This window comes from Anomaloglossus baeobatrachus, chromosome 2 (assembly GCF_048569485.1).
Source record: "Anomaloglossus baeobatrachus isolate aAnoBae1 chromosome 2, aAnoBae1.hap1, whole genome shotgun sequence".
NCBI lineage: Eukaryota > Metazoa > Chordata > Amphibia > Anura > Aromobatidae > Anomaloglossus > Anomaloglossus baeobatrachus.
Genome location: NC_134354.1, coordinates 203,900,665 through 203,972,753, shown reverse-complemented (window position 1 = coordinate 203,972,753; position 72,089 = coordinate 203,900,665). Strand labels below are relative to the sequence as shown.

Sequence of the window (72,089 nt, the reverse complement as noted above, 5' to 3'; positions counted from 1 at the left end):
CTCCTCCCGGCAGGTTGATGGTGACTGCCTGTCCCTGCACTTGTGTAACGTGTACGGTTCCAATGGGTTTCCACCGGTAACCCGCTCCCCAGCTTGGATGGGTGCTGAAGGAGCCCCTTTTGCCCGCAGGCTCTGGCCCTGGGACCTTTAGCCTTGGCGGTGACTGTGTTTCCCTCTCTCGGTTGGACTGTTGCCTTCTGACGGGACTTGGCTGCTGGGAAACCCAGGAGGTTCCCTTCGCTAACGGATTTGGCAAATTCACGGCGACTCCTAGCCTTGCCGGGGTCCGTAAGCCCCTGCCGGATGGTGCTGGCTTCTCTTTGCATACCGGTCCGGTACCGCCGGGCCACCGCCCGTCCACGGTCCTTACGGCAAGCTCCAATAGGCCACTCCTGCAGACGGTCACCACCGTCTGCCAACCTTGCTGATCCGTCCGGGCCACACACCCGGACCAATTTCAGGCTGCTTAACTGCCACTTCACTCCTTTCTCACCTCTACTCGAAACTGAACTGCCCTACTTTTTCCGCCTCCAGGACTGTGAACTCCTCAGTGGGCGGGGCCAACCGCCTGGCCCACCCCCTGGTGTGGACATCAGCCCCTGGAGGAAGGCAACAAGGGTTTTTGTCTGACTTCGGTGTGCCTGACCGGGAGTGTGGGGTGTGTAGGTGTTGTGCTTGTGACGTCCTGGCTTGTCCAGGGCGCCACATTCCCCCTTAGTAAAATGCAGACCATCCGCGGGCTGCCCGTCCATCACCGGTTTTATTTTCACAAACTGGAAAAGATAAACGGTAAAACAGTTACAATTATAATAACATCTTCCCACATTGGGAGGTACTCTTACTTAAACGTTGCAAAACGGTTACAGCTTCCGCTCTTTCCCACCCAAGTAAGGCTCTTTGCCCCTAAGCAAACAGGCAGCACCCCTTGACCCCAGTCCAGCACAAGTTACCCGAGTGGGTTCTGTCCTTTTCAGGGGACCCACGTCCATGGGGAACCCCTGAAACCCCCAGAGGATTGCCACCGGTTGCGGTAGTGGCGGGCCTGGGCCATCACTTCCCTCCAGGCCCATCCTTCAAATCAACCTCTCCGGAGGCGGTAACGGTTTAGCCTTAAAGCATTTTTATTTACAGACCACAAGTTTGTGGTTGCCCTGCCAGTTCTCGGGCTTGTCCGTAGTAGTTCCTACACAGTGGTTTGTAAGGGGTCCCAACGGGGACCAGTTGCCGGCAACGACCGGTGCTAATCAAAGCTTCAAATCAGGTGACATCTTCGGTTATCATTCACTTCTTATCATTCAATTAAAACTTTTAAACGGTACACTGGTTGTCCCAATGGGGGGCACTTGCAACGGGACTCCGCTGCCATCACTGCTCGCTTTCATCATCCTCAGCCAGTCCCGGGTGGAGGAACACGGGAATCAGCCCCTCCAGCGCATAGCAGGCGCAACGGGGAAGGGCCGCACGGTACCCATTATTTTTGCTCCGGGGGATGTAAGTGGCTTCCATGTCACACAGGGCTACAACCCTTTCGTCTTCCTCGGAAACAGGCTCTGTGTCCGGTCCGGAGTCGCTTTCATCCGTCCCTGCGCCAGGCGGGTTGCCGCCAGCTGCCACAGCCTCCGGGTTCGCTACTCTCTCGTCCACTGTCAAGAAGGGGTGTACGCCAGATGGACAGGGCGCCGCGCGGTGCACGGGCAGGGAAGACGGGGGAAGCATGGGGGCCAGGGGTAGACCGGGTCCCTCAGCCGCAATGGCCGGTCCCTCGGGGACACAGGGGCGTGGGTCACTCACCAGCTCCTCCATCATTGCCTCCATTCCATACACCCGGGTGACTGCAGCTACCTCTTCCACCTCCGCGGTCCACTGTTCCATCAGTATGCATATCTGACTTCGGTAGTGTCGGCAGATCCCTGCCGTGCTGGCCCTCAGCTACGCCGCTGTTCCAGGCACCGGCTCGGTAGCCTCCGCATAGCTGGGTGGGGCAGACATCCTTTGCAGGGCTCAGCGGATCGCGGGGTCCCGGCGTCCCTGCTCGTATAGCCGCGAGCTACATGCGGCCAGACGCCATCAGTCCCCCTTAGTCTCTTTCCGGCTCCTCGTCTACAGGGGCGGGGCTTCGGCCTTCGCGCCTCCACTACTCGAGGAGACACTCGAGCGGGGATTTTTCGCGCCCAAGATGGCGGCTTCTCCAATTTTTCGGCCGGACACCTCCGGCGGTAACAAGGCGCACCTCTACCAGACGGCAGAGCGGTAAGATCCTGTTCATGACGCCAAGTTGTCGCGGGCGGAGGAGGGGACGCTGCGCTCTCCCACTGCTCGGGTCCGGCTGCTGCTGCCGCTGCTGCTCGGTGGTGGCTCGAGCGGTGGGCCGGATCCCGGGGACTCGAGCGGCGTTCCTCGCCCGTGAGTGAAAAGGGGATTTGATTGTGGGGATTTGGTTATTGTCCGTGACGCCACCCACGGTTGTGGTGATATTGGTGACACCACCGCTGCTCTGGACGGGGATTCTTGGAGCGATGACTGAGAGCAGCCTGGATGTTAGTTTTCCCCTCCGTGGGTAGGGGGTTGGTTGTCCCGGGGGCCGGTGATGGGGTAGGGATGGATGGCAGGCGGGTTACAGAGCCTGCCGAGGTGCAGGGTCGCGGGGGGCAGCGCTGTGCCGCACGGCACGGTGGTACTCACTCAGCCAATGATGAGGACACAGTTCTCGGTAAAACACACGGCTGGATGGACGGGTCCCACAGACGGCTGCGGTGTTTCTCCTCCCGGCAGGTTGATGGTGACTGCCTTTCCCTGCACTTGTGTAATGTGTATGGTTCCAATGGGTTCCCACCGGTAACCCGCTCCCTAGCTTGGATGGGTGCTGAAGGAGCCCCTTTTGCCCGCAGGCTCTGGCCCTTGGAACTTTAAGCTTGGCGGTGACTATGTTTCCCTCTCTCGGTTGGACTGTTGCCTTCTGACGGGACTTGGCTGCTGGGAAACCCAGGAGGATCCCTTCGCTAACGGATTTGGCAAATTCACGGCGACTCCTAGCCTTGCCGGGGTCCGTAAGCCCCTGCCGGATGGTGCTGGCTTCTCTTTGCATACCGGTCCGGTACCGCCGGGCCACCGCCCATCCACGGTCCTTACAGCAAGCTCCAATAGGCCACTCCTGCAGACGGTCACCACCGTCTGCCAACCTTGCCGATCCATCCGGGCCACACACCCGGAATAACTTCAGGCTGCTTAACTGCCACTTCACTCCTCTCTCACCTCTACTTGAAACTGATCTGCCCTACTTTTTCCACCTCCAGGACTGTGAACTCCTCGGTGGGAGGGGCCAACCGCCTGGCCCACCCCCTGGTGTGGACATCAGCCCCTGGAGGAAGGCAACAAGGGTTTTTGTCTGACTTCGGTGTGCCTGACCGGGAGTGTGGGGTGTGTAGGTGTTGTGCTTGTGACGTCCTGGCTTGTCCAGGGCGCCACACAAGCAATTCAATCTACCATAGAAAACAAATGACCTAGCAGGCCTGGAAGGCCCCAGGTATGTGTTCTAGGATTAACCCTTGACACAAATTAACGTTTATGTATATCATTGCAAGGATGCACGTGTAGAGAGAACTCGTGACAAATGAACCAATCAAGTCAAAAGTGGAGAGTTTTTATTTTGTTTTAATTTCTATTCCCGATGCTCCAAAGAATCTAGGTGGTTTTTTTTGTCTGTTTACAGCTAGTCTCTGAAATAGTATGGTGTATTTATTAAAAAAAATAAACAAAAAAGTGACTGCTATTTTTTATGCTGTTACTAAAGCAGAGTTGGCACACAGGTCAACTGTACAAAACAGCCAAAACACAATGTTGTGAGCCATTCACCCTTCTTAAAGGCCATATCGATGTTCAACATTGGATGAGATTCCCTAATGAGACTCGACTCGAACTCTGCCATGTGAGCCGAGTGTTAGTTCTCTGTGCTCAGATTCTTGCATGCAAAAATTGGAGCACAAGTGCAGAGAAGATTGAATCTTCCAATCTCTCCACATATTGGACAGTCTCTCACACTCACACACGATTTTCACCATAGTGCAATATTTTGACATTGCAGTATATAGGATAAAGAATAGTGAACATTCACAAGTTCAAGTCCCCTAAAGAGGGCTTTGGAGTGGTGGTGGGGGGGAATTCACCTAGCATCGCAACATTTGTACAAATCTATTGATCACGATATAAAATTAATTAACCCACATGGTATTAGCAGTAAAGAGAAAAAACAAATGCCAGCATTTTGGTTTTTCGATTACATAAAAAATAAATAAATAAATAAAAGTTGTTCAAGTTTGGCATCTCTAAATCATCCTGATCTGGATAATCATGGACCTTGTTAACATAGAATGAAAGTCATCAAAACGACAGATTTCCCCCCTCTCCTCCTCCTCCTCCTCACCATTTTATTCCACTTGATATCCTCCCCCCACACACTTTCCAGTACTCGAAGGGATAAAATTATTTGTTTGCTGTAAATGAGCGAACATTTCTTGTTTATATGCTTTAGGATCTAGTCCACTAAAAAGTGGATAGAAAAATGTATAGATATGTATAGATATTCTAGCACAGTAGCAGAGATTTGTGCGGCTGTTGGTGTATTAGGCTATGTTCACACAGGGCGTTTTTGCAGCGTTTTTTAGCTACGGATTTACCTTGGTTTTATGCAAATCCATCCTAATAAAACGCTCCTTTTTACAGTTCCAGCAAAGTCTTTGAGATTTCTGAAATCTCATATGCACAAACACACACACACACACACACACACACACACACACACACACACACACACACACACAGGATTTTCCTGACGGTTTTGTGAACCACCTCCGGTTTTGCTGCGTTATGAAAACAATGAACATGTCAATTCTTTTCAGTGCTTTTACCCCGGATTTTCAACCTAGTGACAGATGGATTCGCAGATACCCTGGATCTGTGCGTCTGATCGGGTTAATAAAAAAAACAGGTTCCGGCCTAGAATTGATCCAGGGCATTTGGCCAGTACTTACAAATGGTGGTGGGGATAGGAGCATCCGCGCTATATTTACCGAATCACCGGCGCAGGTGTACGCTCCCATGGCTCCTCCACTTCCCGGCTCATTACATATTCACTGCTTTTATCTGTGATTGAATGCAGTCAGACACGCCCCCAGCCTGAGTGACAGCATCTGACTACAACCAATCACAGATCCTATACAGAGAATGAGTGAGCCGTGGGTTCAGCAGTAACCTCACTTAAGTTATTTACAGTCACAGGCATCACCAGCTGTGACTGGAAATCACCTGAATGAAGTGACCGGTGATCACGCAGCTCATTCATTCGCTGGAGTTCACAGCAGGCAGTCGTGCTCTATGGCCGCTCTCTATGATCTTCAGATGTAGCAGATATTAGAGCTGAATCAGTCGTGTGACCTCGTCTGGATTACATCGGATCTGCATGGTCTTGGGGGTTTAAGTGGTGAAAGAGGGTGTTTTTTGTATTTTATTTCAAATAAAGGCTTTTTTCGATGTTTGTGTTTATTTCTTTTCACTTATTATAGATTAGTGAAGGGGGGGGGGGTCTCAGACGCCTGCCATTACCAATCTAGGGTTTATTCGCAGCTATGAGCTGCGATTAACACCTGATATTACCTTGATTGCCACAGCACCAGGGCAATTTGGGAAGAATCGGGTAATGTGCTGCGATTGTTGCATCTAATGGATGCGACAATCCTGGGCGGCTGCAGGCTGATATTTTTAGGCTGGGTCTCTCCAGCCTGAGAATACCAGCCTCAGCTGTGGGCGTTATCTTGGCTGTGTGTCAAAATTAGGGGGGACTGCATGCTGTTTTTTTTTTTTTCCAATTTATTTAAATTATAAAACAGCATAGGGTCCCTTTTATTTTGATACACAGCCAAGATAAGCACACTGCTGGGACTGCAGCCTGTAACCATGGCTTTTATCTGTGCTGGGTATCATAATATGGGGGGACCCTTCATAATTTTTACTTAATTTATTTTTTACTGTACTTTAGACTTGCATACCAGGTCTGTGATTTGTTGCAGTCAGACGCTGTCACACAGGCTGGGGGCGCGTCTGACTGCAACCAATCACGGACTCCAGTGGGGGGGGGGGGCAAAGAATATGCATGAGGCTAATGAGCGGCATCAGAAGTAGGAGGGGCAGCGGGAGCAGGTACGGTTGAGCCTAGAATGTAGTGGGCATGACCGGCTTAGCGAGCTTTGCGATGTTTTCTACCTTCCACTGTATCATGCTTCACCCCCCTGCCCCCCATGTGATAGAGTGTAAGGGCTCCTTCCAGGTAAGACATCATTCAACAGCCCCTAACATCTACCAGAGTCTGGTATGTATAGCGTGCTTGCTGATTTTTTGTTTTTTTTTCTCACTACCCGAGTGCTGGATCTAGGTCAATCCCGGCATGGCCAAGCACTCTGGTACTTTGAACCCCTGCCCGTCTTGACACCACAGAAAAAAACGCTGTAAAAATGCCCCCAAAACTGCCGATGATGCCCAGGCGACAACTTGCAACAAGATCAGGTTTTGGTCAGGAAAAAAACCCGCAAAAACGTTCTTTGTGAACATAGCCTTAAGCTCACAGAACATTGCCTGGATAAATACAATAGCAGCCACTTCCCAGCTGAGAGGAGGGATAACTGTCAAGGTGCCAATAGTATAAAAATTTCTGGAATGGTCAGGTTTTTTGTTTTTTTTCTTTTCAGAAACAAAATTTTGCCAAATTCAAAAGGGAACCTGTGACCAGATTTTTCACTATTAAACTAAAGGCCCTGTCACACACAGATAAATCTTTGGCAGATCTGTGGTTGCAGTGAAATCATAGACATATTGTTCCATTTGTACCCAGCCACAAACCTGGCACCGATTGTCCACAATTTCACTGCAACCACAGATCTGCCGCAGATTTATCTGTGTGTGTAACAGGGCCTTTAGTGTCACCTTCTGCAGCTCCTGGGCTGCATACTATGAAGGTGCACCTTGTGCCCTGACTCCCCTTCCAGACCCTAAAAATAACTTAATAAAAACACCACCACCACGTATGCTAATTACTGTGGCTCAGATGGTTGGTTAATGTTCTGCTCCTGTCCCCCCTCCTGCTGCTGATCGCCGTCCTCCTTTCTTGATTGACATGATGACGCCTCAGTCATCATCCTCATTGCATTTTCAAATCTCGCGCCTGTGCAGTTATGTCCGCTCGTGAAGGCGCAGTTCGCTCTGCCATATCGTGGGCAGAGCAGAAAACATAGCTGCCCTCGCGCGCGCCAGTGAGCTAAATGCGCAGGCGTGAGATTATGGTCGGCGCTGTGCATGACCTCACCAGCACCATCCTCGTACCCCACCATAATCTCGTGCCTGGGAATTTAGCTCACCGGCGCGAGCGAGGGCAGCTATGTTTTCTGCTCTGCCCGCGACATGGCAGAGCGAACTGCGCCTGCACGAGTGGACATAACTGCTCAGGCGCGAGATTTGAAAATGCAACTAGGATGATGACGGAGGAGTCATCACGTCATTCAAGAAAGGAGGACAGCGATCAGCAGTAGGAGGGGGGACAGGAGCAGAAAATGAGCACACCCATCTGAGCCATACACGTAATTAGCATACGTGGCGGTCATGTTTTATAAAGTTATTTTTGGGGTCTGGAAGGGGAGTCAGGGCCAAGGTGCCCCTCCATAGAATGCAGCCCAGGAGCTGCAGAGGGTGACACTTAGTTTAATAGTGAAAAATCTGGTGACAGGTTCCCTTTAAACACTTCCTAATACAAAATCAGCCTAGGGCGGGGGTTTACATAAATTAAACAAGGTGTCCACTACCATTATTGGACATTTTTGGGTGGGGTATATGAAATTTGCAGAAAAAAAATAAAATACACTGACACTTCTATGCAAGTAAAATATATCTTTGTACCGTGTTAGCCAGTAGAGATAAAAAAAATTGTTTAAAAGAACAGAGAGTCCTCAGTGGTTGATACCTTTTAATGGCTAACTGAAAAGATGGTAATAATTGCAAGCTTTCGAGACTACTCAGGTCTCTTCATCAGGCATGGTATAACACAAAATCTGAAGAGTCACATATTTATACACAACAGGACTTAGAATAGTGCAGTAAAAAAAAAAATTTTTTTTTTTTTTTTACTGCACTATTCTAAGTCCTGTTGTGTATAAATATGTGACTCTTCAGATTTTGTGTTATACCATGCCTGATGAAGAGACCTGAGTAGTCTCGAAAGCCTGCAATTATTACCATCTTTTCAGTTAGCCATTAAAAGGTATCAACCACTGAGGACTCTCTGTTCTTTTAAACAATTTTTTTGACACTTCTATGGACATTATACTATAGTGTTCCTCTTATCTTGCCAGATAAGTGCATGACTAGACAGAATCTGCCCTGCTCCTCCACGTCCTCTTTAGCAGCTCAGATAACAGACTTCTTTCAGTGTATGAGAAGCAAATCTAATAGAGAAAACAAAAGCTGTGCACAGTATTATATAGGCTGTATATACTCAAGTCTCAAATGGCAGAAAAAGTAGTTCTGTAATAACAACAGAGACAAGCTTGCTCCTTTGTAATCTCAGGCTATGTGCGCACGTTGCGTATTTACATGCAGTTACGCTGCGATCTGCACCGCAGTGTAACTGCATGCGTCCTGCGTCCCCAGCATAATCTATGAAGATTATGCAGGAGCCGTGCACACGTGGCGTATTAGAGCGCAGCGCCTCGGCTGCTGCCCGAAGCGCGCGTTCTAAGAAGTGACATGTCACTTCTTTTGTGCGTATTGGTTGTAATGTCGGTCTCTCTCTCTGTCTGTCTGTGTGTCTCCCTGTCGGTCTCTCTCTCTGTCGGTCTATCCCTCTCCCCCCTCTCTCATACTCACCGATCAGCTGCACAGCTGTCACACTGCTCCGGCGGCTTCTCCTGCTTTTGAAAATGCCGGCCGCCCATTATTCAATCTCGTATTCCCTGCTTCCCCCGCCCACCGGCGCCTATGAGTGGTTGCAGTCAGACACGTCCCCATGCTGAGTGATAGCTGTCTCACTGCAACCAATCACAGCCGCCGGTGTGCGGGTCTATGTAGTGCAGTAAAATAAATAAAAAAAAAAAAAAAAAAAAAGACGTACGGTCCCCCCCAATTTTGATACCAGCCAGGGTAAAGCCACACGGCTGAAGGCTGGCATTCTCAGGACGGGGAGCCCCACGTTATGGGGCGCCCCCCAGACTAAAAATATCAGCCAGCAGTCGCCCAGAATTGCCGCATGGATTAGATGCGAAAGTCCCGGGACTGTACCCGGCTCATCCAGAACTGCCCTGGTGCGGTGGCAATCTGGGTAATAAGGAGTTGATGGCAGCAGCCCATATCTGCCACTAAGTCCTAGTTAACCCCTTCAGCCCCCAGCCTGTTTTCACCTTAAAGACCCGGCCATTTTTTGCAATTTTGACCAGTGTCACTTTGACAGGTTATAACTCTGGAACACTTCAACGGATCCTGGCGATTCTGAGATTGTTTTTTCGTGACATATTATACTTTATGTCAGTGGTAAATTTAGGCCGATATGTTTTGCGTTTATTTGTGAAAATTTCGAAAATTTGGCGAAAATTTTGAAAATTTTGCAATTTTCAAAATTTGAAATTTTATGCCCATAAATGTGAGAGATATGTCACACAAAATAGTTACTAAATAACATTTCCAACATGTCTGCTTTACATCAGCGCAATTTTCGGAAAAAAAAAAAAATTCGTTAGGAAGTTAGAAGGGTTCAAAGTTCATCAGCAATTTTTCATTTTTCCAACAAAATTTACAAAAAAAAATTTTTTAGGTACCACATCACATTTGGAGTGACTTTGAGAGGCCTAGGTGACAGAAAATACCCAAAAGTGACCCCATTCTAAAATCTGCACCCCTCACTCTGCTCAAAACCACATCCAAGAAGTTTATTAACCCTTTAGGAGCTTCACAGCAACCAAATCAATGTAGAAAGAAAAAATGAAAATTTAACTTTTTTACACAAAAATGTTACTTTAGCCATAAAATTTAGCATTTTCACAAGGGTATCAGGAAAAAATGCTCCATAAAATTAATTGTGCGTGTGCTCCTGAGTACACCGATATCTTTTATGTGGTGGAAATCAATTGTTTGGGCGCACAGCGGGGCTCAGAAGGCAAGGAGCGTCATTTGACTTTTCAAACGTAAAATTGTCTGGAATAGTTAGTGGATGCCATGTTGTGTTTGGAGACTCCCTGAGGTGCCTAAACAATGGAGCTCCCCCACAAGTGACCCCATTTTGGAAACTAGACCCCTCAGGGAATTTATCTAGATGTTTAGTGAGCACTTTGAACCTCTGGGGGCTTCACAAAAGTTAATAACGTTGAGCCGTGAAAATAAAAAAAAAAAAAATTAACACAAAATTGTTACTTCTACCAGATTAGCTTTTTTTTTTTACAAGGGTATCAGGAAACATTGCACCATAAAATGTATGGTGCAATTTCTCCTGAGTACACAGATATCTCATATGTGGTGGTAATCAATTGTTTGGGCGCACAGCGGGGCTCAGAAGGCAAGGAGCGTCATTTGACTTTTCAAACGCAAAATTGTCTGGAATAGTTAGTGGATGCCATGTTGTGTTTGGAGACCCCCTGAGGTGCCTAAACAATGGAGCTCCCCCACAAGTGGCCTCATTTTGGAAACTATACCCCCATGGCATAAATCTAGATGGGTAATGAGCACTTTGAACCCTCACGTGCTTCATACATTGAGCCGTAAAAACAAAAAAATACTGTTTTTCCACAAAAAATGTTATTTTTGGCTCAATTTTTTAAATTTTACAGGGGTAACAGGATAAAATAGACTGCAAAATTTGTTGGGCAATTTGTCCTGAGTATGCTGATACCTCATATGTGGCAGCAGACCACTGTTTGGGCGCACGGCAGGGCTCCAAAGGGAAGGAGTGCTGTACATTAGCAGGGACCTGGTATGTCAATTTCATAGTGTGGTATATTTGTGTACGGTACATCAGGCCGTCATGTGTGTGCTGAGTAGTGTACGTCAGGTCCTCCCCCCGTCTGTGTTGTGTGGTGTATACATCAGGTCCCCCCCCCGTCTATGTGGCTTATGGAAGATCCCCCCTCCCCCCTCTATGTGGCTTATGGAAGATCGTCCGTTATGTGGCGTATATCAGGTTCCCCCCCGTTTATGTGGCTTATGGAAGATCCCCCTCCCCCGTCTATGTGGCGTTCATTGGGTCCTCCCCCCCCCCCGTCTATGTGGCTTATGGAAGATCCCCCCTCCCCCCGTCTATGTGGCGTTCATCAGGTCCCCCCCCGCCCGTCTATGTGGCTTATGGAAGATCCTCCCCCCGTTATGTGGCGTACATCATGTTCCCCCCCGTCTATGTGACGTATGGAATGTCCCCCCCCGATTATGTGGCTTATGGAAGATCGCCCCTCCCCCCTCTATGTGGCTTATGGAAGACCCCCCCCCGTTATGCGGCGTATATCAGGTTCCCCCCCGTTTATGTGGCTTATGGAAGGTCCCCCTCCCCCCGTCTATGTGGCGTTCATTGGGTCCCCCCCCCCGTCTATGTGGCGTTCACTGGGTCCTCCCCCCCCCCGTCTATGTGGCTTATGGAAGATCCCCCCTCCCCCCTCTATGTGGCTTATGGAAGATCCCCCCTCCCCCCTCTATGTGGCTTATGGAAGACCCCCCCCCCCCCGCCGCTATGTGGCGTATATCAGGTTCCCCCCCCGTTTATGTGGCTTATGGAAGATCCCCCTCCCCCCGTCTATGTGGCGTTCATTGGGTCCTCCCCCCCCCCCCCCCGTCTATGTGGCTTATGGAAGATCCCCCCACCCCCGTCTATGTGGCACATGGAAGATCCCCCCTGCCCCCTCTATGTGGCTTATGGAAGATCCCCCCTCCCCCCTCTATGTGGCTTATGGAAGACCCCCCCCCCCCGTTATGTGGCGTACATCATGTTCCCCCCCGTCTATGTGACGTACGGAATGTCCCCCCCGATTATGTGGCGTATGGAAGATTCCCCCCCCCCCCCGTTATGTAGCGTACAGAAGGTCCCCCCGTCTGTGTTGTACGTCGTTTTGTGTGTTATGGAGGAATGTTGGGATGGCACATGTTAATTTAGTACCCGGATGAGTGATAAACTTTGAAGCAGTTTATCACACAAAGTCCAGGTTTATCGGGACAAGTGTCGCATTGAAACACTGTGTCCTTCCTCACCCCCCTGCTATAGCACACCCGGCACCTTTTCTGAGATCTTCCTCTTCCGGTGGTTTGCGGTACCTCACCAGGAAAATGTTGCCCTGGTACCATGCGGGCACTTGCAGTTCCAGAGTTGCTAGGGACAGCTGCTTCTTCTCTTCCAAACATCAAGGTCTTGATGACGGCTTCCTGGAACTGAAGGAAGGTGTTGGTCTGGCCTGCACCTCGTGAGAGCACGAAAGCATTGTACAGTGCCATCTGCATGATGTGCACAGCCAGCTTCTTATACCACACCTTCACCTTCCGCATGGCATTATAGGGCTGGAGGACTTGATCGGAAAGATCAACTCCTCCCATATGTTTGTTGTACCCCAAGGCACAGTCCGGTTTGCGAACCTGTGCCGAGGTACCTCGAACACTGATGGCTGTGGTGCCGGGACCATGAATTGTGGTCAAGAAAAGGACATCCCTTCTGTCCTTGAACTTGACAACAACCATGTTGTCGCTACATTGGGCTCTACTCTCACCTCTTGGGAGCAGCTGCCCAATTAGCGTCACAGGGAGGCCCCTCTGATTTTTCCAGACAGTACCGCAAGCTGCGGTACCTCTGGAAGAGAGGGATTGGAAGAGTGGGACACTTGTATAAAAATTATCAACATACAGGTGATAACCTTTATCAAGCAGTGGGTGGATCAAATCCCACACAATTTTCCCACTCACCCCCAGAGTAGGTGGGCATTCTGGGGGTTGGATCCGCGTATCCTTCCCTTCGTAAACTCTAAAGTTGTGAGTGTACCCTGAGGTACTCTCGCACAACTTATAGAGTTTAATGCCGTATCTTGCCCTTTTACTGGGCAGGTACTGGCGAAACTTCAGTCTCCCCTTGAAGTGGATGAGGGATTCATCCACACAAATTTCCCTCTGGGGAACATACACTTCAGCAAACTTACTTTTGAAGTGTTCGATGACCGGACGAATTTTGAACAGTCTGTCAAAATTCGGGTCATCGCGGGGAAGACTGTCCGCATTGTCCCTAAAATGTAAAAATTTGTGCATGGCCTCAAAACGCTTACGGGTCATAACCATGCCAAATACTGGAGTGTTGTATAAAATATTAACACTCCAATATTGGCGAAGTTGTGGCTTCTTCACCAGCCCCATGTGAAGAGTGAGACCCCAATACTTCAACATTTCTACTGAATCCGTCGGGGTCCAGCTAGAAAATGCTGAGTTAGCATTTTGGGCCAAAAATCGTTGGGCGTTGAGATTCATTTGCACCACCATGAGACTGACAAACTCTTCAGAGAAATAGACTTTGAAAAAGTCTATTGCTCCAAGGTTTGTAGCATCAAACTGGATTCCTGGTTGGGGAAGAAACTCAGGAATCTGTGGTGCAAAGTTTTCAGGGACTGGGGTCCATACCCGGTCACTAGCGCTAGGTTGGGGGTCCCTAGCACTAGTGCTGGGCTGGGGTTCACTCACGCTCTGCTCCGGCTCTTCTCCCCTGGGCCCCGGCTCTTCTCCCCTGGGCCCCGGCTCTTCTCCCCTGGGCCCCGGCTCTTCTCCCCTGGGCCCCGGCTCTTCTCCCCTGGGCCCCGGCTCTTCTCCCCTGGGCCCCGGCTCTTCTCCCCTGGGCCGTGACTGATACCTCGTCCTACGACGTCTTCGCGGTGGTCCTTCGTCACTGGAGGAGGAATCGGCTTGGGAGGAACAGAGGAATGTGGGGTCATCTCCCTCGCTATCAGGCTCGGAGGCAACAAAGGCATATGCCTCCTCATCTGAATAACGTCTCTGGGATCGGGACATTGTATGTGTGGTGTGTGTACAAAAACTTTATTTAGTGTTTGTGTGTGTGAGAAAAAAAATACTTTATTTAGTGTATGTGTGTGTTTGTGTCTCTGATGAACAAGGAAAATCTAGAAAGAAAGAGAAAATACAAAAAAATATTAGTTTGGCGAAATAAAGACGGCCGTCAGAAAAAAAAAAAATGAGTGCCTGCCATTATGCACGAGTCTTGCCTCGCATCATCCGCTCCTGTCTGGAAGCGAGCAACTGCGCTGGATAATGCGATGCAAGAGGGCGCGGCAGCGGATGGAGGGGCGGCAGATGAGAAAGGGCGCAGCGGATGGAGGAGCGGCAGATGAGAAAAGGCGCAGCGGATGGAGGAGCGGCAGATGAGAAAAGGCGCAGCGGATGGAGGAGCGGCAGATGAGAAAAGGCGCAGCGGATGGAGGAGCGGCAGATGAGAAAAGGCGCAGCGGATGGAGGAGCGGCAGATGAGAAAAGGTGCAGCGGATGGAGGAGCGGCAGATGAGAAAAGGTGCAGCGGATGGAGGAGCGGCAGATGAGAAAAGGTGCAGCGGATGGAGGATGGGAAAGGGCGCAGCGAATGGAGGAGCGGCGGAGGATGGGGGGGTGGGAGGTGAGATTGGGGATAGCTACCTTACAGGATGGATCTAGGCAGCAGGATCACAGCAGACAAAAGAGGCAGCAGATGAAGGAGGGTGAAAAGGATGGGAGAGAGCAGGCAGCAGATCAGGGAGGGGGGCAGAGTCTGATGGGAGGGGGGAGGCAGCACATGGAGGGGAGGCAGCACATGGGGGGGAGGCAGCACATCGGGGGGAGGCAGCACATCGGGGGAGGGGGGAGGCAGCACATCGGGGGAGGGGGGAGGCAGCACATGGAGGGGGGAAGGCAGCACATGGAGGGGGGAAGGCAGCACATGGAGGGGGGAAGGCAGCACATGGAGGGGGGAAGGCAGCACATGGAGGGGGGAAGGCAGCACATGGAGGGGGGAAGGCAGCACATGGAGGGGGGAAGGCAGCACATGGAGGGGGGAAGGCAGCACATGGAGGGGGGAAGGCAGCACATGGAGGGGGGAAGGCAGCACATGGAGGGGGGAAGGCAGCACATGGAGGGGGGAAGGCAGCACATGGAGGGGGGGAAGGCAGCACATGGAGGGGGGGAAGGCAGCACATGGAGGGGGGAAGGCAGCACATGGAGGGGGGAAGGCAGCACATGGAGGGGGGAGGCAGCACATGGAGGGGGGAGGCAGCACATGGAGGGGGGGAGGGGAGGCAGCACATGGAGGGGGGGAGGGGGGGAGGGGAGGCAGCACATGGAGGGGGGGAGGGGAGGAAGCACATGGAGGGGGGCTGCCGATTAGGTGCAGTGGCAGCCGATGGAGGCGGCGGCCGATCGGGTGCAGCGGCGGCTGAAAAAGGTGGGTGCGACTGAAAGGGGACGGTGGCGGCAGGGACAGCGGCGTGTAAAGCGGCGTGGCGGCCAGGGACAGCAGCGGTGGATCGGCGGGGAGCAGCGGTGGATCGGCGGGCAGGGACAGCGGCGTGTAAAGCGGCGTGGCGGGCAGCAGCGGTGGATCGGCGGGCAGGGACAGCGGCGGGAACAGCGGCGTGGCGGGCAGCAGCGGTGGATCGGCGGGCAGGGACAGTGGCGGGAACAGCGGCGTGGCGGGCGGGGAGCAGCGGTGGATCTCGGCGGGGAGCAGCGGTGGATCTCGGCGGGGAGCAGCGGTGGATCTCGGCGGGGAGCAGCGGTGGATCTCGGCGGGGAGCAGCGGTGGATCTCGGCGGGGAGCAGCGGTGGATCGGGGGGGGGTGCTATAACTTACCGATGGGCACCTGCAGCGACCGCTCTCATCAGCTTTCACGGACGGAGTGAAGCTGAGGGTAGCGGTCACATACAGGTCACCGGCACAAGATCCACAGTGATTGGGAGAGATCGGTCACAAGGCCGGTCTCTCCAATCAGAGCTGGGGGCGGGTGAAAAAGTTCACCCAGCTCCAGCCAGTCATCAGTGCTACAGCAGCACTGATTATGGCTGGATTGCAATGTGTTAGCCATTTTCAATGGCTGACACATTACAGTGACTGTAATTGGCTGAGCGGCGTTCGTCAGCCAATCACAGCCTCTGTAGGTTCGGGAAGGAGGCACCACCCCTCCTGAGGTCAGGCAGAGGTCCCCTCCTTCCCGAATCCACCGTTTAGGTAAACAAATTTCACTCCCCGGGGCTCTGGGACCGCGATTTCGCCAGGACGTACTGAGTACGTCATGGGTCGTTTAGCACCATGTGACCATGACGTACTCAGTACGTCCAAGGTCGTTAAGGGGTTAATCATTGCAGGCATCTATGAGACACCCCCAATGATTAACCTGGTGAAAGTAAATAAACACATACACCCGAAAAATCCTTTATTTGAAATAAAAGACAAAAACCACTCTCTTTCACCACTTTATTAAAATCCCCAAATACCCCTCCAGGTCCGGCGTAATCCACGAGGTCTTGTGACACATCCAGCTCTGCTACATGAAGCTGACAGGAGCGGCAGTAGAACACCGCCGCACCTGTCCGCACCATGCAGCAACTGAAGTGAGTCGCGCTGTCATACTCTAGGATGAGAGAAGCCGGAGCATACTGAGATTATGGAAAACAAAATTCCTCAGTCTTCTCCATTGTGTCAGTGGGCAGAAACCCGGCTGCACTCCGATGTCATCAGAGTGCAGTCTGACGACTTCCACGCACTCATTGAGTTGCATGGCAGAGTGCAATCCAAAAACTGGATCAAACGCTGACAGTGTTTTTTTTTTCCTCGGTCAGCGTCTGTCCAAGAAAAATATCTGATGTGCTCAGCCCCATAGATTAGCATTGGTCCAAGCACGATCTGATATGTCAGAATGCTCTAGGTATGAAAATACGTCAGTTTGCCCTGGCCAATAACTGACACTTAGAAGGTAGATGAATATATTAGACCAAATGATTGAAAATTGAATCAAAGTTAAATAAAAAGTAACTTTTATTTGAAAACAAAGTTCCATACAGTACATCAATCTTATGGGCCCAAACACATTATCCAGGTTGTCAACTGTCTGCTGTTCTGGCAGCGGTTGCCACAAATGAACCTTTATCAGCCAAGCTGCTTGACTCAGCAGATTCTAATTATGGAGAAGAGGGGTGTATAAATATGTTGGTGACTTTACAAATACTATTACTATATAAGACACTAGCAGATCACTAAAAAGATAGAGGTAGCAATAGTACAAGCCAACTGGCCAGGCCAAGTGATAGGAGGTAGGGAATTAAGGTCCCACTCTAGCGGGTTTTTTTTCACCACTTGTTAGACATCAGTAAGGTATCTTCAGTGTGTGCGCATATTTAAATACATACCAGCCGATGTCTTCTGCAGTTTCCATCGCAGCTCTAACCCTTCTATGGAATCATATGACTGCAGATCTATCTTGCCGGCTTACATAGTGGACGGTTAGATCCTCTCCTAATGCAAGTTGAGAGTCTCAAACTTACATTAAAGCAGTCCAAACACATTCGATGGTCGTCGGCTTACAGCAGACTTCCATACTCAGCCGGCGGCTTATCCCCGGGAGAGAATGTGATCGGCAGTTCAAAATTGGACATCTCCCTCGATCAATCACATGAATCCCTCATACACATTAGATCGTTGGCCAAACCCGTCAATATCGGTGCTTCAGCCGACATCAGTCTAATGTGTATACGGGCCTTGGGAAAGTGACTTCTGGTCACCAGAACGTCACAAGAGTAGGCTGGTCACAACTATGGTCACATGATCAAGGAGGATATGAAGTGAAGAGGCAGAAGAGTGGCTGGTAAGTATTTCAATACACACACACTGAACATAATTTAGTGATTGCTAAAAGAAAGTAAAATGTGCAACACAATAGAGCAGGGCTTTTCAGCTTATTACCGTAATGCCGACTCAATTACTGAAGGGCAACTGCATTTTTCACTTTCTGAATATGTCACATTAATCTTGGACTTGAAGATATGGGTTGCCATTGGAGGGATCATCACACGTTATACCTGCACCTGTCTGTGGTCCCCTCTGTAGCATTCACAGATGAACACATCACAGGCAAGAACATAAAAAGCAAAACCAGTAGTACAGCTCACCCCTAACAAAGCGACATGGAATGAAGTAAATTGTGGTTAACTGCACACACAGAAAAAAGTCACACTTTAGACATTTACAGGGTTGGATGTAAAACTAGTTTTCTTTAAAGCTGAAAGGATTAAAATTACAATACCCCATATGTGGGAACATTTTGTTTTTTTTTTCCCCCAAGGGTCTGTCAGTTCAGAATAACTGTTCAAACCAAGTACAGGCGCTTGATGCACCATGGCGGGGCCAAACATATAAGTGCACCTTCCCATCTGTTTGGTTGTCCATCTATTGTCATCCTTCTCTAGCTCCATGAAGTTAGAGCCAGCAAAGAGGGGTGTGGAGATGGCAGGAAGTCAAGCAGGTGGGAAGGTGCATTTAAAGTATGACCACGTCATATTGCCCCGAGCACCTGTACTTTGTGTATATCAGCACAGAATGATAGTTGAGTCCCCTTAACGGAGTTAAAACACAATGACTGCTCAAACCAAGCAGGAGTGCTAGGTGCAGCCTTGACAAGGACAAACTTTCTCTGCACCTTCCCATCTATCTCCGCCTATTCTTTGACAGCTTTTGTTTCACAGGGTAAAATAAGAAGGCAGGAGGGTGCACTGAACTGTTTGGCTATGCCAAGGATGCACCGAGTACCAGTGTTTGGTTTGAACAGTTAATTTGAATGGACATACTCCCTGTAAATAGGGCTGATCTGCAATTCCAATATCACTCAGAGATGTGTGTCGCCACTGATAAATGATAACTATGTTCTTTAATTCTCGACAACCCTTCTAGGAGATTCCATAGCATATTTTGTAACTGGCAAAGACATACTGAGGGAGAAGACAGATTAGATCATATTGACACTTATTTGCCACTTCAATGTATATAGGCATCACCCTAAATATTAGGGCTGGCTTAATTGGTTGGTTTGGAAACATTCAGAAAAGCAGGCTACATTAGACTGTATACACACTGGTGTTTGGTACATCTGTTACCCATCTGCCAATAGTTATCACACATGGGAATGGTGCTCAGAGCACAGAAGAAAAACCCATCACCCAAAATTAGCAAACCCTTCGGAGCAATACGGTCTATGCAGCTTGAGATGAAGATATACAATTTAGTGTCGGTACTGTTACCAGGCACATATCCCCTTTTAAAATATTGCCTTGATTATACAAGATAAAAAGCAGTTTTATCCTACAGCTATACAGCTCACAATAAAGTTATACTTCATCAGTTCGGTACATCACAATACAAAGTACAAGTTACTAGCCACTCATGATGAAATCAACGTTTGTTAGAATTGGACGTGATTTTAAAAAAACGCTTATAGTAGCACATGATGGTTAAAGAAAAAATAAAAATCAAAAGAACTGACTCCTAAGATGCGCGTGACGTAGCTAATTAATGTGTGTTTGGAACACTTTCATAGAGCAGAACATGATTGCCTTATCGGCTACTGGAAGAGCCATCATGGCGGCACGGACGATAATACTGGAAACACGCACTAGATCCCCACATGGCAATAACAAAGGCATTACAAAAACATTTTTAGAAGCCAAGATTCTCTGCCATGATCCATTCAGAAACCTGCCGGTCAAAACCCTGGAGATTATTTCCAATGATTGATGTATTGTAGCAGCATCTTATCTAGTAGTAGTCCTTGGAAGACAGAATCCAAGCGTTGCATATGGGTAACTAAGTTTACTCCAATTGTTCCTGTTAATTAAAACCTTCCGGTGGGTGGCAAGACCATGGCCACATTAGTCAAATAGAAAAACAAATACTACGTTTTATAGAAGGCTCCTTTTTGGAGGAAAAAAAAAATAAAAAAAAAGTTAAATGGATTTGTGAACAACAGCGTTAAGGCACAAGTTAACGGTCCAGACAACTGAAGGGATTAAAATTGCAACGTTTAGTTTCTGTCTGATCAAATGTTTTTTTCATAGATCTGCTAGAAAAAAAAATGTGTTTCAAATAAGGCTTAAAAATAAATCCTATCCTAACATGAGACTATTGTGCAGTATCCGTGTCATGTGTTGACTGTGTCCACCCAGCAAAACCAGAGGTCTCAGATGTTGCTTTCCTCTTCCTTGACTACATCATCAGAATTCTGAGGAAGGACTGAGAGTTCATTGTTGACTTTGTGCTCGGCTTCCCCACCATTTGTCTCCTGGCTTTTCTTTTTCTCTTCGGCTTTTTGCTCTTTTGCGATAAGTCTGTAGTGGATGGTCATTCCAATAAAGAGGTAGATGGAAGCAATGATCAGCACTATCCCGCAAGCTTGATAAGTGTACTTGTAGTCTCCATACACATCATGCAGTCTACCTGGAATGCAAAACATCACATAAGGTGTAAGTCAGGAGTGAACGAGCACTGTTCTACCCAGATTAGCAAAATCCAGTCTATGCATCGAATAGTGCCAAGATATTATTAAAAAGATATTCTGATTTTTCAGCAAATAACATTCTTTGTATACTGAAGGGTCATGTAGAATTTGTTGTTTCTTTATCAAGTCATCATTTTCAAAGTTTCTGATTTACATCACTTAATAGGAAGACGCAAGGACATGGCCTCATTTTTATATTCTGGACATTCTTCAAAATTTACTTAAATACAACAAAACTTATATCAAAACAGACCGCTTTCAGACTGCGTTCCTCTTCTCCCCGTTCAGTGGTCCCCTTGGGGATTCTGTCCTAACTCCCCTGCAAAATGAGTTTTGGACGTATGCACCAACAGGGCCACTGACTAACTGTGCTGATGGAGTCACCATCTGCTCAGTCGTGCACCATTTTCAGGAGTATACGCCTATCGGAGGCCAACACCCAGTAGACTACATCTGGGTGTCCGCCTCCAGTAGGCATATACTCCCGAAAATGTTGCACGATTGAGCACACAGTGACTCAGTCTCACAGTTATACAACTCATGGCAAAAATTATGGAATCACCTGGCTCTGAGGATGTTTATTCAGTTGTTTAGTTTTGTGCCATGTCTGTGATCTGCTTTTTTTAAACAAAAGTAAAAAAACTGAATGAACATCCTCAGAGCCAGGTGATTCCATAATTTTTGCCAGGGGTTGTAGTCAGTGGCCCATCTGTGCATACATCCGAAACCCCCGACGGGGCCACTAACCAGGGAGAGGAACACAATGTGAAAGGCATATATATTGAACCTATCTCCAATCACTGTGGAGAGAATGATCCTTTTTTTCCCATAGGAAACTGTTTGGGGCTCGAGAAACCATCACGAGTGTGATCTCCTACCGGATAAATCTGACTCTTCCAGAATCTGTGGCAAGCCCTGTACAGCAAGCTTTGGAGAAAGGATACTTTATCCACAGCAATTGGAGATAGATGTAATATAAGTATCTATGTTTCACTTTGATTAACAAGTTTGTTTTGTCATAATCAACAAATGAGTATATGCAATGAATTTGAAAATGGTGGCATGTCCTTGCATTTTCTTTAAGAGAATCTTGGCTAGCAAGATGGTGATGATGGTTGTGAACCACATTGCCATCAATAACTGATTATTTGGACATCATTTAATAGGAACCTTCAGCGTTCATTTTGTGTATACAATGTATCCCAGTTATGCAGTTGACAAAAACTTGCATAACAATACAGATCCAAAATAATCAAACTGACATCTGTTCCCATGATCGGGCAAGTGTTTACCTAATGGAAGTAAACAAAAGGTTCCCATTAGATTATGGGCAGCGTAGATCTTGAAAAACGGTGATATAGAAGCTATATAGGATGTGGTGTAACAAATAAGAAAATTTACTAAAAGTAAAATGTAGTTGTAGTTTGCATGATTGTTACCTCTTAAAAGTAGATTTTATGTAAGACAAACTATTGCCTAACAGACGGCTACATTTAGAAATCTGCTGGGTGCATCACGCATACGCCGATATCATGGTATAGAATGTGCCATGGTTTATTTTCAAGATCATATGTTATTACAAGAGGTGGTGTGCGGATGGTATCCACTCCACAATAGGATGAATCGGCCAAATTCCATCCTCTTTCAACTTAACGTCAGGTGTCATTTGATGGGAGGGGTAAAGCACCTTCTATTTTAAAGAATCCTCAACTAATGAGAGCTGTACATATGAATAAAAAAAAAAAAAAACACTATTGGAAGCCAATGGATAAAAGATATAGCAGTCATACCACCATTATCCTTACCTAAAAGGGGTGGTCCAAGAAGGACAGGGCAGCATTCCACAATGGTCGTCAATCCAACAGCGCTAGAAAATCTCTGTGCGCCAACCAAGTCCATCAAAGTTTCAAAGAGGACAGAGCTTAGCCAACCAAATGCAAATCCAAAAAAGGCAGCGTAAATGGCAAAACCGGCATACGTTGTTGAAATGGGAGCCAAAAGGTGGCACACCCCATTGAGAAGGACTGCAACGGCAAAGAAATACTGAATTTTTGGTCTGATCCACTTGGTATTGGCTACCAAGCCCATGGATGGTCTTGCTACCATATCTACAAAAGCGAGAATAGAAAGCAAGAAGGCAGCTTTCTCATTTGAAATATTTTTGCTTTTTGCATAATTGCTGAGGAAGACTAATGGTGCAAAAAGTCCAAAGAACATGATTGTGTGCCCAGAAAGATAAATCAGAAATCCCCGATGAGTAAAAAGAGAGAAGTCCAGAAATTTGTTGATAGTCTGAAAAAAGGTTGGCTTGGTTTTTGCCTTGCCATCAATCAGATCTTTATTAACATCCCCATCATCTTTTGAGGCTTTTCCTGCTTCTTCCAAAACCTCCTTGGTCACTTTCTTTTTCAAGTCCTCAGGTTTTGGCCCAATAGGACGCATTAAGGAACCTGCAACACAACAATTCAGCAGAAGACCACCCAGGATCAAGAAGCTTCCTCTCCATCCAAAGATGCTATAAAAGTACTGATTCATTGGAGCCAATGTTGACAAAAATACTGGGCTTCCGGCCATGGCAAGTCCGTTAGCGATTGGTCTTTTTTTAAAGAAATATTTACCGATCATTGTTAGAGCTGGATTCAAGTTAAAGGCCAGACCAAATCCTAAGGATAAAAAAAAATAAATAAATGTATACATATATACACACAGTTTAAAGATGTTTATTGCATCATTTACATTTATTGACGCAAAGCTGTTTAGTTATTCTTAAAAAGGTACTTAAACCCCCCTCCCAAAAAAAATAAAAAAAAATAAAAAAAAACCCCACATAATACTGATTCAGAACAATTCTCTTGCTTTGATACTTATTTGATCCTCGCTGGTCTCCTCTTTTGGACAGACCTGTCGACAATACAGAATCCCCTGCCTAGCCTATCAATTAAAGCAGTGGTGTCCCGCCTGAGCTGACCACTGGCTGTGAAGCGATTAGACAAACAGAACAGTGTGGACCAGGTAAGCATCAAAACAGGAGTCGGAGGACTGTTGAGGGTGACTGGGCTCATTTAAAGGGGTCGTGCCACAAACAATATAGTGCATACCATATTATTCCAAAAGCTATTGATTAAAAAGTTCTACAAATAGATGTGTTACTAAATGTTACTGTGCCAAGTTAATCTCATAAATGTGCCCCTTCTGTGTACCATATAATGGCTGTTTCTGACAGTACAAGAACATGGTCTGGACATTCCTCCCCTGCCCAGGGGGTAAAAAAAAAAAAAGTATACAGACATGACAGGATGGGAACACAGCTGATTTTTTCCGGGAGGTAACACATTTCACTGCTTGCTTTTAGGCTATGTGCGCACGTAGCGTCTGTCCCTGCAGAAATTTCTGCAGCGATTTGAACAGCACACGTGCGCTTCAAATCGCTGCAGAAAGAATCCGTAATGAAAAAAAAGCCGATTTCATGCGCTCTAAGTGCAGCCCCTCCCATAGACAGAGCAGGGACAGCAGTGACATGTCACTTCTTAGAATGCGCGCTTCTGGCAGCAGCCGAAGCGCTGCGCTCTAATACGCCACGTGCGCACGTCTCCTGCATAATCTTCATAGATTGTGCAGGGGACACAGGACGCATGCAGTTACGCTGCGGTGCAGATCGCAGCGCAACTGCATGCAAATACGCAACGTGCGCACATAGCCCTAGACACATTTTACCGCACAGAAAATCAGCTGCGATTCCGTGAGGTCCCGTCTGTACACTTTAATTTGCTTACTCCTTTGCCCTGAAGATGTGGTAAGTTCAGAAGCCATTACATAGTATATAGCCAAGGCACACATAGATTTAAGAGCAGGAACATTTCTTTTTTAATACGTGCAATTGTGGAACACCTTATTCCAACATCTATTGAATAAAATGCACTTTGTTGGACAACCCCTCTAAGTACATTAAAAAAAAAAAAAAATCAGTGATCTTTAAATTCATTGAAACAAAGAAAAATATAAAAATTCTAAAAATAGTAAGGATTTCCGAAAAAATCTAGGACGTTGTAAAATAGAAGCATTACTGCAATATGTAAGAGTCTTACAAAGCCGGATATAGAAAAGATACTAAGTTTGAAAGAAGTCATTTGTAGAGGGAACCTGGATGTAAGAGGTGAAATAGGAAAGTTTGGAAACGAGAACCCCAGTTAGCGTACAAGCCTATAGTATGTGGACTTCTGGACTGAGCTAGCTACGAGTGCATGTGTGTAATTTGAAAGCTCAAGAGATACGATAGTATGTCATCCACATACTCCTAGAAGTGCACAAGCTAATACCTTAGCATGCTAAATATACTGCCAGTAGACCTTTGTATTCTTTATCAGAGTATGCATATGGTCTGATTGTGTATAAAGAGGAAAAAAAAAAAACTTACCGCCAATAACACCAATGCAAAAGTATAACTGGCTCACAGTATGGCAAAATGAGGCTCCAATTAATCCAATGCCTGAAAGAAGGCCACCACCAATCATGATAGGTCGGCTTCCATATTTGTTCACCAAAACACTGCTTATAGGACCTAAGAAATCAGAGAAGAAAATTTTATTTTTTTAGTTAGAAATTATACAATTTTGTAGGCAAATCACTACCTTCTGAAGAGAGCAGCGAACTGTGCCGTTAAAAGTCCCCATAATGAACTTTAAAAAAGAAAAAACGCCCTAATTAGCACTTACTGTAGTTTTTATTACTGGAGAGGTCATTTGAGAACGATCACGTGGAGACACTCAGTTCACCTTTCGCATCGCAATGGGTAAAACACAAAAGTTCTGCAGCAGAAAAGTTGAGATGTGCACCAGATCACTGATTATCATACACAACCCTGGTACTGTAGAATGCAGCAGATTTTCTATCCGGAAAGTTTGCTGCATTTACACTATGTTAACATACCCTTAAAGGGAACCAATCACCAGGATTTTCATATATAACCTAAAACTCAGGCTGCTTCTATACATAAAATATAACTTAACAATAAAAAGCACACTGACAAATAAATAAGCCTGTAATGAAACAGGCAGTGTCCCAAAGAGCATTCACATAGGAGAAATAACCAGGGGAAAAGAAACCCCAATTACAGTTATCAATCAAACTTATTATGCGGTCATAAACCTCCCAAAATAATTCAGGGGGAGATATAGCTTAATTCAAAGCACACATAACAGAGAAAAACCACGTTCATGAGTATAGCCTAAACAAACTATCCCACTCAAAGCCTAGCACAGGCCGGATGTTTGCCTGTATCTGCCCAGCATTATGCATGAGTAAGATCTAACTGCTCTACTGGCCACTTTCTCACCCTGATGAGTGCAACGAAACGCGTGGGCAGACCAGGAGCTTTGATGACTGAGGCCAGAGGGTTGCCACTAAGGAGGGTTGGTGTGGTGGTAATATTTGAAACCCCCCCCCCCGCTTTATGGTGACCTTTTCAAAAAAAAAAAAAAACTCAAATCTTTATTTTTATATAGCGCTAACATATTCCGCAGCGCTTTACATACATCAGGAACGCTGTCCCCATTGGGGCTCACAATCTAGAGTCCCTATCTGTATGTCTTTTGGAGTTCTCTTACTGCCTATCGTGCATATTATCCCTATGGTTGTTATTGTCATCTCTGTTAGGAGTTTCTATGGGATTTGGTTGTAATAAAGATACGACTGTCACGCCCCCTCCTATATCCTAGATGGACATTTTTGGGTTTTTAATTAATCATAGGATACATTCTGTTTGTATAGCTGTTCATTTGGCCTTATAGTTTTTATAGGGACATGTTCTCACTCATACATGGTTCCAGCCTAGGGACTGCCTTTATACAGGGAATAATAGGCTTTGGTGGGATACTTTGTTTGGGCTATACTAATGAACGTGTTTTTCTCTGTTATGTGTGCTTTGAATTAAGCCATTTCTTCCCGTGAATTCTTTTGGGAGGTTTATGACCGCATAACAGTTTATTGATTGATAACTGTAATTGGGGTTTCTTGTCCCCCGATTATTTTTCCTATGTGAATTCTCTTTGGGACGCTGCCTGTTTCATTATAGGCTTACTTGTTTGTCAGTGTGCTTTTTATTGTTATTAATAAAAAGTTATATTTTCTTAGTTATTGGCACGTACATGTCAGTATTGCCCTGCTATTTCTATCATAAATTTTGGGTAATCTTACACCATCTTAATTTTTTTATTTTCTACATACCTTTAGTGGTCAGCTCAGATGTTTAGGTTTTGAAATCCAAGAAACTAAAGTTTATAAAATCTTCAGCTTCTTGAGTGACAGCAGCTGCGTATCAGATAATAGCTGGGGGGCAGGGCCGCATTTACCATTAGGCACCCGTGGTCCAGTGCCTGGGGCGGCAGGTTGCGGGGGGCGGCACCTTCAGGCAGCAAAAAAAAAAAAAATTTCGGTGGGGGAAAAGGCACACCTCCCATTTATTTGTGTCCGTGTCAATTAAGATGCGAATACAAACAAACTGCGGCCGCCGAGCACAGGGAGCTGATTGACCCCGGAACTGCCGGCGCCTGCACTTCTGGGGGTCACAGGCACGCGCCAATCAGCTCCTTCCTCTGTGCTGCGTTCACTGCTACGTCATGCACACTTCACAGCAGGATGCCGCGCGAGGACGACGCAATGGAAGCTGGCGTCAGAAGAGGATACTCACGTGAGCCAGGAAGATGGCAGCGGGCACTGGATCAGGTAAGTGCTCGCAGAGCTGAAGAATCATAAGGAGCGTGGGGGTGTCTCTAATGCAGACCGGAGATCTGCGCATGCGGGGGGGGGAGGCAGAGGCTGATACTGGGGGGCGACTGGGGGGTGGCAGAGGCTGAGACTGGGGGGTGGCAGAGGATGAGACTGGGGGGTGGCAGAGGCTGAGACTGGGGGGGTGGCAGAGGCTGAGACTGGGGGGTGGCAGAGGCTGGAGGGAGGCAGAGGCTGAGACTGGGGGGGGGAGGCTGGAGGAAGGCAGAGGCTGAGACTGGGGGGGGGAGGCTGGAGGGAGGCAGAGGCTCTGAGACTGGGGGGGGAGGCAGAGGCTGAGACTGGGGGGGGAGGCTGGAGATAGGCAGAGGCTGAGAATGGGGGGGGGCTGGAGATAGGCAGAGGCTGGGACTGGGGGGAGGCTGATGCTGAGGGAAGATAGAGGCTGATGCTGGGGGAGAGAGGCTGATGCTGGGGGAGAGAGGGGTTAATGCTAGAGACCGAGGACAAGGGTTGAGGGATAGTGCAATGTGTGTGTGTGTTGTGGGGGTGGGGGGGGGTGTCTCAGCATACGCGTTTGTGTGGTGGTCTTAGCATGAGTGGGGAAACATGGAGGTGTCATTACGGAAAAAGAGGAAGGCAGCATTAGGAGCTCATGGAGAGGGGCAGCATGCATGGGACATTGTGAGACGGGGGGGCAGCATGCATGGGACATTGTGAGGAGGGGGGCAGCATGCATGGGACACTGTGAGGAGGGGGCAGTATGCATGTTGACACTGTGAGGAGGGGGCAGTATGCATGGGACACTGAGGAGGGGGCAGCATGCATGGGACACTGAGGAGGGGGCAGTATGCATGGGACACTGAGGAGGGGCAGTATGCATGGCACATTGTGAGGAGGGGGCAGCATGCATGGGACATTGTCCTCACATCATGCTGCTCCCTCCTCACAGTGTGCAGATTATATTTCATAATCGAGGAAGGTGTGATGGGTATACAGTAGTTTATAAGGGAGGACAGTGTGGTGTTTTAGTTTATTAGGGGCAGTGTCACAGTCATAGTATATAAGTGGGGACGGTTGTGGTGGGAATATTTTATACTCATGCTATGTTTTGATGTGCCTGTGGTGATCCCCATTGGGGGGGTTAGTGCCCTTCGTTTCTCATTGATACTTTTTAAAGTGTTTTACAGAGTAGATCTGCCTTAAACAGATGCAGTGTGCGGAAAACTCAGTTTTACGTTGTCACTAAGGGGCGCGACTGCTTAAAGTGCCTAGGGCAGCATGAAGGCAAAATACAGCCCTGGCTGGGGTTATCCATAGTAATGCCCTCCCCGTTAGAATTAGCGTAAGTATGATACAATCGACCTAGCAGGACCTGTGGTGTAGCACTTTAGTTCATATACTGTCATTAAAGGGACTGTATCAGCTATATTTTTATCAATTAAAACCAGATAACAGCAACATTTGAGATATAGGTTATAAAGTAGCCACATGAACAAGTGGACACTACCGCTGTGAAGATGCCTTCTGAGAATTTTCTACACTTGCGCTGAGAATTGTGCAAGAGGTAGTTCAGGAAAGTGAGGGGGTGAGTTGGTATAATCATTACCATATTTTTCGGACTATAAGACGCACTTTTTCCCCCCAAATGTTAGGGGAAAGTGGGGGGTGCGTCTTATAATCTGAATCTAGGCCTGCTCAGAATGAGGGTACTGCGGTGGAGTGGGTCATCGCAGCACGAGCAGGCTGTGACAGCGCCTTGCCGTGACCGCGTGGACCCGCTCATTTCACATGCGTGCCCATCCTTCCGCCCATCATCTCTCAGCGCTGAAGCCGGCGCTGACAGGTGGGCGGGGGGTGCACGCATAGTAAATAGCCCGCCCGCTTGATCACCCCTGGCAACTACAGCCTGGAGTGATCATGTGCGGCTATATTCACTGCCCCCCGCGTATCATCATCAGCGCGGGGGGGCAGTGAATAAGTACAGTATACTCACCCTTCCCCTGCAGCACCGCGATGTCCTCCTGTCTATGTGCCAGCTGCTCTGTGTAGAGAGCGGTGAGCACAGCGATGACGTCATCCCTGTGCGCACCGCTAGTCTCCACACACATCAACGAGCCGGCAGACAGGAGGACATCGCGAGGCTTCAGGGGAATGGCTCCACACAGATCAGCGGCACTACTGCTGACACAGAGGAAGATGATCGATGCTGCAGGGAGTGAGGAAAAGCGAGTATAAACGTTTATTTTTTTCTGTGCCATAGGATACAGGCCATATAGCAGGATGGGGGGTATATACCAGGATGGGGGTATATTATGAGCAGGATGGGGGTATGTATATAGCAGGATGGGGGTATATTATAAGCAGGATGGGGGTATATAGCAGGATGGATCATATACAAGGCATGCGGATCATTACCAGGATGGGGTACCTTAGTAGAGAATTTGGGGACATTACCCCCATAACCGTGTTAGAGCAGATCCTCGGCCCATAATAGTGTGTCATGACCACATTTTTTGCTTAAAATTTTATTTTCCTATTTTCCTCCTCTAAAACCAGGGTGCGTCTTATGGTCCGGTGTATCTTATAGTCCTAAAAATACCGGAACTATAACTTATTTACCACAATCTATTGCCTCTTCATGATTCTTTGTCCGACTGCTAAAGCCCCCATTCACATGAATCCTCGGCTGGACACTAGGGCGTTCTCTATTACAGCCACTGTCAGAACCCTTTGGCTGCAGCTTATTCTCCACAGAACAAAAAGGTTCAGCCATTGGAAGTCCAACAGGACAAAATATAAATTATACACACACTTTAGGAGATTTTCTTTTGAAACATTATTATCCTTTTACTGAACAGCATGACAAAATAAATCACAGGTCACGAGTTTCTATGGAACCAAACAGTTCTATGGTGTACAATAAACCAGCTGAGCTGCTGTCTGTGGCACCATTACTCTGGTGTGCCCTTATTTCCAATACGTAATGAAATCTCTTCCACATGCTGCAGAGAAAACCTGTAGCGAATTGAGCAGTGCTGCGAATGTGACATCTTGGCCTGCCAATTTCTGCTGTGCATATCCACTATCAAATTATAACCTTTGCAATGTCAAGGTTATCTGCTGTAAGCCATTTCCATTCATGCAACTGAAAACTGTAGGAAAACCTGTGCAACTCAGCAGATTAGCTGCGGAAAATGCACAGAGTAAATGTCCCATGTGGAAGTCCATTTGGGATAGTACATTTTTCAGGAGGGTTAGCGTTTTAAAAATATATCTAGAATAATTGTAAGGATATGTTCACACTGTCTTAGGGGAGGAGAGGGGTGGAAGCGAGGGGCAGAGGAGGAAGGGGGGAGCGAGGGTCGTCGGAGGAGGAGGAGGAGGAGGAGGAAGGGGGGGGAAGCGAGGAGGAGGAAGGGGGGGAGCGAGGAGGAGGAAGGGGGGGAGCGAGGAGGAGGAAGGGGGGGAGCGAGGAGGAGGAAGGGGGGGAGCGAGGAGGAGGAAGGGGGGGAGCGAGGAGGAGGAAGGGGGGGAGCGAGGAGGAGGAAGGGGGGGAGCGAGGAGGAGGAAGGGGGGGAGCGAGGAGGAGGAAGGGGGGAGCGAGGAGGAGGAAGGGGGAGAGCGAGGAGGAGGAGGAGGAGGGAGGGAGGGAGCGAGGGGCAGAGGAGGAGGGAGGGAGGGAGCGAGGGGCAGAGGAGGAGGGGGGGAGGGAGGGAGGGGCAGAGGAGGAGGGGGAGGGAGGGAGCGAGGGGCAGAGGAGGAGGAGGAGGAGGGGGGGAGAAGGAGGAGGAGAGCGAGGAGGAGGAGGAGGGAGCAAGGGGCAGAGGAGGGGAGCGAGGGGCAGAGGAGGAGGGGGGGGAGCGAGGGGCAGAGGAGGAGGGGGGAGGGGGGGGAGCGAGGGGCAGAGGAGGAGGGGGGGGAGCGAGGGGCAGAGGAGGAGGGGGGGAGCGAGGGGCAGAGGAGGAGGGGGGGAGGGAGGGAGCGAGGGACAGAGGAGGAGGGGGGGAGGGAGGGAGCGAGGGGCAGAGGAGGAGGGGGGGAGGGAGGGAGCGAGGAGGAGGGGGGGAGGGAGGGAGCGAGGGGCAGAGGAGGAGGGGGGGAGGGAGCGAGGGGTAGAGGAGGAGGGGGGAAGGGGGAGCGAGGGGCAGAGGAGGAGGGGGGGAGGGGGGGAGCGAGGGGCAGAGGAGGAGGGGGGGGAGGAGGAGGGGGGAGGAGGGGGGGAGGGAGCGAGGGGGGGGAGGGAGCGAGGGGGGGAGGGAGCGAGGGGGGGAGGGAGCGAGGGGGGGAGGGGAGCGAGCGAGGGGCAGAGGAGGAGGGGGGGGGAAGGAGCGAGGGGCAAAGGAAGGGGAGTGAGGGGCAGAAAGGGGGGGGAAAGCAAGCGGCACAGAGGAGTAATAAAGATCTAAATGTTCAAAATAATTGACTTCTTAATTGAATGGGAAAACAATTTGCCATTCATATATTCAGGATCTTGAAAGTTTTGCAAAGATGCCAAAAGTTTAAAATAACATACTGCACATTCTTCTGGTGTTTTCAGCTAGGAACACTCTCCATACTTACAATAGCAGACAATGGGAAGGTCAAAGAGACATCTGGAAGATGGAATACTTCTAACTACTAACAGCATAGAAAATGTCTTTAAAAAAGGGAAAGTGTGAACCAGATCCTGCTGCTGTAACAATGGGCACCATAAATCAGAGCCTGTCTCCAGCCTTGCAAACCTCTATGTTTTACTCTGAAATGCTTCAGCGTGTGTCAATGTGTCTGCTAAAGCCATAGTGTAAAGAAACAATCTGATCTGTTCACACTAGCTCAGCACAATTAAATATAAACCACATTCAATGTCTATTTGTAGTCAATGACTTTCCATCTGACAGGAGTTGCACTGTGTGCGCTTATTGAGCAGCAGGGAGGGAAATGACAGGGGAAGCGATGTAGGTAAACCAATGGGAACAATACTGTACTTTTAGCTAAAGGGAAAATATATTTAAAAACTGCATAGATTACAGGCTGGGACATAAGTAACACGGTTCTCTGAAATATTTATGGAAGGATAAGACTGCACAAGAGGTATTTTAGGGGAAGCAAGGACGGTAAGGAGAAGTGCCAAATGGTCATTTGACCTGTCCTGGTCAATGAATAAACCCGAGCTGAAAACATACAAGTTGTGCAACTGAGGAAGGATGATCAGGTCAATGCTTAAGGCGTAACGGTCTTTTTTTATACTTCAATAGGACACGTGAAATTAAGAAATGTTGTAATATCGCTCATCACAGAATGACAGTTACCTATCAATCATTCCCATCTGTGTTACTCTGTCAGGATTAAACTTTATAGAAGCCTCGTTAGCAAAAGGAACTATTTTACAAAAAACACGACATAAGCCATTTAGTACGGTTCGTGCTACCTGTAGACATTGATAAAATAAAGGAACTCTTCTGCTAAAGAAAATTCCACAACCGTCACTGACATAAGACTTGAATTGATAAGTAATTTTCAGATTTAAATTAAAACACAATTCGTGAAAATTGCTTGGACAAAAAAAAAAATGATTGTTCTCTTAACTCAATATTTTGTTCACGAACCTTTTGAGGCAATCACTACAAAACAAACAATTTCTGTAATCTCACAGACTTCTGCACTTGTCCACAGGTATTTTGTCCCACTCCTTGTGAGCAAACTTCTCAGCTGTCTCTGGTGTGAAGGCTTCTTCTACAGACTTTGCAGCTCCATCCACAGATGCTTAATAGGATTTAAATCAGGGCTCATAGAAGCCACTTCAAAATAGTCCATTGCTTTGCCGTTAACCAACTTTGGATGTTTTTAGCACTATATTTTGGGTCATTATTCTGTTTGAGGCACCATGACCGGAGATTCAAACCAAGCTTTGATTGTGGGCAGCAAATGTCGCTGCAGTCCCAAAACATAACAGAGCCTCCTCTATGTTTCACAGTAGGTACAGTGTTCTTTTCTGTGTATGTTTCAATTTTGCATCTGTGAACAAAGATCTTGGGTGATTTGCCAAACAGCATCAGCTTCCTCTCATGTGTACAAAGGACATACTCCCAAAAGCTTGGTTTCATGTCAATATGCATTTTGGTAAATTCCAGTCACACTTTATGATTTGCTTTCAACAGTGGTTTCCTCCTCAGCCCTCTCCCATGATGTCCAGTTTGGCCAAGACAGCAACAGAGGTGATCTGACTCATGTACTTTGAAGCTGAAGTTTACCTATAATCTCTATGGAAGTTCATATGGGCTTTTTAGCTACCAAACATATTCTCTGTCTCATCAAAGTTGTGTCTTGTAGAGACACAAGAGTTTTCCAAAGGAGAACGCAGCGACCATGCCCATGATCATTGTTCTTGGAGTAGCGGATTTTCGCGTTGTTCTCTTACTAAAAACACTCGCATCTCTGCAGGCATAAATTGAGAAGCTGGGGCTCAGAAAGTTATGCCGCAGGTCAGTTTATGCTACGGAAGAAAGAAGCACAGTGGGCATGGGAATGCTGCATCCAAAACCCTGCTACACCTGTTCGTGGTCACTTACCCCTACGGTCACATCCAGGTTGGCTACAGTCCAGTAAACCTTTAAACTCCTGAATAATATGTGTAACTGTAGTTTCAGTAACGTCAAGCTGTTTGGAAAGGATCTTATCGAATTTAACATGTTTACAAATAATATTCTTTCTAATCTCCTGAGACAACTCTCTTACGTTTCGTAGGTAGATGTTCAGTGTGGTACATGAAATCATACCAAATAGTACAGCAACTATTTTTCACCTTCTAAATAGGCAGACTAACTGATTACAAGTTTGAAGATACTTGTGATGCGTATTACAGAACACACTGTAGTTTATCATGTTCTTATGGTCAAATTAGTTTTCATCTTTTGTGAGAAGTTCAATCATTTTTGTTCAGGCAATTTTCTTTAGTTTGTGCTTTCCTTTTTCTCCTGAACCACATTTAAAAAATTTAAATGACTTAATATTTAGTGGAGTTAAATTAAAAATTATGTTTTGTCAGTTTGGAGATAGGTCAGTGACCATTGTGGGGTTTCCTTATTTCAAACAGAATGGTACCAACAATTTGGTCCATGTCTGAAAACTCCATAGGGATGTACTCTAAAACACACCGTGGCAAATTTACTAAAGGGGTCCCTTTTTTATGGACACCATGGTACAAGATAAGTGATAAAAAGGCAAAATTTTAATTAAGCGTCTGTAGAAATATTCATATTATCTTGCTTTGAAATCTTAGTGGTGCAAGCCATACAGAAATGGTTCTTGATGTAAAGTGTGTTAATATGCATTTCCCACTGAAAGAAGCACATGAATTATACATAAGCTACTGTCTGAACCTCAGGGAAAAACAGCAACAAATCCAGAGCCTGACAGCAAACAGTGAATGAACCTGCAGAGCGATCAGGCCATGGCTTGGGAGGGGCTGCTGGATACAAAGATCATTCTGTAAGTCCTCCGCACTCACAAACCCCTGCAGGAGGAGTCTGAGCGGCTTTCTGACATTACAGGATGATATTAAGGAAACAGACCATTTCTAAATTCATCCTACTAGAATATAATTTCATATTATTCCTAAACAAGTTTCCAGTTTTCTAAATCTTACTTTTTCAGTTTCACCATCAATTTATACACAGACTGAAGACGCTATTTGTTAGTTATCAATATAACACCAATGTGAAGATCATTTAGGTCACTTTTACATTAAACAGATGAGGATCAGTTTTTGGGTGATTTTCTTCAGGCATATTTATACATGTGAGCCAATGCAAGGCCTTTTTTATAGGAAGGGTTCTGGTGTGATCATCCTTTTGGCTTTCTCTCCTCGGACTATATTTGCCTTCCTGTTTCTATTGGAACCATCCTGTAGTTCCAATGATCATATTGAGCATGCGCACTTCCATTATTCATTACTCCGTAGGCTGTTCGTGTATCACTTGCCCTCCTGCAGGTCTGGCTGAGCATGCGTGGTGACCTCATGCGAAGAGCTGTGAGCACCCCATAAGTAAAGCTTGCGTGCGCTGTCAGTCCCTGCAATCTTCGTACACGTAATTTGGGGTCAGATTATACAAACCAACCGGGGGCCTGATGTGATCCCGGATCACATTTTAATGCCTGTTTACACAAGTAAGGCTACCTTCACATTTGCGTTGGACGGCTTCCGTAGAATTGCGTTGTGTGACGGATGCAACGGATGGTTGCATATAGTGGCACAACGGATCCTACGGATCGTACAAAACAACGGAAAGCTTTTTTTTTTTTTTTTTTTTTATTTTTTCTTCTTTACAGTTTTACCGGCAGCAGACTATTGTGAACGCTCAGCTGATCGTTCAGCCGCCGAGAATGTGTGCGGGGGGCGGAGTGAGGAGTGGGTGGAGCCGAGCGGGCCATGGCGCTGACTACAGGTGAGTGTGAGTGTGTGTGTGTATACACATACATGCGGAGTGGAGTGCGGGAGGGGGCGGAGCCAAGCGGGGAAGTGTCGGGCTCCCTGCACACGTAGCGAGGGTAAATATCGGCAAAGCACTTTGCTTGGTTTCCCGATATTTACCTTGGTTACGGGTGCAGGGAGCCAAAGAGAGCATGCGCAGTGAAATCCAACGGATTGCGCTGCTCAAAAAAAGTTACAAGCTGCGTTCGTCCCGCCCGACGCAGCGTCAAAATAACGACGCTGCGTTGTCCATACAAGTCTAAGGAGAATAGCGCAGTGCGTTAACGGACTGCGCTATTCTCCATAGTGACGGACTCCGCTGAACGCAAGTGTGAAAGTACCCTAAACCAGAGCAAATGATGCACACTAAATGATCTACACTAGATTGCTTAGTGCGCATAGGCTGCCATCGTTGTCGGCAGCGCGATGATTCCACACTATGGCTACCCTGCAAAATTAGCTGAGGATATCATCACCATGTGATCGGTCACGTGTGCAGAGACCGTAGGCTCTGGGTTGTGTCTTAATTTTTGCAGTAGTGAATGAGCAATAAAGAATGCTAAATATACTACACTTTCAAGAAAAAAAATAAAATATAAAAATATATATACATACATATGAAAATCAGATATAACCAAATGTTTAGCACGAGAATCTCCCCCTCCTTTTTTTTATATTAATATAGCCTTACCTCCAGCATACATCACAGCCAGCATAATTGAAGAAATCCATGAGACCTGACTACTCGTTGCTCCAAATATTACTTCTATGTCTTTAAAAAAAACTGTAATAGATTTTGGGAAGGCATAGGAGAAACCGATGGACACAAAGGCTCCAACAACTACAGCCCAGCCCCAGCCGCCCTCTGGTGGGGTGTAACCCATAGGTCCTCCAACTGCAGGTGGCATCTTGCTGTTTTAAGTTTTTTTTCCTGAAAGAAAAAAAAAATTATATAGTATTGGATAAAAATAAGTATAAATACAACATAACACAACACAAGAATAAAAGGTATTCTATGGGAGTGTTGGCAATACGCTTTCATTGTATATATTTCTTCTGTGGACTAAGTTACAAACTCTACAGTTTTGTAAGCTCTCACGAGCAGGGTGGTCTTTTTTCCCTTTAAATATTGTATTTTCTATAGCTGTCACTTGTTTGTATGTGATCCTCCTGAATTGTAAAGCGCTGCGGAATATATTGGCGCTATAGAAATAAAGATTATTATTATTATTATTACAGTCTCTATGAAAGCAAAGTCGGTGGCTGAGTCTCAATGGCACGTGACCGAAAGAATGACAATAGAATACACTCGTAATCACCCATTTGCACAGGGAAGTAAGGGGAATCATGACTGTATGCACATCGCACACTGTCAAGATCAGAATTCCTGCAGACTTTGCTCCTCAGAAAGGACATCCCCTTTAAAAAACTGCTGCCTGCTTATTCCTCCATCTGGTACAACCATTACAAAGTGTTCTGCATTGAAGGAGACACATTGTTTAGTGTTACAAACTATTGTATGATTGAGCCAAGAAGCGTAGATGCAACTGCCAAGATCTCCAGCACTCATGACCAAGGTTTACACTGTGAACACCAAGTCTGGACACATCCTGTCTAATGTTAACAAGGACAAGGTCATATTAACTATAAGGGTAGAGTTTCAGGAAGGGCAAAGGAGGGACTCTGATACATTAGCTAAAACGAAAAAGTCCAGCACGGCATCCAAAATATAAAACTTGTTCTTCTTTATTAATACATGTTAAAAAGGTTAAAAAAAAAACAAAAGGATGAGGGACGTGTTTCAGAATAGGCTTCCTTATTCACATGGACTGTCATGGCCAAGATTTTTTTCCGTCCACCTTCTGACCGGACTGGTGAGCTAGAATTGAGAGTTCACTCTCCTTTGTTTTGTGGTTCTCATACATTAGCTACCTGGCTCCTGGGAGATGTCCAGCAATAACCATGCAAAAATGGTCACAACCTTGGGTGGGTTTCAAGGATGGATTTGTGTAACAATTGTGAGAAGACTGGTGAAGTCATTTAAAACCGGGGCTGGGGAATATGGAAATCTGCAACTACTTTGGACTGATAGGAATTTTCATAACCTACGTTACCTCCATACAAAATCCACAGGCTTCTAAACTATGCAGCATGTTATCCAAGAAAAGCAGAAGTATATACGCCTAATATTGCAAATCTGATACTTTGTAACCTTTGCCTGGTTGGTCTGAAGTCAGTAATTTCTAAAATCTGGTTAGCTGCACCCCATCTACAAACATAGGCAGATGTCCAATGAAAAGATCTACAGCTATAGGAATTGTGAAGAGAAAGAATGTTATCCTCTGGATATCGTCTTATCAGCTCGTTATCAACCCTGGATGGAACTAAATGTAAAATGTAGGGTTTGCCAAATTTTCTTCCTGAGCAGGGAGAACGTTTGCAATTTATTTTGATGGATTTCTTTAAGAAACAATGCACTGAAAATTCTGTAAGCATTAATTCACTAGAGGGTGAGGCCACAAGGAGCAGCCAGGTAGTGCCTGGGAAGCTGAAGAAGCTTAAAATTGGCTGTCCACTACTGGAAACTCCTTTTTCACTAATGTGCCTATGGGTAGGGGCAACACAACCCAATTACTTGACTGCTGACCTCCATCTGACAGTAGATGGAAGTCTGCAGCGTTCACATAAGCAATATTACAAAACCACCAGGGACACATCAGTAGAGATGTGCAGACCCGCGGAAGTTTGGTTCTGCGGGTTCAGCCGGATTTTAGATAAAGTTCTGCTTGGGACCGGGACTTGACCTGAAACACAATGGAACTCATCGACTGGGCAGTTCAGCTCTCTGCCGACACGCAGCCAGCAATAAACAGAGCATTTCTGGGAAAGGGAGGACAGGATTTTACATTTTATATTTTTGTACATCCAATAACGCTAATTTTACCCCCAGTTCACACACTGCCAGCGGCTCGCACTGGGTAGGAGCACATAGCCGAGCACAGCGATGCTCGCATGAGTGGTGTTCATACGTAAAGCATCCAAACGCTGATTTTTTTTGTAAAATCAGTTTTTGGTATAAACACCGAACTCTACTGTTTTTGATCACTCATCTCAGTCAGTCCAGGAAAGATTTATTTTTCATTGGCACATTAGGGATACTGAATAAAGAGGCTGTCCAGTGGTAGGATGACCCCTTTCATTTTTCAGATAAACCGCAGCAGTGATTTTATGGCCATTTGTAAGTGAAATAGCTTAAGTGTTACAGGGAATTGGCTATTAGGAAACACCAAGCTAGCTGTTAGTAATACTGTAGGGCTGCGTCATGAGCTTTGAAAGGAAACCGGTCATGGAAATTTTACATGTTCTACAGGCAAGATATAGAGCCAGAAGTTGGTCGGATTTATTTACATTTTAGTGGGAAAAGTTTCAGCAAAACTTGCATGTTATTCAATGAAATCTCTAGTGTTTGTATACATAAGTCTAGTGGACGGTCCGACTCGTGACTGAAAGTATTCCCTGTGACTCTGAATGTGAGACAGATGTCAGTCACTTGTAGAACCGCCCACTGGACTCATACAAACACTAGGGATATCAATGAATAAAATACGCTGTACTGATTCTTTAATAAACCTATATATCCTTCGATCTGACTGCATGTACATGAGAGGTTCCCATTAACAGCAAATACAGTGACATTGTATAATGCCAAATTCTATTTTACGATTTTTACAAAAAGTGGTTCCCTAAGAACTCCCCATCAAAGCTAAGGGCCCATTTACACTTTCTGACCCCGGCTGTTAAATGACCATTCATCAGCTATTAAAAAACAAATATAAAAAAAAAAAAAAAAAAAAAAAAGCTTATGGACCTATTCATATAAAAGAAAAATTGTACGACAGATTGTATTGTTCCGATTTAAAATCATTGTAGCCAACAAACTAGATTTTTGCTCATTTGTTCTCCTGTTTAGATGTGCTAATAACAAATGAGTGCCATACACCCACCCGCCCGGGAGGTGTAGTCAGCCGTGTGCACGCCCGACAGGGAGGCGCAGGCAGCCGTGCGCCAGCTCGCCCGACAGGGAGGTGCAGACTGCGGTATAAAATATTATACTGCTGTGATGATGGGAGGACAGAGTGCACCAACTCCACCCACAAACAGCACCCCAACAAGGGCAATGGCCATTGTCGGATGTAACCCACTCCTGTGCACAGCAGCATTCAGTACCGAATGTTGTGTACACTTGCACAAATGTCACAAAATTTAAGTGTCAGAAGACACTACGTCAGGGAATCTTTCTTGGGCCACCTGGGGGCTGAACACCTTTGCTCTTTATGTAGGTCGCCACCAGTAATGTCAGAAGTGAGCCCAATCAGGTTTTTATCCTGTAGACAGCAGTTAAACTGAAATGGTTACAACTCATTTTGCCAACAGCAAATGTTTTAACATTTAAATTTTCCCATTTGGAAATAAAATTGTCACCAACAAGTGTCTACACAGTAAGGCTACGTGTCCATGATGAGCATTGGGTACGTTTTTGATGTTGTAGACTTCTTGCACCCACTAAGTTAGGTTACCATTGTGGTTTTAGCACTACATTTGACATCTTTATGGCATGTCAAGTTTTATATATATAAAAAAAAAAAAAAAGTGGGCATGACATTTCTGTACGTCCAATTCACTTTTCTGGAACTATGAGGCTATGTGCCCATGGGTGCTCGCACCTGCAAATTTTGCTGAGGAAAACCTGCGGATTTATCTGGATTTTCTAGATAAATCCGCAGGTTTCAGCAAGTACAGACACTCCCCATGTTATCCTATGGGTCTTGTGGAGTTCTGTGTCCATGCTGCGGCATGTGCGGCTGCAGAATATGCTGTGGATGTCCCGCAGCTGCACATAACTGCATGTCCATTATTCATGCGGAAGTTCCACCTCTCTACTATGGAGATAGAGGCCGGAACTTCCGGAGGCAAGTCGCATGAATGTCTGCAGTTTTCCAGCAGCTATTTCGCTGGAATCCTGCAGCTATGTATAGCTGCAGGATTCCGGGGAACTGCTGAGGGACACCTGCGGACATACCTGCGGATATATCAGCAGGTGCAAGCTCCCGTGGGCACATAGCCTAAGGGTGTGTGCACCAGGGCTGTGGAGTCGGAGTCGTGGAGTCGGAGCTCAATTTGGTGGAGTCTGAGTCTGTATAAAATGAACCGACTCCTAAAATATATCATTAATTGGGTACAGTATTTCAATGCAGAATGTGCTGAATGTTTTTTCATAGGATTTTGTGAAAGTTATGAAATGTCCAATAAATGGCTGTTCTATTCCTGATCTAAGGCTACATTCACACACAGCATTTTTGCTGCGTATTTTGAGGATACGTTTGTCAGCTGCAAAAGCAGATAAGCTTTTTAAAAAACCGCATCACCTGAAAGGTTTTTGAGCTCATAGATAATGTTTTCAATAGCAAAAGCAGATTAGAAAAACGCCACACAAGCTGACATGCTCATTCTTTGTGAGGATTTGTTTTTGAGCCCAAAAACGGATCCTCACGAAATGATGTGTGTGAATGTCATATCTTGAAACCCATTGCCTTTGCTGGATGCCCAAAGTCACTGCATTTCACGGAATTATTTTGCCATCAATGTTCAATATGTTTGTGACAAGAAAGAAATTGTTACCAAGACACTGGCAGTAAAAGATACTAAAGCTCATCACACCAGCCAGTTTCTCCAGGCCTTGGTGGAAAAAGTTCTGCAAGATTACGAACTCAAAAAAGAACAGGTTCTTGCTATTGTAACGGACAATGCTTCAAACATAAGTACAATTAAACTGATGAATAAGAGTAATGAACAACTGCTAGAAGAAAATTTAGGATTCAGTATGTTTGAGATGGAAGGCCATAGTGTTCATGTAACTGAGGAACAAACAGATATTACAACAGAAGAACAGCAACATGATACTTTAGGATTAGCTGCTGTTGAAGCTGCTTCAAAACCCTTTCATATTCATCACATGCGCTGTGTTGTGCACACGCTGCAGCTGGCAATAAGAGATAGTCTGCAAGAGGGATATGCTGGAAATCTGATTGGAAAAGTGAGGAAATTGGTTATTGCCGCCGGAACCCCTAAAATTGATTCCATCTTGAAGAGACGTGCTGGGAAATGGGCAATTGTTGATCAAGCCACTTGGTGGGGCTGCACTTGTTTAATGATTGAGTGATTGTTTGAACTGAAACCGTTTCTTATAGATATGGCAAACCCTCAGGTAACATTAAATGAAGGTCAATGGACACAGGTGGCTGAATTGAAGGAATTGCTTAAATCACCCATTTACCGTGACTAAAAAATTACAAGCTGAGGATTTAACTCCTGGCATTTTCATAAGGGAGTGGAAGAACTTGCTATTTTGCCTGTCCCAAAAAGGTTTAAACGCAGATGGCATTTCTGCTTCAATGAAACGGAGAGAGACACAGCTATTGGAAAAAAAAAATTCTTCTGGCAGCTGTTTATGTGGACCTAAGTCATCGTATACTGCTTGATGATCAACAGCTTACTAAAGGAAAAGAAGCTATGACTGAGGTAGCAGTTAGGATGAGTGGCCTACAGGACTGCTAGGCGCAAGAGGACTTGGGTCCTGACAGTGCTACTGCTGCCATATCTTCATCCTCATCAGATGAGGAGTTTAACTTTGACAAGTATTTGGATGAGATGGAACAGGCAAAGCGTTGCCACAAGGAAAAAGATTTCACACTGTCTCCTATAGCAAGCAGATTGACCAGATTTCAGCAAAATGTTTCACTTGCTCTCAAAGAAATAGAAAAATACAACCATTCACCAAAACTGACTGTTCATGAGGCAATTCCTTTATACCCGGAAATTGTTAGAGATGTTGCCCATGTGGTTACGGCTTTGCCTCCAACCCAAGTTACTGTAGAGAGGTTGTCCTCTAGCCTTAAAATTATTAGGTCAGATTTCAGGTCATCTGCGAAGGAAGATCTGATGGAAGCAATTCTATTTCTTAGAACAAATTCATAGACTCACTACACAAATGTTATTTAGAATGTTTGTGTTGCAAACTGTTTTTGCCACTTGCATAGTTTATAAACTATAAACTATGTAAGCGGCAAACAGTTTTCAACAAAAACATACTAAATAACATTTAGTATATTGCTTATATTTAAGTGAAAAATGTATTGTAGTACAATGTGAACATCAGACATTTAATCATTTTTATGATACAATAATCAAGATATTTAGATAGAACATAACATATATTCATTGGAATACAACTTTAGAACACAAAAAACTAATAAACTGTAAATATGTAATATACAATATACACACACACATACATATATATATACACATATATATATATATATATATATATATATATATATATATATATATATATATATATATATACACACACATACATACACACAAGATATACAGTATATGTAATCTCTATCACATTACATATTACATATTTACAATTTATTACTTTTTTTGTCTTCTAAAGTTGTATCATAACAATGATTAAATGTCTGATGTTCACATTGCACTACAATAAATTTTTCACTTAAATATAACAAATATATGGTGCAGTCGGTGCAAGGGAAATTGAGGAGTTGGAGTTGAAGGTTTGGCTTACTGACTCCACAGCCCTGGTGTGCACACTAAGTATTTGGTGCAGACATTTCTGCAGGTCTTGGGAGGAAAATAGCAGCGTTAAAAAAGCTAAAAAATTTTACATGCTTTTATTGGTGCTGATTTTTGCTCACTCATCAGTATGGGTGAAATCTGCAGCAAAAACACTGAAAGAATCGATTTAAATCTGTAAGTCAGAAATAAGCAGCGTGCGCACGAGACTTCAGGATTCTCACTTTGCTGTGGTCAGGAAACCATTCAGAAGAAAAAAAAAAAAGTAAAAAGTATGTGACAAAAAAAAGCTGCATTTTGGTGCAGGTGAAGTCAGAAGCAATGTGAAAACTTAACCTAAAGCGCACTCTCTATTCTATAGTTAATAAATCTGCAGAGGAATAAACAAAGGCACCAAAACAATTCACTCCCAGAGGGCAAAACCTGTGTCAGCAAGGACTAAGTAAAGACAGAGCAATACAATTAGCTGAATATTTTGAACTATGAAACTCAGTTTTTAGGAAACAAAAATAAACAAATGTCAGGAAAGAAGGGTCAGATTGGTAACATGCTTGCTCAGTGTTTCCTCAGCTTCCAGGACAGTCAGCTCTCTGATACTTGACACTATTGTGAGCTACGTGCAAACCGTGCCGAAGAACAACCCAAGGAGGGTTTCTTGCTTATTTAGGAACATGTGGCTTCATTAGTAAGAGTTACGTAGTCAGGAAGAGGATGAGGACACAGACGGACTCCCTGATGACGTGTAGGAGCTTAGTCACAGGGTTTGCCGCGTAGTAAAACGACAGTGTGAAGACCAGAAGCAATACGGAACCAAGATTACCACAGACATTGCTCAGCTGATATACCTGTGACTGCAATTCAGAGGAAGGGGTGGGGTGGTGAGGAGCGGACACCAGAACACAGGGCTGTGGAGTCGGAGTCGGAGCTCATTTTGGTGGAGTCGGAGTCGGTATAAAATGCACCGACTCCGACTCCTAAAATATATAATAAATTGGGGACAGGAGTGCAATGCAGAATGTGCTGAATATTTTACTAAATAATAACATTTAGTATAATGCTTATATTTAAGTGAAACATTTATTGTAGTACAATGTGAACATCAGACATTTAATTGTTTTTATGATACAATAATCAAGATATTTGGATAGAACATAAAATATTTATTGGAATACAACTTTAGAACACAAAAAACTAATAAATTGTAAATATGTAATATATATATATATATATATATATATATATATATATATATATATATATATATATATATATATATATATATATATATACACATACACACACACACAGTGTATATACACACACAAGATATATATGTAATCTACTGTATATTACATAGTGTATTACATATTTACAATTTATTACAGTTTTTTGTGTTCTAAAGTTGTATTCCAATAAATATATTTTATGTTCTATCCAAATATCTTGATTATTGTATCATAAAAATTATTAAATGTCTGATGTTCACATACACATATTCATGTACTACAATACATTTTTCACCTAACTATAAGCAATATATGTAGGAGTCGGAGTCGGAGTCGGTGCAAGAGAATTTGAGGAGTCGGAGTCGAAGGTTTGGCTTACCGACTCCACAGCCCTGCCAGAACAAACCCAAAGGTCACTTCAGATTGAGCAGCACTCATTGTGAAATTTATACACATTTCCAAGCTAAATAATCTGCATATATTCATACGTTTTATGTCTATTTCTTGTTGCAGAGTAACCAACCCAAAAACACAATGTAAAGCAGTGTAAACGGAAGGGTCAGAGTTGCCGCTGAAATAAATAGGGGGGGGGGGAATTGCATCAAAAAGGTCACTTTCTGCTGCAGGGAAGTCATATGCCATTATATTATAACCCATCAACTTTGCTGGTCATGTAAAGTGCGGAGGATTTAATGTACCCAAAATCCACAAACAAGCAACGCGTCAACCCAACCTTAGGCCTCATTCAGGCGTCAGTGATTTGCAGCAGTGTTTGGTGAACGTTTCAGATTTTACTATTCCAAAGTTTCTCTTATGACTACGAACAAACAGCAAAGTCTAGCATGGTCTGGAGATGCCCATCAGTCCCCATGGGAATGCAAAGCTGCTGGATTTCAAAGGATTTCTTTTTTATATAGAGAGAGGATATTGGCCTTACCAGAAATACACAATGGCTTTCATACCTGACTGTTGGTTCCCTTTAAATGGAATCGGTCACACAGCAGCATAATGTAGGAGCAGAACAATGTCGGGGCAGAGACTGATTCCAGCTATGTATCGCTTAGGCTACTTTCACACATCCGGTTTGAGCACTGCGGCTCAATCCGGCTGTGAAAACTATGCAACGGATGCGGCGAAAACACCGCATCCTTTGCATAAGTTTTTACATGCGGCCCGTCCGTTTTTTTCCGGTTGCGGCATGCTACTGAGCATGCGCAGTGGAAAAAAACCGCATGCGGTGAGCGGATGCGTTTTTTTCCGCATCGCGCCGCATCCGGCCTCCATAGGTATGCATTGAAAAATGTGCCGCAGCGGCCGGATGCGGCGCGATGCGGTATTTTTTGCCGGAGCAAAAAACGTTGCAGGGAATGTTCGATCCGGCCGCAGCATCGGCTAAATCTGCCGCATGCGGCAAAAACCGGACCGAACGCAAGCCCCTGCGGCACAATACGGCACTAATGTAAGTCTATGCAAAAAAAAAAACACAACCGGCGTTAGAAAAGCCGGTTGCGGTTTTTCTGCAGAACGCCGTATTGTGCCGCAGAGCAAAAATCCGGATGTGTGAAAGTACCCTTACCAGGCTGCTTGCTGCAGTTTTGATAAAATCTCTTGCAAATCTACCAGTTTTATGAATGCTGAGACCTGTCTAACTGTCCCCACACCACTGATTAGAAGCTTTCACCTGTGTTAGTGTAGAAAAAAAACTGCCGAAAAGTGGTAGGAGCAGGGTTATACAGAGCATATGAATATGGAGGACTACCTGGTAGCTGGTCTACTAGTCCTCTAGTGATAATTGATTTAATCAAACCTACAGCAAGAAGCCAGTAAGTGACATCACTGGAATCACGGTCTCAAGACACTGCATTGTACTGCTCTCAGGTTTTAAAGGGAAAAACCTGGAAAGATTTTAAGTCTAGTGAGCTATTAAAGGGAACCAGTCATCAGATTTGATCCTTATAAGCTACGGCCACAGGTAAGCTCTTTTATACAGTATTGTAGAATGCTGTATATACTGTAATTGCCCAGGCCACTCTGTAGAGCACAAAAACAATCAGCTTTTATAATACTCCCCTGCGGTGCGGTTGGGTCCGATGGGCGTTGCTCGTCTCAGTCTGGCGCCTCATCTATCCTTGCGATTACTGTCCTACTTGCTTCGTGTGGATGATGTGTCCTACATCATCCACAGTCCTTCATTGCGCTCCTGTGCATGCACACTTCTCTGCCCTGCTGAGGGCAGAGCAAAGTATTGTAGTGCACAAGCGTGGGCACTCTTTGACCTTTCCCAGTGCCTGCGCATTACAGTACTTTGCTCTGCCCGCAACAGGGCAGAAAGAAATGCGCGTGTGCAATGGCGGTCTCTGCGTGGATGACATAGGACGCGTTATCGACACAAAGCAGGTAAGGAGGATGGCGATCACAAGAAAAGAGGATGCACCGGACCGAGAACAGCTGCGTCCATCGGACCGGACCACTCTGCAGAGGAGTATAATAAAGGTCTTTTATTTATGTTATACAAAGCGGCCTAAGCATTTAAATACAGTATTCTAGAGTATATAAAAGCTTATGGGTGGTGGCCACTGCTTATAGGGTACATATCTGGTGGGGTCCCAGATGCCTACCATTACTAATTTAGGGCTTAGTGACAGCTGTAGGCTGCCATCAACTCCTTATTTCCCACAATTGCCACTGCACCAGGGAAACAGGAAGAGCCAGGTCCAGCGCCAGAATTCAGACGGTGGGCTGCTATTGTTAGACTGGAAATGGCCAATTACCATGGCCCTTCCATCCTAATAATATCAGCCTCCAGTTGTCAGTTGTCTGCTGTACCTTGCATGGTCTTAGAAAAATGGGGGAACCCCCCACATTTTTTTATTCTTTCATTAAAAAAACAAAAAAAACACATGGGATCCCCTCTATTTTTCATAAGCAGCCAAGTTACAGCAGACAACTGGGGGTTGGAACCCGCAAAAAAAAAAAAAAAAAAAAAAAAAAACAAAAAAAAAAAAAAACAGCTGGCCAAGCTAGCTGTCGCTCTATTGGGCTGTTCTGTTATTTCTTTCTATTATATATGTTCTATTCGTTATATCTATTTTTATTACCTATTCTAGCTATAAACTTTCTTATAATTGTTTCTGCTTTTAAAAAAAACTAACAAAAATGCAGCAAAAACGTGGAAAAAGTCTTTTTTGGGCCACAAGCTGCTTTTTCTGTGACCACAGGAAAATGTTGCACTCAGGAAAAAGATGCAGTGTGCGAACATAGCCTAAGGAATACCATTCACATTTCAAAGACAATCATTTTGTAAGGTGAGGGTTGCCTTAATGGCTGCAGTCAGTGGCAGAAAATAAAGGTGCATACTTGCTGCATACCGACCCAGCACTGACCTTCCACTGTCTTATAGGTCACAGGACTCTGCTACGTCACAGGGGATCTGCAGATCTGCTGCAGCCTTTCAGTATTTTGATGGAATACAGACGGCAGCCGATCAGTGACCACTGATTGTTCTAGCACGTTGACTGCCATAAGGAAACGCAGAGGAGACCTCAGGAATGGCGCTCAACTGGGAGGAAAGAACGAGTGGACAACGTTTTAATAAAGTCCTCTGAATTTTTAGGTAAAGTCTGTAAGATTCCGAGCCCCTTATGATGTTTATCGTGTTTTTGATGCAGCTTATTTTTCAAAAAAGCGGCGTCTTATAGTTCCAACAACGTGGATGGCATTTAAAGAACCTAAGGTGTAGAAATTCTCCAGCGTCAAAAACCCAGGACACACTGATCGTGGGAATGTAGCCTCACTCTTCATATACTCATCCATGTTTAAACACGTACATAAAAAAAAACTTATTGGCCCTTTTTTATCCATATCTATCCATATCTATCATCAGGGTAAAAAAAAAAAAAATGTGATTCGCACCATAGAATATAAAGGATACAAGTGGCGTATCTGTGAAAGAATCCAACAACGCGTACGTGCAACACGAATGTCTGAACGAGGCCTTACAAGAACAGCATGCTCAACAAGCATTTCTAAAGGCAATAGGGATAGTGATCAGGCTCAGAGCAGAAAGATCCCATGTGGTGAAGAAAAAAATGGTTATATGTGAAGACCATAAATAAAGCAGGAAAACACACATTATCTTGTTATCGATTATTCTGATGTAATAAAATGGGGAAATCTGGCAATACTACACAGCTCCTCTGAGCCAGATGCAGGTCTGTAGGCTGAGGCATGCCCTGGCACCGGCACAAGAGTAAATGAGCCTAGAACAGACTCAGGAATTGTTCAAGTTACCACTAAGTCTGGTGACAAGGACAAGCATTTACAGCTGAAGAGGCCACATGGCTGGATTATGCATTCACATCAGATGGTTTCAGGTTGGAAATAGCACTGGACATCATTTGGAGGAGGGTACAGCTATTGCATCATTCGTGGTTAAAGGGACTGTTCATGCCGGCACACTGATCACTAACACGCAGGGGAGCGCGGCCTAGAGGCAGACAGGCAAGGAGAGGACCGTCAGTGTCTTGTTGCTCTATTTCTGCAATACATTTTATCAAGAGCAATTATTGTCACACATCAACAGGAGCGCTCCGAAAAGACGGAATATTGTGTATGTATAATGAAATCTGAAGAGAGAATATAAGACTGTTATATATTGTTGTTTCCCCATGCACCTGGTATGTAACGGAAAGATTCACACTGCCAAACCACAGCACGATTACTACTTGTTAAGCAAATTCTGACATTGTTTGCTTCTTACACTTGGCCGAGTATCAATATGGAACTAGACCTGAACTGAAAAGGGTGGCTCCCTTCAGATATTTTATTAGAAACTGCAGCTGAAACCTATCGTGCTGCCTGCCTAGCACTGGCTGCGGCACGGACATCACGATTAGTGAGCTCAGAGGAATGCCCCCCTCCAGAGCTCACAGACTCACTGCCACACTGTGATATCAGTGCCACAGCCAATGCCAGACTCAGCCGGTGGACCCATGGATGCCGAATACAGCACAATTTGCCTTTTTTTTGGTATTAAAAAAAAAAAAAATCAGTTGGGAGCGAGCATTATCTGAAAGGGAAAAACTCCTTTAAAATACGGTACCATTATCCTGGGTTTCCAGCTCCACTCATTTTCAAATTAGACTCGACGGATCAGAATCGACTTTCCTTCTAAGAGCGTCCTTTTCACGCACAAGCCACTGTGATCCAGCGAGCCCAATTTGAGGCCACATTACTAAAAGAAGACTGGAGTTGGGCTGGAAACCAAAGATGGCTTCCCAAACACTTGATTCATATCCAGAAAAAAAAAATAAAAAAACACCACACTTGGCAACAAGTAAATACCGACATATGTGAAACTGTTCCGGCCAAGTCAATGGTCACTTGTCTTCTTCACAAGCAGAATTCTGAGGCAAGGCATGGACACGCCACAATGCACTTCCATGTGACTGGAAATCATTATTTCTCACTGGCGGCACATCAAGTTATTATACGTATAATCTTTTAGTTTTTGTATGAGAACCTTTCCATAGTACATTTGCCCTGACAGTTTCCCGTTATAATACAGATTATTTCTATATCTCTTAATTGGATTAAATATTGCATAACCATGAAGCTGTGCACGATAGGCAGCTCACGGGACACATCACACCATACTGGCTTATGTATATAGAAAACTGATTTATACAAAAACTTTAATAGATACACTACTCACAAAAAGTTAGGGATATTTGGCTTTCGGGTAAATTTTCAGGATGATCCTAAAATTTCAGGTGACAAACTTTTGAATGCACATGTTCAACTGTTTAATGTCTCCGCACAACTTTCTGTTCTCTAACAAGGAGCTTAATGCCAAAATTTACAACAAATGTTTAATCCATAAATCACCTAACACATTTTGGGGTTCATTAGAATTGGTATTTAAATAGTCCTCCTCATCATGCTGTTCACATTTTGACATCATAAGACCAGGATGACACCTAAACAACTGATGAACTGTACCCAGCTATTGTGAGGCTTCAAGCAGGATGTTCTCAGACGGAAGTGACCACTGAGCTTAGAGTATCATGAGCAGGTTGCAACAGAGATACAGAGAGACTGCAAGAGTCACAGAAAAGCATAGATGTGGACGTACTTTGGCCACATCCCACACTGTTGACAGCATGATTGTGAACAATGCCCTTCGGAACCAGATGATGAATGCCACACAACTACAGGTACAAGTATACCCCACTTCATCAGGTAATCCACCAGAATGACATTCTGGTGGATTACCTGATGAAGAAGTGGGGTACACGTCAAAACACTTTGTATTAAACCACCTTGCATTATACTTCTCCTGGACGTGTGTCGTAGTGGTAGATCGAAATTTTACAATGTTCCTAAGCGGATTTTGGTCTTTTCTAGGAAGTAGACTCTGCAGCAGCTGGTTACAGGCTTTATATCTAGCTGTGTGATGCACAACTTAATAAGGTGAGCATATTTCCTTATTTATTTTTATTCTGTTTTTGGGTAATACCCTATTGCGCTTTTTTTCCCCCCTCCTAGCACAGCTAGGAACATTTAAGGGAGGTGAGACACCAAAGTCTCACGTCAGACCATTTGAAACTGTTTACGTCAGCGTGGTAGATGACCTGCAAGGGTACCTGACCACACCACCAGAAACAGGTGTCATCTTGCTGGATGAAGGACCAGTGGGCCTTAGTGCTGTTCACGGTTAATTCATGCTGAGCGAATATGATGGCTTCCAGCGATGTTAAAGACATCAAGGAAAGCGCTATGCATCAGCCGCTGTTGTCACCAGATGAGCCTTTGGTGGTGGTTACAGTGTGGGCAGATGTGTCTAATGAATACAGAACTGCCCTACACTTTGTGACTGGTACAGTGACCAGCTCCTACTACTTGAATAGCATCACTAATCCAATCATTGTGCCTCCGCATGAACAACACTGGCCTATTTTCATCTTTTTGGATGACCATGCTCCAGTACATCATTAGGGACCAGCTACTAGAGACCGGGGTACCTCAAGTGGAGTGGCCTACACTTTCTCCATAACTGAATCCCATAGAAAACATTTTGAACCAGCTGAGTCGCCGTGTAGAGGCTCGCAACTCTGTATCCCGGAACCTCAATGACCTGAGGGCTACCCTTCAACAGTGAGATGCCATGCCTGTGCAGACAATAAATCAACTTGTGAACAGCAGATGTCGTAGTCAAACTGTAGTAGATACTTAAAGCCACATGACAAGTTATTGAGATACTGACATTTTAAAGAGGGGGGGGGGAATATATCCATCATTGTGGTTGGCTTTTGTTTCAATAAAATTGATTGAAATGAGGAAATCACCATTACAGGCTTCTATTTAAATCCCCTACTTTCTAGATAAAATATGCCTGTAGAGAGAATTTTTTACATTTAACATAAATTTCACCCGAAAGCCAAATATCCCTAACTTTTTGTGAATAGTGTATATATGTATATCTCATAATTGCAGGAGTAAATTCTGGGGTGGCCGGCAGTTCCTCACTTGCCAAAGACCACATGTGGTCTGAGGGGTAATATGGAGACTGATGTGCTGGTTTAAGAAGACTTCTAGGCCATGCAATGCTCTTCTAGGAAATAAAGTTATGCACATTACCCCTTCAGAGAGGAAGTGGAATGGAACTCTAGTGCCTCCTACAGGAAGTAGCAATCCCAAATGTCAATACCGACCCTTTTAACGAACATTGCCACATGACTTGGGAAAAAAGTCTTTTTTTTTATTAAGTGGTTTCACTTTTATTCTAAGTCATGTTGCAAGACTCATTAACAGGGTCGATATTTACTTTTAGGATTGCTAGTTCCAGTAGGTGGCACTAGAGTTCAAGTGCTCTTTGAAGGGACAATTTACTTGTTCATCACATGTAAATGTTTTTAGGCAACTGCTAAATCAAAGACTCATCATCAAAGAACTGTGTTAGAAGTCAACATGTGCAAAACATCGTTAAAAACTGAAGTGTCATGTTATCACACAACTCACGAAAACATTGGCAAGTCAATCTAAACCTCTAGAACTGCCACAGTAGAGCGACTCCAAGAAATTACTAAGCAAGAAATAAACAATCTTACACGGAGTCCAGGCCACAGTCTTCTACTTTGTGGAAGCTCGGACCAGCCCTCCCACCGGAATAATCCCAGACCTCGAAAGTATGTAGATCCGCAACGGTCGCCTGCTGGAAGGCACCAATCCAATCATTCTGGCTAAGCATATTAAACATTATTAGAAAGTGTAAAGGACTCCCTAGTTAGATTAGTACATTTGTAAACGAGATTTTACCAGGGTTAATAAAGGTCACTGATCAATTATTGTGAAATGTCACCATTTTCTATTATTCACTTGCCATTTCAATAGACATCTAAGTGATGAAAATGGTCACCAAACCCATGGCACCTACTTTTTTCAAAGTAATATTTGATGTTAGTTTTTTTTTTTTTAAAGTTGCACCATGATTGTGCGCAGTACCATGCCCGATACTTGTAATGAGCAGTTGGACGCTTGGATGGGCACAACTCAAGTGCCCGAGTATAAAGGAAATCAATGGGGAACGCAAGCATTTTTCTTGGAAATCCTCTGGAAAAATGCTCGAGTTCTCCTTTGACTTTGATTGTGCTCGGTAAACAAGTCAAGCCCAACCGAGCGATAAAACGCTGGTTACGAGTACAGAGCCACGGTAGTGCTTGCTCATCACTAATCATCATCATCATCATAGGAGGACAAAGTCATAGTCTCCTCCTGTTGACCTCTGAGTTGTCCTTGAGGAACTACAGACTATATGTAAACTGTACTTGCCTGCTGTGGATCTGGAAGAAATGATTATAGCTGTATTAGTTTTTTTTTATTATATTACCAAGTTCAATTGTCCCCCAAAACAGTATTTTTTTCACCCACCTTAAAAAAAAAACAAAAAAAAACAGGACACTGCCAAAAATGTGTTTAGACAGCACAAAGTGACTGCCTGCGTCATTAAAGTTTTCAGTGCTTGAAATGGGCAAAAATGAGATGGGAACATAGTCTTATTATCACATAGCTCAACGTTTGAGACGTCACTACAACACTCAGCAAGGCACACTGACAAGGTTTTCCCTGACCTCAGCCTGAGAAGACAAAGCTTTAAAGGGAACCTGTCTCCAGTTTTATGCCCTATAAGCAGCAGCAACCACCAGTGGGCTCTTACATAGAGCATTCTAACATGCTGTATATAAGAGCCCAGGCCGGGGGTATAACAAAAAACACTTTATAATACTCACCTAAACAGGTCGCTGCAGTGGATGAGAGTCAAATGGGCGTCTTCATCCTCCGGTGCCTCCTCTTTCGGCCATCTTTGTCCTCCATCTTCTGAAATTGCGGTGCATGACGCGCCCTACGTCATACACACTCGCCGGCATTCAGGTCTTGAGCAGGGCAGATCAAAGTATTGTAGTGCACATGCGCAGGACCTGCGAGTGTGGATGACGTAGGACGTGTCATGCATACAGGCTTCAGAAGGAGGACGAAGCTGGCCGAAAGAGGACGCGCCAGCCCCGGACGACGAAGACGCCCATTTGAGTCACATCCACCACAGCGACTGGTTTAGGTGAGTATTATAAAGTGTTTTTTTATGTTCTACACAGCAGTCTGAGTTCTTATATACAGCTTGTTAGAATGCTGTATATAAGAGCCCACTGGTGGTGGCCGCAGCTTATAAAGCAAAAAACTGGCGACAGGTTCCCTTTAAATGTCAATTAAATCCTTGTGTATATGACATCCTGAAAATCCGTGATACCTGTGTATTTGGAGATGTAAAGCATCTTGCCAAGATCTGAAGCTGGAGGAGGGATACTTCTCACTCATGTGCAAAAAATCCTTTCTAGGTCTTGTACGGTCTTAAATTGCATTTGTACCTGCAAGACTATGAGCTGTAGATTCTGCGCTAAGGTGTCACATCTTCCATGCTGTCAGTTGCCAAGCAACCAAGACGCCCTTTCATGAGACACTCCGTGAACAGCACGCACACACTGATGGAGGCAGAGCCACTCTCAGCAATACCTGCTCATCCTGCATCACAGGGGGAGGGAGAGAACGCATGCTGCTGCCTGCTGGAATTACCAATACACCAGAAATGGAGAACGCAGTGCTAAGCAGGCCCACGCTGCTGCACTGTGCACACAAATGAGAACGCGGAGGCGATTATTAACGCCTACTGAAACAGCGATCCGACAATACTGACTGGGTCACTAATGGACACATTCACACCTGCACAACGTAGGCACACGGGATCTATCCAATGGTTACTGTGCTCCACAAAGTCTGTAAGCCGCGATAGGCCAGAAGTGGAGAAGCTCTGATCAGTTTACTGCCCCATATAAAAATATAGATCAATACTCCCCTCCCGCAGCAGAGCCATCCCAGCAATGCTGGCGCTGCTATTCTTGGTGGGACCCAACAATGCGCCTGGCACAGACATCACAGGAACTGAGCCGCTGAATGAGGCCAGGGTTCATTGTATATGGGGCACTGAAGTAATTAAAGGGAATCTGTCACATGGTTATTGCCAACTCCTCTGAGAGCAGCATAGCATAAGGGCAGAGATCCTGATTCCAGCAATGTGCCACTTACTGGGCTGCTTAGTGTAGTTTTGATAAAATCACTGTTTAATCAGCAACAGATTCTCATTAGAGGACTACTTGGCGTACTGTAGCTCTAAATAACTGTTAAGGTGGCTTTACACACTGCAACATCGCAAACGACATCGCTGTAACGTCACCGGTTTTGTGACGTAATAGCGACCTCCCCAGCGACATTGCAGTGTGTGAAACACATCAGTGACCTGGCCCCTGCTGTGAGGTTGCTGATCACTACACATCTCTCAGGACCATTCTTTGGTCCTTTGTTTCCCGCTGTGCAGCATGATCGCTAGAAAGTCTCAGTGTGTAAAGGGGCCTTTACAGCGACTTTGTTAGCGACTTCCCTTTCAAAAAGCTGCTTTACAACGTCCCCAATGACTAGCTAGGTCGTTCTGCAGGTCCGGATCGCTGTTGCGTCGTTGGCCAGGTCTGCCTGTTTGACAGCTCACCAGAGACTCAACAGAGACTTTGTAGCAATCCCAGCCAGGTTGGGATCGCTAGAAAGTCTCAGTGTGTAAAGGGGCCTTTAGATCTGCAGCAGAGAAAACATTGATTTTATCAAAATGACAGCAAACAGCTCAGTAAGTTGCACATCACTGGAATCAGGGTCTCTATTTCTATATTTCTACATTATGCTGCTCTCAGATGGGGAACAAAAACCTGGTAACAGACTCCCTTTAAGCAGTGACTGTTCATTACTGGACATCCCCTTTAATTCAACACATTAGGCTTTGTTCCCGCAATCAGTGTTCATTTTTGATGCTGCAGAGTTTATGCACCATAGATTACATGTGCTTTTTATGGTGTGCAATCCTCTAAGTAAAGCTGCTTTGTTTCTGAAACTTCAAGTTATTGACATAATTAGGTGCAGATTACATGAGCTTTTGATGTGTTTCCATAGTGGAAGCGCACGTGCATTTTTTAAATACGGATTTTCCGCATCTAATACAAGTCTATGTGGAAAAAACACACAAAACTGAGTGCTACTTCAAAACAAGTTGACATCTTGCGGTTTGAAATAACACCACAGGTCAGTAGATAGAGATTAAAAAAAAACAAACCACAAACTGTGGGCAGGAGAGATAGATTATATATATATATATATATATATATATATATATATATCCATAAACCGCTGCGTTTGTGATGCAGCAAATATACGCAGCATACAAAACTGAATACAAACTACTTCTGGCCACGGGCCCTTAGACGCATCAACGTCATATGAGAAGCACTCAGAGCTAGTACGAGTTACGGCAACAGTCATCAGATTTTAGCGCAGAATCCCACCCAAACCTCCCAATCCACAGAACTTGGGTTTCCAGAACGCCGCTCACAGGCAAAGGAAAATCCTATACAGACCAAGCATCAGCACAGAAGAAAAAAAAATAATAAAATGCACAGAAAAGCTGGGATCAGAGCTGTGGAATAACAATAGGGCCAATTATTGTGGAGAATTATGGCAGAATGCCAGGGGTCAGCAATACAGCGAGATATCTGCCATGTGAACATACCCGTGCTTGTCACGTGCCACCGCTCTATGCACCTCACTGCTACCGTATAGGACGTTACTTTATGCAATGACTAAAGGCATGTGCTGCCGAGAACAGACGTTTTGAAAAAAAGTGTGCTTGGCAAAAGAGCATTTTGCATTGTTGTAGGTATGCCAAGGATAAATACTTGTTACTCAGGTCAGTGTAAATGCTCTAAAAGAACCAGAGGCCCGAAACGCATCAAAACCTGTGCATTTAGTGTACACAAAGTCTGAACCCTACCGGCACTAAACTTGTGCGTCTTCTCACACCACTGACGGAGCTGGGAAGGACTTTCATTCATTCAAGCAAAACCATAAAATTCGAGTAATTCTCTTAAAGGAGCATTGTACCAAAAATAGGCTGTGAACATTACACTACAGTCATTGACCTACATGATGAAATCCTTCAGAAAGTCCAGAGACGTGGGAATACAAGAGCGTGATGATAGATCGTAGAGAAATAAACCCTGATCTCAAGCCTCTGCTGGCTGTCAGTAAATGGAAACGTCCCAGGGGAAACCAGCCACAGCCTCGTCATTTATATTACAGCTGTGGATCTGCTACAATGTATCCACTCCAGACACTTGTCTAATCAGCCAATATCAGAGCCCAGCTGTCTCCTATACTGAGGGTTTGTTACAATGTAACATGCTTCATGGTCAATCCACAGGGATTAGATGAAAGGGTAACTCAGATCGGAGAAGTATGGGCCTGGACAAACCCCAGAGAAGAGCGCAGGAAGCACAGTGTCACATAGGAGCCTGTATGCAGAAAACAATAGTGATTATTCCCTAGCATGTGACATGTGGCAGGAAGGTTACAGGAGATGAAACACTTACTAGAACTTATCACTGTCCAATCTGTGTCTAAAGGCAAGATCCTGCCACAGGAGCACGTCCACAGACACCCCCCCCCCCCCCACACACAAACGCGTCCACAGACACCCCCCCCCACACACAAACGCGTCCACAGACCCCCCCCGACAAACGCGTCCACAGACCCCCCCCCGACAAAACGCATCCACAGACCCCCCCCACAAAACACATCCACAGACCCCCCCCCAACAAAACGCATCCACAGACCCCCCCCCAACAAAACGCATCCACAGACCCCCCCCAACAAAACGCGTCCACAGACCCCCCCCCCCAACAAAACGCGTCCACAGACCCCCCCCCCAACAAAACGCGTCCACAGACCCCCCCCCCAACAAAACGCGTCCACAGACCCCCCCCCAACAAACGCGTCCACAGACCCCCCCCTCAACAAACGCGTCCACAGACCCCCCCCCCCCCAACAAACGCGTCCACAGACCCCCCACCAAACGCGTCCACAGACCCCCCCCCCAACAAACGCATCCACAGACCCCCCCCCCAAGAAACACGTCCACAGACCCCCCCCCCCCAAGAAACACGTCCACTGACCCCCAGGACAAATGTTTCCAAGGAATTGCATCACTCCTAGATCATAGCCAGCAGAACAGAGAAGCCCTACTCTCAGGGACCTGGAGGGAGAAGTTCGAGAGGGCTCAGGATGATCCTATAGGCACACTCAGGGGTCAATGATGAGAAGCAGATGGAGGATTAGAAGAAAGGGTTAATGGCGCTAGTGGAACGAAAGCCCGCCCGTTACACGTGGAGGAGAGGAGCACAAAGATGGAGACCCTCCCGCGGATAACACGGTGCACCGGACACAGGCCGCCGGTCACTCACCTCTCTGTATCCCGGAGTCACACGAGAGGCGGAGAGGCTGCAGCCCCGCACGATGCGCGCTCAGCACGGCAATGGGCTCATCAGCGGAGACTGAGGACAGGCAGCAGCTCGGGCAGAGGAACGGCGCATGCGCGCTGACCCGCCCCTCTGCCGGCCACGCCCCTCATTAGAGAACTAAAGGTGACCGCTTTGTCGTTACCAGCGCACGGCATTGAGGCAGAGGCAGCTGCTGGGCCGGGGCACGGGTGTGTATGGGGCACGGGTGTGTATGGGGCACGGGTGTGTATGGGGCACGGGTGTGTATGGGGCACGGGTGTGTATGGGGCACGGGTGTGTATGGGGCACGGGTGTGTATGGGGCACGGGTGTGTATGGGGCACGGGTGTGTATGGGGCAGTGTGCCGGGGCACGGGTATGTATGGGGCAGTGTGCCGGGGCACGGGTGTGTATGGGGCCGTGTGCCGGGCCGGGGCACGGGTGTGTATGGGGCCGTGTGCCGGGCCGGGGCACGGGTGTGTATGGGGCCGTGTGCCGGGCCGGGGCACGGGTGTGTATGGGGCCGTGTGCCGGGCCGGGGCACGGGTGTGTATGGGGCAGTGTGCCGGGGCACGGGTATGTATGGGGCAGTGTGCCGGGGCACGGGTGTGTATGGGGCAGTGTGCCGGGGCACGGGTATGTATGGGGCCGTGTGCCGGGCCGGGGCATGAGTGTGTATGGGGCCGTGTGCCGCACCTCATGCGCCACTACAAGGCTGTCCTCACACACCATGAGGGCAGTATCATTGAGCAGTTGTCCATAGCAGCCCTGTGTTTACACAGTATCCACAAAACTCATTTCTGTAAGGGTACTTTCACACTTGCTTTTTTTTCCTTCCGTCATAATCGGACGTTGACGGATTCCGCTGTTTCCCATAGACTTGTATGGATGACGGATTGTGCCAAAAGTACCTGCGTTACTTCTGCTGGTCGACGCTGCGTTGCATCCGCCGGGCGGAAGCAATGCACCATGTAACTTTTTTTGAGCGGCGGAATCCTTTGTTTTGTTTTTTTTTTTTTTTTTTTTTTTACTGCGCATGCTCATCCCCTTTTTTTTTTTTTTTTTGTTTATCACAGAAACTTTAGTTTGTCTCTTGGTGGCCGAACGTTCAGCCGAGCGCCCGGCCGCCGGCATGTGGGAACGTTCAGCTGATCGTTCACAATAGTCTTCGGCCAGTAAAACTGTGAAGAAAAAAAAAAAAAAAAAAAGCTTTCTGTTTTGTACGATCCGTTGCATCCGTTGTGCCATTATATGCAACGCATCCGTCACACAACGCAATGGATGCCGTTCAACGCAAGTGTGAAACTAGTCTAACAATAAACACTGCGGTGACACGCTTTTTTTTTTTTTTTTTTTTTTTTTTTCCTTTTGTCACTTTTTTTCCTTTATTCATTGATGTTTTTCTGCTACATTTTCTAGACTGGAGCACGTGGTTAGTGAACTTTATGCAAAATAACAAATCCTCTCCGGGCCCCATTCTTTCTCATTAGCAGCATTTTCAGCTAGCGTTTTGTGCTTCCAGTTGCATCTTATTCTTTTAATTTGTGCCTTATTTTAATCTAGTTTTTATTTGCTCTCCTGTTTTTCTAATGTTCACCATTGGGGTTTCCAACTACTTTTGGTTAACTTATTCATCCATTATGTGTTTAGTTTTTGTTCCAGTGCGTAAGGAATTTTTTTCATAAGTTTTGCAATATTTTAGCAGCACAAGCTATTTTTTTTTTTTTTTTTTAATTTAAAAAAATTGCCAGCAATGTTGGATATTAGTATTTTTTATTTTGTGCAAATCCGTGCGTTCATAAAAGCAGCATGTCAATTATTCCGTGCGCTTTGGATGCAGCTCCCACTCTGTCTATGGGAGAGGCAGCATCCCGAGCGCATGAAACCGGCTTTTTTTTTTTTCTTCTGAAACACTGCATCCATTATGCAGTGTTTCTGCAGCGATTGGAAGCACACATGTGCTGTCAAATTGCTGCAGAATATTCAGCAACTATGTGCGAACAAGGCCTAAGGCTATGTGTCAACGGGAGCTCGCACCTGCGGATATATCTGCATGTACGGCCGAAGGTTTCCCGCAGCTGCTCACCGGAATCCACGGCTATTTTTAGCTGCGGTAGTACAGCAAAATAGCTGCGGTAAACCTGCGGACATTCGTGTGCATTACCTGCGCAAGTCCCGGCCTTATCTCCATAGTGGAGGGCTGGGATTTCCGCAGGTAATTCTGCAGAAAGAATTGACGTGCAGTTATGTACGGCTGTGGGACATCCACAGCATGTTCCGCAGCCGCACGTATTCGTAGCATGGACACAGCATTCCTCATGTCCCATAGGAAAACATGGGGAGTGTCTGTACATGCTGAAACCTGTGGATTTATCTAGAAAATCCACGGATTTTCCGCAGATAAATTCGCCGGTGTAATCTCACGTGGGCACATAGATCGGAGTGTTAGGCTATCAAAATGATCCACAAACGTTCTAAAAAAATCAAAAAGCCACAGTTGTTCCCATGGTTGTCAATCATGTTGGGTAATTTTTAATACAAAAGGCAGTAGAAATAAAACTAAAAAACAATGTCAGAATTGCATTCCTTTCACCATTTCACCTCGCGTAGATTTTTTTTTTTTTTTTTTTTTTACCATTGTCACTTGCTCTTTATAGTAAATGAATGGTGTCTATAAACACTGCAACTCGTCCTGCAAAAAACAAGCTCCCACACGTCTGCTTGAAAAATAAACATTATGGCTATTTGAAAAAGGGGAGGAAAAAAAGAAAAGGCAATAATTAGTGATGAGCGATAGTGATGGGCGAGCACTGAAATGCTTGAAAGCTCATTGTCTGGGTCGAGCTGGCCCAACGCTCGGACGAGCTCGACACGAATAACGAGTATAGTGGAAAATCAATAATTGGCCTTTACAGGTCCCCACCCAGCCATAAATAGAGCTTTTTTTTGTGGGTCACACTACACCTAAGGCCAGTTTCAGACGTCCATGTTTTATCAGGTACCAGTCACACGCATGGTTATGGTCACGCGTGTGACATCCGTGTTTGCATGCGTGTGACACGTACCGGGTAAAACACGTGTCTCTGCAATGAAAAGATGTTCTATATTTACCTGTATCCTGCGATGCTGTGTCCGGCTCTGCTGCCTCCCGCTCCTAACCCCCACTCATTATTTCATATTCACTGCCCAGGATCTGGAAGCCGGAGCATCATGGAGATAGTGCCGGACAGCACCGCCGGGGACAGGTGAGTATACAGCAGTTTGTGCAGTGACATCCAGGGACTCATCAGGGTTCCCAATGAACTCTCATGAACCCCTGGAAGTCACCATGGTGACACTCGCTGTAGTGCAGTTGTCGCAGGGGTGTCATCAGGAGATCATCAGAGTTCATTGGGAAATCCGATGACCTCCTGGACATCCCTGCACACACATTGCTGGCAGGATACTCCCATGTCACTAGCAATGTCCCCAGCGATGCTGTCCTCGGCTGTGCTGTCTCTTTTGCTGTCACCGCGATGCCCCTGCTCCCAGCTGCTCACTGCAGTGAATAATCAATGAAAATAATGAGCGGGGGTCAGGAGCGGGAGGCAGCAGAGCCGGATACAGCATCACTGGATACAGGTAAATATAGAACATCTTTTTATTTAAAATCCCTTGTTTTCTCCGGTCCGTGTCACACGGATCACATCAGTGTGCGGTCCGTGTGACACCCGTGCTGCCGGAGAAAAAACTGACATGTCTGCGTGTGTGCATGCGGGGTCATAAGAGGTCACACGGTCCGTGTGAAAACACAACCGTGTGAGTACTCAATAAGATAACATGGGTACGTGTGACATCCGTGTTAAAAAACTGATGTCACACGTACCTAAAACACGGGCATCTGAAACCAGCCTAAGAACGTTTCCTTAACCCCAGTTGAAGCCATTCAGAATAGTTCTCCCTGGGGTGCCTACACACATCTTGCACTGAAACAAGCTTGTGCGTTGTGGTCATTGGTTCACGGACGGCACATCCGTGTACCAGTCATCCAAGTTCTGCGAGTACCTGAGAACTCCAATGCGCAATTGAGTAACGAGGAGTGCTGAGTGCACTCGCTTATCACTAACAATAATGAAAATTTGCTGCAATCTTGGAGGCTTGAACCAAGTATTTCGGCTCACAGCTGCTGCTCCTCCAAGGATTCTGCAGTAGTATTTTTTTTTTTTTCTTCTCTATTTCTGTGTTCAAAAGTTATACCCTTGGTAATAGTGCAAAGTGTTCCTTGAATTAACTTAGCGAATAACACAAATCTACTCTGTGCGCCTGAATCGAGACCAGTGATTCTCACCAGTCTTGATGTGGGGTCATGGTGGAGTCAGAAGCTCCTAATTCATGAAGATGTGCACTGGTCATGCCAACAGCATCGTTCTGCTGCCAACCTGATCTGTGTGCGTTCTAATGCTGCTATATGAGCCAACTTTATAGGATCAGAAGTGCAGTAGGACTAAGGCTATGTGCGCACAGTGCGTTTTTGCGCGTTTTTCGGGTGCGTTTTTGGCCTCAAAACTGCAGGACTTTGCTTCCCCAGCAAAGTCTGAGTTTTCATTTTTGCTGTCCGCACACATCTGTTTTTTTTACCTGCGTTTTTGAGTAAAAAAAAAAATGGACGTCAGTTCTTTCCTGCGTTTTTCTACGTTTTTCCGCCCATGCAATGCATTTGAAAAACGCAGCAAAACGCAGAGATCAAAAACGCAGCAAAACGCACCAAATTGCGGCAAAAACGCATGCGTTTTTTGATGCGTTTATTCGACGCAGGTGCGTTTTTGTGCCTTTTTTAGCGGCCAAAAAACGCACAAACGCAGCGTCAAAAAGACGCAGTGTGCGAACCTAGCCAAAAGCTAGCCTGGATTAGAGCACGTCTGCGATCCTGGCTTGCCTCAGTGCTGTGCTTACCAGCTCAATTGTAAAGTACTTTGTGAGCCGTGTGCTATTTGGCCATCCCTAACATCTGCGATTCCACTTTGCATCAAAGAAGTAGACAATAAAAAAAAATCTAAATTGGGGCTAAATAAGAATATTCCCCTTAAGCACTACGGTATATAATGCAATCTGTACAATCCACACACAACCTTGATTTTCTGCATCGCATTGTATGGGTTTACCATTTGATCTAAGGCTATGTGCCCACGGGAGCTTGTTTGTGCGGCTTTTGCCGCGGAAAACCTGCGGATTTTTCTGGATTTTCCAGATAAATCCGCAGGTTTTAGCATGTACAGTCACTCCCCATGTTATCCTATGGGACATGGGGAGTGCTGTGTCCACGCTGCGGAAAGTGCGGCTGCCAAACATGCTGCGGATGTCCGCATCTGCAGGTATAATTGCATGTCAATTATTCCTGCGGAATTACCCGCGGATGTCCCGGCCCTCCGCTATGGAGATAGATGCCGGGACGTCTGCAGGTAAGCCGCATGAATGTCCGCATGTTTCCCGCAGCTGTTCCGCTGTAATCTCTCAGCTAAAACTAGCTGCGGACGCCGGCGGGCAGCTGCGAGAAACATGCGCTTGTACCTGCAGATACATCCGCAGGTACGAGCGCTCGTGGGTACATAGCCTTAAGGATCATTCCTTTTATATGTAACTATTGCAGTCCTAGCTTGGAGGTTAACATAGTGGTACCTTGTACAGAGAATGGGTGCTGCCAATACAGTGCATTGTGGCCAATAGAAGACCATCCCTTCTGCCTATATACTTGACTAATAAGAGGTTCTCACTGCATAGTGGTTAACAAACACAGGCCCTGTTCACAGTTTTGCTGCAGAAATTTCTTGAGAAAATAGTTGTAACCTTTCTGCAGACATTCCCTACCAAAACCTATGGGACAAAAAATAGCTGTGCGCACACTGCGGTTTTTTTTCTCAAGAACATTCTTTCTGCAGAATTTCTTGAGAAAAAGAATGTGCCTGTCACTTCTTTTCTGCAGGTACCTGCGTTTTTTGCAATAGATAATGGAAAATGCAGGGACCAACCTGCAGAAAAAACGCATCAAAAACGCGGTAAAAACACATGCAGTTTTTGGTGCGTTTTTTGACCGCAAGTACGCTAATCTTTCAGACTCTCCAAGAAATTTGAGAAAAAAACTTTTTTCAGGATTTTCATATATAAAGTAAAGCCAGTGCTAGTGTTTTACTTTGGAAATATGTGCAAGTAAAGTTACAGAAATGTACTGCCATTTGATTGATAGCAGCTACAGAATATATAATAGGTGGGTTGGGTTTTGCGATCTATTCCTGCCCCTGTCTGCTGCCTGGCCTTGGTAGATGTAAGGCTATGTGTCCACGTTGCTTTTTACCAGCTTTTTTGCTGCTTTTTCAACTGCAGCGTTTAATGCCAAAATGGTTGTGTTCTGCTTTTCAAGCAAAGTCTATGGTAATTTGGGTTTCTTGTGCGCACTATGCTGTTCAAAATGCTGCCTTTTTGTGGCAGAAATTTGGGCAAAAACTCAGCTTTGCAGTTCAAAACGTAAATGGCAAAAATAATTGACATGTTGCTTCTTTGAAAAGCAGAGTTTTTGCCCAAATTTCTGCCACAAAAAGGCAGCATTTTGAACAGCATAGTGCGCACAAGAAACCCAAATTCCCATAGACTTTGCTTGAAAAGCAGAACACATCCATTTTGGTATTAAACGCTGCAGTCGAAAAAGAAGGTAAAAAGCAACGTGGACACATAGCCTTAAGGGGGCTTTACACGCTACGACATCGCTAATGCGAACTCGTTGGGGTCACGGAATTGGTGACGCACATCCGGCCACATTAGCGATGCTGTTGCGTGTGACACCGATGAGCAATTTTGCATCGTTGCAAAAACGTGCAAAATCGCTCATCGGTGACATGGGGGTCCATTCTCAAAAATTGTTACTGCAGCAGTAACGAGGTTGTTCCTCGTTCCTGCGGCAGCACACATCGCTCGGTTTGACACCGCAGGAACGAGGAAGCTTTCCTTACCTGCCTCCCGGCCGCTATGCGGAAGGAAGGAGGTGGGCGGGATGTTACGTCCCGCTCAGCTCCGCCCCTCCGCTGCTATTGGGCGGCCACTCAGTGACGTCGCTGTTACGCCGCACGGACCGCCCCCTTAGAAAGGAGGCGGTTCGCTGGTCACAGCGACGTCGCGGGGCAGGTAAGTATGTGTGACGGGTCTGGGCGATGTTGTGCGGCACGGGCAGCAATTTGCCTGTGTCGCAAAACAGATGGGGGCGGGTACGCACACTAGCGATATCGGGACTGATATCGCAGTGTGTAAAGCCCGCTTAAGACTGTATGGGTTGCATTTCACACATGCCCCTAACATGAGACAGAAATGACTCCTAAATGGAAGGAGCCCATACAGTCTAGCATCTACCAAGGCCAGGCAGCAGACAGGGGCAGGAATAGATAGCAAAACCCAACCCACATATTATATATTCTGTAGCTGCTATCAATCAAATAGTACATTTCTGTAACTTTACTTGCACATGTTTCTTAAATAAAATATTCAATCTCAGAACAAAAGGTATGCTTATAATCAGCATCCTACAGCCAGTATTATTATTATTATTATTATTATTATTATTTATTTATAGAGCACCATTAATTCCATGGTGCTGTACATGAGAAGGGGGTTACATACAAAATACGTATACAAGTTACAGTAGACAGACTAGTACAGAGGGAAGAGGGCCCTACCCTTGCGGGCTTACATTCTATAGGATTATGGGGAGGAGACAATAGGTGGGGTGTAGGTCAGGCGGCGGCTCCGCACGGTGGTCGGGCGGCAGCTCCGCACGGTGGTCGGGCGGCAGCTCCGCACGGTGGTCGGGCGGCAGCGAGTTCATTGTAGATTGTAGGCATTTCTGAACAGATGAGTTTTCAGGTTCCGTTTGAAGTTTGCAAGGGTAGGGGATAGTCTGACGTGTTGAGGCAGCGAGTTCCAGGAGACTGGGGATGCTCGGGAGAAGTCTTGGAGTCGGTTGCGTGAGGAGCGAATGAGAGAGGAGGAGAGGAGGAGATCTTGGGAGGACCGGAGGTGACGTGTTGGAGTGTAGTGGGAGAGTAGTTCGGAGATGTACGGAGGGGAAAGATTATGCACAGCTTTGTAGGTCAGTGTTAGAAGTTTGAATTGGATACGGTGGAAGATTGGAAGCCAGTGGAGGGACATGCAGAGGGGAGAAGCGGGGTGGTATTGAGGAGAGAGGTGGATAAGTCGGGCAGCAGAGTTAAGGATGGACTGGAGAGGGGCGAGCGTGTTGGCAGGGAGGCCACAGAGGAGGATGTTACAGTAGTCGAGGCGGGAGATTATGAGGGCATGCACTAGCATTTTAGTAGATTGCAAATTGAGGAAAGGGCGGATTCTGGAAATATTTTTGAGTTGAAGACGGCAGGAGGTGGTGAGGGACTGGATGTGTGGTATGAAGGATAAGGCAGAGTCAAAGGTCACTCCGAGGCAGCGAACTTTGGGTACTGGCGAGAGCGTGGTGTTATTTATTGTAATAGCACTGGCTTTAATTTATATATGAAAATCCTGATGGTTGGTTCTCTTTAAAGGGATCCTGTCACCAAGTTTTTCCCATATGAGCTACAGCCACCACCAGTGAGTCCTTACATACAGCATTCCAGAATACTGTATAGAAGAGCCCAAGTCACTCTATTGAATGTAAAAATCACCTTTATAAAACTCACCAAGGGGGAGGCCCGGTCTGATGGCTGTCACTGATCTCGGTATGGCGCCTCCTCCATCTTGTTCGACCGCCGTCCTCCTGCCTAGCCCCATGTGTATTACGCATTCTGCGTCATCCACACAGAGACCTCTATTGCACTCCTGAGCAGGTGCACTGATCTGCCCGGCTGAGGTCAGAGCAAAGAACTTTAATGTGCAGGTACGAGGAAAGGTCAAAGACTGCCCACACATGTGCACTACAATAATTTGATCTGCCCTCAGCCGGGCAGAGAGAAGTGGGCATGCACAGGACCCTAATGGAGGCCTGTGTGTGAATGAAGCAGGACACATCATGCACATGTGGCTGGGCAGGAAGATGGCGATCGCACAAGATAGAGGAGGCTCTGCTCCGAGAGCAGCAACACCCATTGGACTGGACCACCTCCTAAGTGATTATTATAAAGCTGTTTTTTACGTTCTACAGAGCAGCCAGGGCTGTTCTATACTGGAATGCTGTATATAAGGACTCGCTGGTGTTGGCCGCAGCTCGTAAGGGAAAAACCTAGTGACAGGTTCCCATTAAGAGACATTCACCCTGCAAGATAATTGTGAGCGAGCACTGCTAAAATCTCTTGTTTCCTGATAATCTTGCTGTTTAACCAGGCTAAGGCCAGGGCCACACAGGGACTACGAGGATCGCATTACACTCGGCTCACGCTGGCAGCACAGCGGGAGTCAAGTGTCATTACGACTGAGGTCCGATCGTGTGATTGGACCACAGCTGCGGGGGGGAGGGCCGACACGGAGGAGGAGAGGGAGGGATTTATCTCCCTCTCTATTGCCGGCCATTGCCATTCTCGCCTTGCACTCTCAGTACACCGGTGTACTGCGAGTGCAGTGCGATTTTTCTCTCGCCCCATAGACTTGAATGTGTGCGAGCGAAACAAGGATCGCATTACACCCGCAGCATGCTGCGATTGTTTTCTCGGTCCGATTAGGGCTGAGAAAATAATTGCTCATGGGTGCTGACACAGGCTAATATTGGTCCGAGTGGAATGTTATGTTTTATCGCATTCCACTTGCTCTGATTTTCATGCCGTGTTTCATAGGCCTAATTATCACAATGTTCCTGAGCGATCTATCATAGATCGCTCAGTGTGCATCATTTGCTTTGGTCTGCCTGTCTAAAAATTCATTCAGACAACCGCCGATCTGTAATAGTTTGTCATTAAAAACCCAATAGCACAGGGACTTGACATCAAAGAATAATTAGGCTGGGATCACACGAAAGTATACTGCTCAAAAAAAATAACGGGAACACTAAAATACCATTGTGTTGTTTAAGAGTTCCCTTTATTTTTTTGAGCAGTATATAATAAATCGGTGCCTTTCTCATCCAGAAACGTGGGATGATTTTTTTTTATCACTTGTCATCCATTTGCTGTCCATGTGCTGTCCGTATGCCAAGGCCGGAACAAGGGGTTGAAAGGGTAGGCACCTACCTGCATGCTGCCTCACCAAGGGGGGTGCACTTTTGAGGACGGGGAAGTGACATTGCTTAATGTCTGAGGCCGACCGGTATAATTCTGCAACCACAGGCATTCAGCACGTTGACAGTCGAGGGCGCAGGCACAAAGGGGAGCGGTTTCAGTGGCACCCGTCTCCCCTCTCTCTGCCTGCGACCTGCCCACTGCTCCCTCCTTGTATTCTATAAGATGAAAATACAATTGCTGTTAGCGCCCTGACAGGATCAGAGGAGCTGTAATGAGCACTCTGCTTTGCTGGGAACACCAGCACAATGCAAGCCACTTCCAGCCAGCTCACTGCTGGAGACGGCGCACGCAGTGAACGTTGGATGGTGCAATGCATCCCATCCAGGACCAACTGCTGTACAGGATAAAAAAAGACAGGGAGCTGCGCTGGAAGGGGACCCTGGATTAAGTATAAGGTTTATTTTATTTTTCTTCAATTAGTTTGCCAATGAATGGGCTGAGTGTGGAGACATATGTAATGTTTGATGTGGTGGCATACATAGAGCTGGCTGTGGTAACATACATGGGATGTTGGGACATGCTGTAAATGGGGCAGACTATGGGGACATATGTGGGGCTGGCTGTGGAGACATTACTGTGTGAGACATCGTATTATATGGGAAAACTGTGACAAACATTATACTGGGATCTGTGGGGGACATTATACATGGGCTGTGGGGACAAAGTACTGTATAGGGGTCTGTGTGGGGACATCATACTGTGTAGTGGTCTGTGAGGGACATCATAATGTTTAAGGGACTGTGGGGGCCCACCTTATTCCAGTGGGGGCTCCGCTGGAAGCTGTGGATACATAATACTGCAAAGAAGGTTATGTTGACCATATTGTATAAGGGGGAAGTGGTGGACATTATTCTGTATAGTGGGGGGCTGTGGTAGACATAATACTGCATGGGAGGCTGTAGTGGAAATAAGTGTATATTAGGGGGCTGATATGGATATTATATGGTATTAATGGCTGGGGTGACCATCATACCGTGTAGAGGGACAGTGTGAGGAGGGTGTACAATTTGGAGAGTACAACATGGTGGGAACTATGAAGGTATGGAGGCTTATTTAGGTTGTAATTAGAGATGAGCGATGTTCAGCTCGAACCGTTCGCCAATTTTCAAATTTGAGTGATTTTGGGCGGTGTTCGAGTCGTTTGACGAACTCTTAACGATTTGCTTCAAGTTCGGCAGTTCGAGTTACCGTTCGTTAACGGTTCGATCACCAAAAGCGTGGCTTTTCACAGTAAGGCTATGTGCATACGTTGCGTATCTGCATGCGTCCTGCGTCGCCAGCACAATCCCTCTCTCTTTCGTAGTCACCGATCAGCTGCACGGCTGTCACAAAGCTCCGGTGGCTTTTCCTCTTTTGAAAATGGCTGCCGCTTCATTATTCAATCAGTTATTCCCTGCTTTCCCCACCCACCGGCGCCCATGATTGTTGCAGTCAGACACGCCCCCACGATGAGTGACAGCTGTCTCACTGCAACCAATAACAGCCGCCGGCGGGCGGGTCTATATCGTGCAGTAAAATAAATAAATAAAAAAATAAAAATGTGGTTCCCCCCATATATAATACCAGCCAGGATAAAGCCACACGGCTGGAGGTTGGTATTGTCAGGATGGGGAGCGCCACATTATGGGGAGCCCACCACCTTAACAATATCAGCCAGCAGCCGCCCGGAATTACTGCATCCAATAGATGCGACAGTCCCGGGACTCTACCCGACTCATTCCGAATTTCCCTGGTGCGGTGGCAATCGGGGTAATAAGGGGTTAATCATGACAGGTGTCTCCCCGAGATACCTTCCATGATTAACCTGTAAGTGAAAGTAAATAAACACACACAACGAAAAATCCTTTATTTGGAATAAAAGACAAAAAAAACCCCTCTTTTACCTCTTTATTAATCCCCAAACACCATCCAGGTCCGAAGTAATCCACACGACGCTTTCAGCTCTGCTACATGAAGCTGACAGGGAGCGCCGTAGAACACGAGCGCTCTATGTCAGCTCCATGCAGCAACTGATGTGAGCCGCGCTGACACCAGAGACTTCACTCAGGTAGTGTCTGTGTGTGTATGCGAGGATGATGATGGGGGTGGTAGTGCATGTGTGTGCGGTGATGATGATCAGTGCCGTAGTGCCTGCGTGTGTGCGAGGATAATGATGTGTGGTAGTGCTTATGTGTGCGAGGATGATGATGAGGGTGGTAGTGCATGTGTGAGCGGTGATGATAATGAGTGCCGTAGTGCCTGCGTGTGTGCGAGGATGATGATTAGTTCGGTAGTGCTTGTGTGTGCAGTGATGATGATGAGTGCCGTAGTGCCTGCGTGTGTGCGAGGATGATGGGGTAGTAGTGCTTGTGTGTGCGGTGATGAGGATGGGGCGGTAGTGCCTGCGTCTCTCTCTCCTCTGGTAATAGAAAATATAACTTTTAGTAATTTTTTTAAAATGTAACGAACAGTGACACCCAAAGAAATACCACGAAGTGTTTAGCACTGAAAACAAGTCTAAATTGTCCACCAGTCTGAGTCTATTCCTTATCACTATGCCCTCCAGACCAGTATCACATGCACTCTATAATGCAAAAGCAATATTAAAGTGACGTTGTGCAGTAATCATGTAATCCCTCCTTCATAATTGCACTAATACCCAAAGAGTATCAGTCTTTCAAGGTCTTTATGTGCATTTAAAAAATTAAACAAATGACTATATAAAAAATTCATTCTAGACATTTGCATAAATAAGGGGGCGGGGAGGTTCAGGAGAGAAGTGTTTGGACAAGACAAAGTGCTAAAGTAATAGATAAATAATTACAGTTATCGGTAGCGGTGGGATCTGTGCTTACTAACTATCCCACCACATACCTGTTAGACTGGTATTACCTTCCTTTTGAGGGGGAGGGGGGGAAATTGTCATACACCACACATTACCCCCGGTAATATCAAGTAGCACTCAACGTCCTCCTTCCCAACGCGTTTCCTCAGTATCGCTCAACATGCCTCTGACATTATAGCCTCCAACTCCCCTGATCGATACTGAGGAAACGCGTCGGGAAGGCAGCTGGGGATTGGAATCCGCAGCGCAGGGTCACCAAGCTTTCTGGGCACCCCTGCTGCGAATTGCAGTCCAATCCCCAACTGCCTAGTTGTACCTGGCTGGGCACAAAAATGGGGAGAAGCCCACGTCATTTTTTTTTTTCTTTTTTAAATAATTTAAAAAAAAAAAAAAAAAAAGGGGATTCCCTATATTTTTGGTTCCCAGCCGGGTACAAATAGGCAGCTGGAGGTTGGGGGCAGCCTGTAGCTGCCTGCTGTGCCTGGCTAGCATACAAAAAT

General features: G+C 46.0%; 1 protein-coding gene across 1 annotated transcript; it reads right to left on the bottom strand.

Annotated features, from left to right (window-relative positions):
- Nucleotides 1-17,029: 17,029 nt before the first annotated feature.
- On the bottom strand, nucleotides 17,030-58,612 carry SLC16A1 (solute carrier family 16 member 1). Its single transcript, XM_075335588.1, has 5 exons — nucleotides 58,511-58,612; nucleotides 36,428-36,667; nucleotides 24,976-25,119; nucleotides 22,367-23,224; nucleotides 17,030-20,500 (listed from the first exon to the last, which is right to left on the bottom strand). Exons 2-5 carry the CDS (start codon nucleotides 36,642-36,644, stop codon nucleotides 20,244-20,246), a joined length of 1,476 nt encoding a protein of 491 aa, XP_075191703.1. The 5' UTR covers nucleotides 36,645-36,667; nucleotides 58,511-58,612; the 3' UTR covers nucleotides 17,030-20,243.
- Nucleotides 58,613-72,089: the final 13,477 nt, after the last annotated feature.

Excerpts from the sequence above, each read along its gene's own strand:
- SLC16A1 (XM_075335588.1), bottom strand. The coding sequence starts at position 36,644 with ATGCCACCTGCAGTTGGAGGACCTATGGGTTACACCCCACCAGAGGGC. Across the intron at positions 25,120-36,427 it reads GGCTGTGATGTATGCTGGAG|GTCCTATAAGCAGTGTTTTG; the intron begins GTAAGGCTATAT and ends CTGATTTCTTAG. Across the intron at positions 20,501-22,366 it reads TCTTGGACCACCCCTTTTAG|GTAGACTGCATGATGTGTAT; the intron begins GTAAGGATAATG and ends TTTGCATTCCAG.